Here is a 72089-nt window from a genome sequence, read left to right as displayed (position 1 = left end):
TCAAAAAGTAAAATTAACTGCTAAAATGAATGTTCACACATTGAAGTAAGTGCATTTTAGGAAATGATTAACCATAGCGTTCCATCTATGAGCTTTATTGTTAATATATAAACAATACATGTAAAACGTGTTTCAGAGGTTGTAAAGTAATTTTCTACATGCAAATAAAATGTAGATCTGGAAATTCACAAACAGATTTTAATTTTGAAAAGCAGAATATAAATGGTAAAATTAAATTACAAACATAAAAATTAAATGCTTTTTTGAGAAATGTTTAACCATGGTTTCACATCTATGAAACAGCACATGTAAAAACTACTTTTCTACAAGAAAGCAAGACGTAGATCCGTAAATTCACTTCTACATTTTAATTTTAAAAAGAATAACAAAAATGTTAAAATGAAACTAAAAACATTAAAATACATGCTGTTTTGAGAAATGCTTAAACTTTGTTTCACATCTATTAATTTTCATGTTTAAATATTAACAGCCTTTGTAAAATTTTTAACAAAGTTTAAAAATGTAGTTTACAACCAGAAAAGAAAATGTAGAAAAATAAATACGCGTTTACATTTCAATTTGAAACAGTAAAAATAACTGCTAAAATGAATGTAAGTGCATTTTAGGAAATGATTAAACATAGGTTTCCATCTATGAGCTTCTTTGTTAATATATAATCAGTACATGTAAAACGTGTTTCAGAGGTTGTAAAGTACTTTTCTACATGCAAATAAAATGTAGATCTGTAAATTCACAAACAGATTTCAATTTTGAAGTGCGTAAAATGAAATTACAAACATAAAAATTAAATGCTTTTTTTATAAATGTTTAACCATGGTTTCACATCTAAGAAACTGCACATGTAAAAACTACTTTTTACAAGAAAGCAAGACGTAGATCCGTAAATTCACTTCTACATTTTAATTTTAAAAAGAATGACATAAATGTTAAAATTAAACTACAAACATTATAATACGACTTTTTTGAGAAACGTTTAAACTTTGCTTCTCATCTATGAATTTTGATGTTTAAAAATTAACAGCCTTTGTAAAATTTTTAACAAAGGTTAAAAATGTAGTTTACAACCAGAAAAGAAAATGTAGAAAATTAAATACGTGTTTAAATTTCAATTTGAAAAAGTAAAATTAACTGCTAAAATGAATGTTCACACATTGAAATAAGTGCATTTTAGGGAATGATTAACCATAGCGTTCCATCTATGAGCTTTATTGTTAATATATAAACAGTAGATGAAAAACGTGTTTCTGAGGTTGTAAAGTTCTTTTCTACATGCAAATAAAATGTAGATCTCGAAATTCACAAACAGATTTCAGTATGGAAAAGAATAATATAAATGGTAAAATGAAATTACAAACATAAAAAATAAATGATTTTTGAGAAATGTTTAAACATGGTTTCACATCTATGAAACAGTACATGGAAAAATTACTTTTCTACAAGAAAGCAAGACGTAGATCCGTAAATTCATTTCTACATTTCAATTTTAAGAAGAATGACATAAATGTTAAAATTAAACTACAAACATGAAAATACGACGTTTGTGAGAAACGTTTAAACTTTGCTTCTCATCTATGAATTTTGATGTTTAAAAATTAACAGCCTTTGTAAAATTTTTAACAAAGTTTAAAAATGTAGTTTACAACCAGAAAAGAAAATGTAGAAAATTAAATACGTGTTTAAATTTCAATTTCAAAAAGTAAAATTAACTGCTAAAATGAATGTTCACACATTGAAATAAGAGCATTTTAGGGAATGATTAACCATAGTTTTCCATCTATGAGCTTCATTGTTAATAAATAAACAGTACATGTAAAACGTGTTTCTGAGGTTGTAAAGTTCTTTTCTACATGCAAATAAAATGTAGATCTCGAAATTCACAAACAGATTTCAGTATTGAAAAGAATAATATAAATGGTAAAATGAAATTACAAACATAAAAAATAAATGATTTTTGAGAAATGTTTAAACATGGTTTCACATCTATGAAACAGTACATGTAAAAAGTACTTTTCTACATGAAAGCACGATATAGATCCGTAAATTCAGTTCTACATTTCAATTTTAAAATGAATAACATAAATGTTAAAATTAAACTACAAACATGAAAATACGACGTTTGTGAGAAACGTTTAAACTTTGCTTCTCATCTATGAATTTTGATGTTTAAAAATTAACAGCCTTTGTAAAATTTTTAACAAAGTTTAAAAATGTAGTTTACAACCAGAAAAGAAAATGTAGAAAATTAAATACGTGTTTAAATTTCAATTTCAAAAAGTAAAATTAACTGCTAAAATGAATGTTCACACATTGAAGTAAGTGCATTTTAGGAAATGATTAACCATAGCGTTCCATCTATGAGCTTTATTGTTAATATATAAACAATACATGTAAAACGTGTTTCAGAGGTTGTAAAGTAATTTTCTACATGCAAATAAAATGTAGATCTGGAAATTCACAAACAGATTTTAATTTTGAAAAGCAGAATATAAATGGTAAAATTAAATTACAAACATAAAAATTAAATGCTTTTTTGAGAAATGTTTAACCATGGTTTCACATCTATGAAACAGCACATGTAAAAACTACTTTTCTACAAGAAAGCAAGACGTAGATCCGTAAATTCACTTCTACATTTTAATTTTAAAAAGAATAACAAAAATGTTAAAATGAAACTAAAAACATTAAAATACATGCTGTTTTGAGAAATGCTTAAACTTTGTTTCACATCTATTAATTTTCATGTTTAAATATTAACAGCCTTTGTAAAATTTTTAACAAAGTTTAAAAATGTAGTTTACAACCAGAAAAGAAAATGTAGAAAAATAAATACGCGTTTACATTTCAATTTGAAACAGTAAAAATAACTGCTAAAATGAATGTAAGTGCATTTTAGGAAATGATTAAACATAGGTTTCCATCTATGAGCTTCTTTGTTAATATATAATCAGTACATGTAAAACGTGTTTCAGAGGTTGTAAAGTACTTTTCTACATGCAAATAAAATGTAGATCTGTAAATTCACAAACAGATTTCAATTTTGAAGTGCGTAAAATGAAATTACAAACATAAAAATTAAATGCTTTTTTTATAAATGTTTAACCATGGTTTCACATCTAAGAAACTGCACATGTAAAAACTACTTTTTACAAGAAAGCAAGACGTAGATCCGTAAATTCACTTCTACATTTTAATTTTAAAAAGAATGACATAAATGTTAAAATTAAACTACAAACATTATAATACGACTTTTTTGAGAAACGTTTAAACTTTGCTTCTCATCTATGAATTTTGATGTTTAAAAATTAACAGCCTTTGTAAAATTTTTAACAAAGGTTAAAAATGTAGTTTACAACCAGAAAAGAAAATGTAGAAAATTAAATACGTGTTTAAATTTCAATTTGAAAAAGTAAAATTAACTGCTAAAATGAATGTTCACACATTGAAATAAGTGCATTTTAGGGAATGATTAACCATAGCGTTCCATCTATGAGCTTTATTGTTAATATATAAACAGTAGATGAAAAACGTGTTTCTGAGGTTGTAAAGTTCTTTTCTACATGCAAATAAAATGTAGATCTCGAAATTCACAAACAGATTTCAGTATGGAAAAGAATAATATAAATGGTAAAATGAAATTACAAACATAAAAAATAAATGATTTTTGAGAAATGTTTAAACATGGTTTCACATCTATGAAACAGTACATGGAAAAATTACTTTTCTACAAGAAAGCAAGACGTAGATCCGTAAATTCATTTCTACATTTCAATTTTAAGAAGAATGACATAAATGTTAAAATTAAACTACAAACATGAAAATACGACGTTTGTGAGAAACGTTTAAACTTTGCTTCTCATCTATGAATTTTGATGTTTAAAAATTAACAGCCTTTGTAAAATTTTTAACAAAGTTTAAAAATGTAGTTTACAACCAGAAAAGAAAATGTAGAAAATTAAATACGTGTTTAAATTTCAATTTCAAAAAGTAAAATTAACTGCTAAAATGAATGTTCACACATTGAAGTAAGTGCATTTTAGGAAATGATTGACCATAGCGTTCTATCTATGAGCTTTATTGTTAATATATAAACAGTACATGTAAAACGTGTTTCAGAGGTTGTAAAGTAATTTTCTACATGCAAATAAAATGTAGATCTGGAAATTCACAAACAGATTTTAATTTTGAAAAGCATAATATAAATGGTAAAATGAAATTACAAACATAAAAATTAAATGCTTTTTTGAGAAATGATTAACCATGGTTTCACATCTATGAAACAGCACATGTAAAAACTACTTTTCTACAAGAATGCAAGACGTAGATCCATAAATTCACTTCTACATTTTAATTTTAAAAAGAATAACATAAATGTTAAAATGAAACTAAAAACATTAAAATACATGCTGTTTTGAGAAATGCTTAAACTTTGTTTCACATCTATAAATTTTCATGTTTAAATATTAACAGCCTTTGTAAAATTTTTAACAAAGTTTAAAAATGTAGTTTACAACCAGAAAAGAAAATGTAGAAGAATAAATACGCGTTTGAATTTCAATTTGAAAAAGTAAAATTAACTGCTAAAATGAAATAAGTGCATTTTAGGAAATGATTAACCATAGCGTTCCATCTATGAGCTTCACTGTTAATATATAAACAGTACATGTAAAAGGTGTTTCTGAGGTTGTAAAGTACATGCAAATAAAATGTAGATCTGGAAATTCACAAACAGATTTCAATTTTGAAAAGCATAATATAAATGGTAAAATAAAATTACAAACATCAAAATTAAATGCTTTTTTGAGAAATGTTTAACCATGGTTTCACATCTATGAAACAGCACATGTAAAAAGTACTTTTCTACAAGAAAGCAAGACGTAGATCCGTAAATTCAGTTCTGCATTTCAATTTTAAAAAGAATAACATAAAAGTTAAAATGAAACTACAAACATTAAAATACATGCTGTTTTGAGAAATGCTTAAACTTTGTTTCACATCTATGAATTTTCTTGTTTAAATATTAAAAGCCTTTGTAAAACTTTTAACAAAGTTTAAAAATGTAGTTTACAATCAGAAAAGATTATGTAGAAAAATAAACACGCGTTTACATTTCATTTTGAAAAAGTAAAATTAACTGCTAAAATGAATGTTAACACTTTGAAATAAGTGCATTTTAGGAAAAGATTAAACATAGTTTTCTATCTGTGAGCTTCATTGTTAATATATAAACAGTACATGTAAAACGTGTTTCAGAGGATGTAAAGTACTTTTCTACATGCAAATAAAATGTAGATCTGGAAATTCACAAACAGATTTCAATTTTGAAATGCGTAAAATGAAATTACAAACATAAACATTAAATGCTTTTTTGAGAAATGTCTAACCATGGTTTCACATCTATGAAACAGCACATAATTCACTTCTACATTTTAATTTTAAAAAGAATAACATAAGTGTTAAAATTAAACTACAAATATTAAAATACGACTTTTTTGAGAAAGGTTTAAACTTTGTTTCACATCTATTAATTTTCATGTTCAAATATTAACAGCCTTTGTGAAATTTTTAACAAAGTTTAAAAATGTAGTTTACAAGCAGAAAAGAAAAGGTAGAAAATTAAATACGTGTTTAAATATCAATTTGAAAAAGTAAAATTAACTGCTAATATGAATGTTCACACATTGATATAAGTGCATTTTAGGAAATGATAGCGTTCCATCTATGAGCTTCACTGTTAATATATAAACAGTACATGTAAAAGGTGTTTCTGAGGTTGTAAAGTACTTTTCTACATGCAAATGAAATGTAGATCTGGAAATTCACAAACAGATTTTGAAAAGCATAATATAAATGGTAAACTGAAATTACAAACATAAAAATTAAATGCTTTTTTGAGAAATGTTTAACCATGGTTTCACATCTATGAAACAGCACATGTAAAAACTACTTTTCTACAAGAAAGCAAGACGTAGATCCATAAATTCACTTCTACATTTTAATTTTAAAATGAATAACATAAAAGTTATTTAAACATGAAAATTCATAGATGTGAAACAAAGTTTAAGCATTTCTCAAAACAGCATGTATTTTAATGTTTGTAGTTTCATTTTAACAGCCTTTGTAAAAATTTTAACAAAGTATAAAAATGTAGTTTACAACCAGAAAAGAAAATGTAGAAGAATAAATACGCGTTTGAAATTCAATTTGAAAAAGTAAAATTAACTGCTAAAATGAATGTTCACACATTGAAATAAGTGCATTTTAGGAAATGATTAACCATAGCGTTCCATCTATGAGCTTCACTGTTAATATATAAACAGTACATGTAAAAGGTGTTTCTGAGGTTGTAAAGTACTTTTCTACATGCAAATGAAATGTAGATCTGGAAATTCACAAACAGATTTCAATTTTGAAAAGCATAATATAAATGGTAAAATGAAATTACAAACATCAAAATTAAATGCTTTTTTGAGAAATGTCTAACCATGGTTTCACATCTATGAAACAGCACATAATTCACTTCTACATTTTAATTTTAAAAAGAATAACATAAGTGTTAAAATTAAACTACAAACATTAAAATACGACTTTTTTTACGAAACGTGTAAACTTTGCTTCTCATCTATGAATTTTGATGTTTAAAAATTAACAGCCTTTGTAAAATATTTAACAAAGTTTAAAAATGTAGTTTAAAACCAGAAAAGAAAATGTAGAAGAATCAATACGCGTTTAAATTTCAATTTGAAAAAAGTAAAATTAACTGCTAAAATGAATGTTCACACATTGAAATAAGAGCATTTTAGGGAATGATTAACCATAGTTTTCCATCTATGAGCTTCATTGTTAATAAATAAACAGTACATGTAAAACGTGTTTCTGAGGTTGTAAAGTTCTTTTCTACATGCAAATAAAATGTAGATCTCGAAATTCACAAACAGATTTCAGTATTGAAAAGAATAATATAAATGGTAAAATGAAATTACAAACATAAAAAATAAATGATTTTTGAGAAATGTTTAAACATGGTTTCACATCTATGAAACAGTACATGTAAAAAGTACTTTTCTACATGAAAGCACGATATAGATCCGTAAATTCAGTTCTACATTTCAATTTTAAAATGAATGACATAAATGTTAAAATTAAACTACAAACATTAAAATACGACTTTTTTGAGAAACGTTTAAACTTTGCTTCTCATCTATGAATTTTGATGTTTAAAAATTAACAGTCTTTGTAAAATTTTTAACAAAGTTTAAAAATGTAGTTTACAATCAGAAAAGAAAATGTAGAAAATTAAATAGGTGTTTAAATTTCAATTTCAAAAAGTAAAAATAACTGCAAAAATGAATGTTCACACATTGAGGTAAGTGCATTTTAGGAAATGATTAAACATAGGTTTCCATCTATGAGCTTCTTTGTTAATATATAAACAGTTCATGTAATACGTGTTTCAGAGGTTGTAAAGTACTTTTCTACATGCAAATAAAATGTAGATCTGGAAATTCACAAACAGATTTCAATTTTGAAAAGCATAATATAAATGGTAAAATGAAATTACAAACATAAAAATTAAATGCTTTTTTGAGAAATGTTTAACCATGGTTTCACATCTATGAAACAGCACATGTAAGAACTACTTTTCTACAAGAAAGCAAGACGTAGATCTGTAAATTCACTTCTACATTTTAATTTTAAAAAGAATGACATAAATGTTAAAATTAAACTACAAACATTAAAATACGACTTTTTTGAGAAACGTTTAAACTTTGCTTCTCATCTATGAATTGTGATGTTTAAAAATTAACAGCCGTTGTAAAATTTTTAACAAAGTTTAAAAATGTAGTTTACAAACAGAAAAGAAAATGTAGAAGAATCAATACGCGTTTAAATTTCAATTTGAAAAAAAAACTAACTGCTAAGATCAATCTTAACACATTGAAATAAGTGCATTTTAGGAAAAGATTAAACATAGTTTTCCATCTATGAGCTTCATTGTTAATATATAAACAGTACATGTAAAACGTGTTTCTGAGGTTGTAAAGTACTTTTCTACATGCAAATAAAATGTAGATCTGTAAATTCACAAACAGATTTCAATTTTGAAATGGGTAAAATGAAATTACAAACATAAAAAATAAATGATTTTTGAGAAATGTTTAAACATGGTTTCACATCTATGAAACAGCACATGGAAAAAGTACTTTTCTACAAGAAAGCAAGACGTAGATCCGTAAATTCAGTTCTACATTTCAATTTTAAAAAGAATAACATAAATGTTAAAATTAAACTACAAACATTAAAATACGACTTTTTTGAGAAACGTTTAAACTTTGCTTCTCATCTATGAATTTTGATGTTTAAAAATTAACAGCCTTTGTAAAATTTTTAACAAAGATTAAAAATGTAGTTTACAACCAGAAAAGAAAATGTAGAAAATTAAATGAGTGTTTAAATTTCAATTTGAAAAAGTAAAATTAACTGCTAAAATGAATGTTCGCACATTGAAGTAAGTGCATTTTAGGAAAAGATTAAACATAGTTTTCCATCTATGAGCTTCATTGTTAATATATAAACAGTACATGTAAAACGTGTTTCAGAGGTTGTAAAGTACTTTTCTACATGCAAATAAAATGTAGATCTGTAAATTCACAAACAGATTTCAATTTTGAAATGCGTAAAATGAAATTACAAACATAAAAATTAAATGCTTTTTTGGGAAAATGTTTAACCATGGTTTCACATCTATGAAACAGCACATGTAAAAACTACTTTTCTACAAGAAAGCAAGACGTAGATCTGTAAATTCACTTCTACATTTTTATTTTAAGAAGAATGACATAAATGTTAAAATTAAACTACAAACATTAAAATACGACTTTTTTGAGAAACGTTTAAACTTTGCTTCTCATCTATGAATTTTGATGTTTAAAAATTAACAGCCTTTGTAAAATATTTAACAAAGTTTAAAAATGTAGTTTAAAACCAGAAAAGAAAATGTAGAAGAATCAATACGCGTTTAAATTTCAATTTGAAAAAGTAAAATTAACTGCTAAAATGAATGTTCACACATTGAAATAAGTGCATTTTAGGAAATGATTAACCATAGTGTTCCATCTATGAGCTTTATTGTAAATATATAAACAGTAGATGAAAAACGTGTTTCTGAGGTTGTAAAGTTCTTTTATACATGCAAATAAAATGTAGATCTCGAAATTCACAAACAGATTTCAGTATTGAAAAGAATAATATAAATGGTAAAATGAAATTACAAACATAAAAAATAAATGATTTTTGAGAAATGTTTAAACATGGTTTCACATCTATGAAACAGTACATGTAAAAAGTACTTTTCTACATGAAAGCACGACATAGATCCGTAAATTCAGTTCTACATTTCAATTTTAAAATGAATAACATAAATGTTAAAATTAAACTACAAACATGAAAATACGACGTTTGTGAGAAACGTTTAAACTTTGCTTCTCATCTATGAATTTTGATGTTTAAAAATTAACAGCCTTTGTAAAATTTTTAACAAAGTTTAAAAATGTAGTTTACAACCAGAAAAGAAAATATAGAAAATTAAATACGTGTTTAAATTTCAATTTCAAAAAGTAAAATTAACTGCTAAAATGAATGTTCACACATTGAAGTAAGTGCATTTTAGGAAATGATTAACCATAGCGTTCCATCTATGAGCTTTATTGTTAATATATAAACAGTACATGTAAAACGTGTTTCAGAGGTTGTAAAGTAATTTTCTACATGCAAATAAAATGTAGATCTGGAAATTCACAAACAGATTTTAATTTTGAAAAGCAGAATATAAATGGTAAAATTAAATTACAAACATAAAAATTAAATGCTTTTTTGAGAAATGTTTAACCATGGTTTCACATCTATGAAACAGCACATGTAAGAACTACTTTTCTACAAGAAAGCAAGACGTAGATCCGTAAATTCACTTCTACATTTTAATTTTAAAAGGAATAACATAAATGTTAAAATGAAACTAAAAACATTAAAATACATGCTGTTTTGAGAAATGCTTAAACTTTGTTTCACATCTATTAATTTTCATGTTTAAATATTAACAGCCTTTGTAAAATTTTTAACAAAGTTTAAAAATGTAGTTTACAACCAGAAAAGAAAATGTAGAAAAATAAATACGCGTTTACATTTCAATTTGAAACAGTAAAAATAACTGCTAAAATGAATGTAAGTGCATTTTAGGAAATGATTAAACATAGGTTTCCATCTATGAGCTTCTTTGTTAATATATAATCAGTACATGTAAAACGTGTTTCAGAGGTTGTAAAGTACTTTTCTACATGCAAATAAAATGTAGATCTGTAAATTCACAAACAGATTTCAATTTTGAAGTGCGTAAAATGAAATTACAAACATAAAAATTAAATGCTTTTTTAATAAATGTTTAACCATGGTTTCACATCTAAGAAACTGCACATGTAAAAACAACTTTTCTACAAGAAAGCAAGACGTAGATCCGTAAATTCACTTCTACATTTTAATTTTAAAAAGAATGACATAAATGTTAAAATCAAACTACAAACATTAAAATACGACTTTTTTGAGAAACGTTTAAACTTTGCTTCTCATCTATGAATTTTGATGTTTAAAAATTAACAGCCTTTGTAAAATATTTAACAAAGTTTAAAAATGTCGTTTAAAACCAGAAAAGAAAATGTAGAAGAATCAATACACGTTTAAATTTCAATTTGAAAAAGTAAAATTAACTGCTAAAATGAATGTTCACACATTGAAATAAGAGCATTTTAGGAAATGATTAACCATAGTTTTCCATCTATGAGCTTCATTGTTAATATATAAACAGTACATGTAAAACGTGTTTCTGAGGTTGTAAAGTTCTTTTCTACATGCAAATAAAATGTAGATCTCGAAATTCACAAACAGATTTCAGTATTGAAAAGAATAATATAAATGGTAAAATGAAATTACAAACATAAAAAATAAATGATTTTTGAGAAATGTTTAAACATGGTTTCACATCTATGAAACAGCACATGTAAAAAGTACTTTTCTACATGAAAGCACGATATAGATCCGTAAATTCAGTTCTACATTTCAATTTTAAAATGAATAACATAAATGTTAAAATTAAACTACAAACATTAAAATACGACGTTTTTGAGAAACGTTTAAACTTTGCTTCTCATCTATGAATTTTGATGTTTAAAAATTAACAGCCTTTGTAAAATTTTTAACAAAGTTTAAAAATGTAGTTTACAACCAGAAAAGAAAATGTAGAAAATTAAATACGTGTTTAAATTTCAATTTCAAAAAGTAAAATTAACTGCTAAAATGAATGTTCACACATTGAAGTAAGTGCATTTTAGGAAATGATTAACCATAGCGTTCCATCTATGAGCTTTATTGTTAATATATAAACAGTACATGTAAAACGTGTTAAAGAGGTTGTAAAGTAATTTTCTACATGCAAATAAAATGTAGATCTGGAAATTCACAAACAGATTTTAATTTTGAAAAGCATAATATAAATGGTAAAATGAAATTACAAACATAAAAATTAAATGCTTTTTTGAGAAATGTTTAACCATGGTTTCACATCTATGAAACAGCACATGTAAAAACTACTTTTCTACAAGAAAGCAAGACGTAGATCCGTAAATTCACTTCTACATTTTAATTTTAAAAAGAATAACATAAATGTTAAAATGAAACTAAAAACATTAAAATACATGCTGTTTTGAGAAATGCTTAAACTTTGTTTCACATCTATTAATTTTCATGTTTAAATATTAACAGCCTTTGTAAAATTTTTAACAAAGTTTAAAAATGTAGTTTACAACCAGAAAAGAAAATGTAGAAAAATAAATACGCGTTTACATTTCAATTTGAAACAGTAAAAATAACTGCTAAAATGAATGTAAGTGCATTTTAGGAAATGATTAAACATAGGTTTCCATCTATGAGCTTCTTTGTTAATATATAATCAGTACATGTAAAACGTGCTTCAGAGGTTGTAAAGTTCTTTTATACATGCAAATAAAATGTAGATCTCGAAATTCACAAACAGATTTCAGTATGGAAAAGAATAATATAAATGGTAAAATGAAATTACAAACATAAAAAATAAATGATTTTTGAGAAATGTTTAAACATGGTTTCACATCTATGAAACAGTACATGGAAAAATTACTTTTCTACAAGAAAGCAAGACGTAGATCCGTAAATTCAGTTCTACATTTCAATTTTAAAAAGAATAACATAAATGTTAAAATTAAACTACAAACATTAAAATACGACTTTTTTTAAGAAACGTGTAAACTTTGCTTCTCATCTATGAATTTTGATGTTTAAAAATTAACAGCCTTTGTAAAATATTTAACAAAGTTTAAAAATGTAGTTTAAAACCAGAAAAGAAAATGTAGAAGAATCAATACGCGTTTAAATTTCAATTTGAAAAAAGTAAAATTAACTGCTAAAATGAATGTTCACACATTGAAATAAGAGCATTTTAGGGAATGATTAACCATAGTTTTCCATCTATGAGCTTCATTGTTAATAAATAAACAGTACATGTAAAACGTGTTTCTGAGGTTGTAAAGTTCTTTTCTACATGCAAATAAAATGTAGATCTCGAAATTCACAAACAGATTTCAGTATTGAAAAGAATAATATAAATGGTAAAATGAAATTACAAACATAAAAAATAAATGATTTTTGAGAAATGTTTAAACATGGTTTCACATCTATGAAACAGTACATGTAAAAAGTACTTTTCTACATGAAAGCACGATATAGATCCGTAAATTCAGTTCTACATTTCAATTTTAAAATGAATAACATAAATGTTAAAATTAAACTACAAACATGAAAATACGACGTTTGTGAGAAACGTTTAAACTTTGCTTCTCATCTATGAATTTTGATGTTTAAAAATTAACAGCCTTTGTAAAATTTTTAACAAAGTTTAAAAATGTAGTTTACAACCAGAAAAGAAAATGTAGAAAATTAAATACGTGTTTAAATTTCAATTTCAAAAAGTAAAATTAACTGCTAAAATGAATGTTCACACATTGAAGTAAGTGCATTTTAGGAAATGATTAACCATAGCGTTCCATCTATGAGCTTTATTGTTAATATATAAACAATACATGTAAAACGTGTTTCAGAGGTTGTAAAGTAATTTTCTATATGCAAATAAAATGTAGATCTGGAAATTCACAAACAGATTTTAATTTTGAAAAGCAGAATATAAATGGTAAAATTAAATTACAAACATAAAAATTAAATGCTTTTTTGAGAAATGTTTAACCATGGTTTCACATCTATGAAACAGCACATGTAAAAACTACTTTTCTACAAGAAAGCAAGACGTAGATCCGTAAATTCACTTCTACATTTTAATTTTAAAAAGAATAACAAAAATGTTAAAATGAAACTAAAAACATTAAAATACATGCTGTTTTGAGAAATGCTTAAACTTTGTTTCACATCTATTAATTTTCATGTTTAAATATTAACAGCCTTTGTAAAATTTTTAACAAAGTTTAAAAATGTAGTTTACAACCAGAAAAGAAAATGTAGAAAAATAAATACGCGTTTACATTTCAATTTGAAACAGTAAAAATAACTGCTAAAATGAATGTAAGTGCATTTTAGGAAATGATTAAACATAGGTTTCCATCTATGAGCTTCTTTGTTAATATATAATCAGTACATGTAAAACGTGTTTCAGAGGTTGTAAAGTACTTTTCTACATGCAAATAAAATGTAGATCTGTAAATTCACAAACAGATTTCAATTTTGAAGTGCGTAAAATGAAATTACAAACATAAAAATTAAATGCTTTTTTTATAAATGTTTAACCATGGTTTCACATCTAAGAAACTGCACATGTAAAAACTACTTTTTACAAGAAAGCAAGACGTAGATCCGTAAATTCACTTCTACATTTTAATTTTAAAAAGAATGACATAAATGTTAAAATTAAACTACAAACATTATAATACGACTTTTTTGAGAAACGTTTAAACTTTGCTTCTCATCTATGAATTTTGATGTTTAAAAATTAACAGCCTTTGTAAAATTTTTAACAAAGGTTAAAAATGTAGTTTACAACCAGAAAAGAAAATGTAGAAAATTAAATACGTGTTTAAATTTCAATTTGAAAAAGTAAAATTAACTGCTAAAATGAATGTTCACACATTGAAATAAGTGCATTTTAGGGAATGATTAACCATAGCGTTCCATCTATGAGCTTTATTGTTAATATATAAACAGTAGATGAAAAACGTGTTTCTGAGGTTGTAAAGTTCTTTTCTACATGCAAATAAAATGTAGATCTCGAAATTCACAAACAGATTTCAGTATGGAAAAGAATAATATAAATGGTAAAATGAAATTACAAACATAAAAAATAAATGATTTTTGAGAAATGTTTAAACATGGTTTCACATCTATGAAACAGTACATGGAAAAATTACTTTTCTACAAGAAAGCAAGACGTAGATCCGTAAATTCATTTCTACATTTCAATTTTAAGAAGAATGACATAAATGTTAAAATTAAACTACAAACATGAAAATACGACGTTTGTGAGAAACGTTTAAACTTTGCTTCTCATCTATGAATTTTGATGTTTAAAAATTAACAGCCTTTGTAAAATTTTTAACAAAGTTTAAAAATGTAGTTTACAACCAGAAAAGAAAATGTAGAAAATTAAATACGTGTTTAAATTTCAATTTCAAAAAGTAAAATTAACTGCTAAAATGAATGTTCACACATTGAAGTAAGTGCATTTTAGGAAATGATTGACCATAGCGTTCTATCTATGAGCTTTATTGTTAATATATAAACAGTACATGTAAAACGTGTTTCAGAGGTTGTAAAGTAATTTTCTACATGCAAATAAAATGTAGATCTGGAAATTCACAAACAGATTTTAATTTTGAAAAGCATAATATAAATGGTAAAATGAAATTACAAACATAAAAATTAAATGCTTTTTTGAGAAATGATTAACCATGGTTTCACATCTATGAAACAGCACATGTAAAAACTACTTTTCTACAAGAATGCAAGACGTAGATCCGTAAATTCACTTCTACATTTTAATTTTAAAAAGAATAACATAAATGTTAAAATGAAACTAAAAACATTAAAATACATGCTGTTTTGAGAAATGCTTAAACTTTGTTTCACATCTATAAATTTTCATGTTTAAATATTAACAGCCTTTGTAAAATTTTTAACAAAGTTTAAAAATGTAGTTTACAACCAGAAAAGAAAATGTAGAAGAATAAATACGCGTTTGAATTTCAATTTGAAAAAGTAAAATTAACTGCTAAAATGAAATAAGTGCATTTTAGGAAATGATTAACCATAGCGTTCCATCTATGAGCTTCACTGTTAATATATAAACAGTACATGTAAAAGGTGTTTCTGAGGTTGTAAAGTACATGCAAATAAAATGTAGATCTGGAAATTCACAAACAGATTTCAATTTTGAAAAGCATAATATAAATGGTAAAATGAAATTACAAACATCAAAATTAAATGCTTTTTTGAGAAATGTTTAACCATGGTTTCACATCTATGAAACAGCACATGTAAAAAGTACTTTTCTACAAGAAAGCAAGACGTAGATCCGTAAATTCAGTTCTACATTTCAATTTTAAAAAGAATAACATAAAAGTTAAAATGAAACTACAAACATTAAAATACATGCTGTTTTGAGAAATGCTTAAACTTTGTTTCACATCTATGAATTTTCTTGTTTAAATATTAAAAGCCTTTGTAAAACTTTTAACAAAGTTTAAAAATGTAGTTTACAATCAGAAAAGATTATGTAGAAAAATAAACACGCGTTTACATTTCATTTTGAAAAAGTAAAATTAACTGCTAAAATGAATGTTAACACTTTGAAATAAGTGCATTTTAGGAAAAGATTAAACATAGTTTTCTATCTGTGAGCTTCATTGTTAATATATAAACAGTACATGTAAAACGTGTTTCAGAGGATGTAAAGTACTTTTCTACATGCAAATAAAATGTAGATCTGGAAATTCACAAACAGATTTCAATTTTGAAATGCGTAAAATGAAATTACAAACATAAACATTAAATGCTTTTTTGAGAAATGTCTAACCATGGTTTCACATCTATGAAACAGCACATAATTCACTTCTACATTTTAATTTTAAAAAGAATAACATAAGTGTTAAAATTAAACTACAAATATTAAAATACAACTTTTTTGAGAAAGGTTTAAACTTTGTTTCACATCTATTAATTTTCATGTTCAAATATTAACAGCCTTTGTGAAATTTTTAACAAAGTTTAAAAATGTAGTTTACAAGCAGAAAAGAAAAGGTAGAAAATTAAATACGTGTTTAAATATCAATTTGAAAAAGTAAAATTAACTGCTAATATGAATGTTCACACATTGATATAAGTGCATTTTAGGAAATGATAGCGTTCCATCTATGAGCTTCACTGTTAATATATAAACAGTACATGTAAAAGGTGTTTCTGAGGTTGTAAAGTACTTTTCTACATGCAAATGAAATGTAGATCTGGAAATTCACAAACAGATTTTGAAAAGCATAATATAAATGGTAAACTGAAATTACAAACATAAAAATTAAATGCTTTTTTGAGAAATGTTTAACCATGGTTTCACATCTATGAAACAGCACATGTAAAAACTACTTTTCTACAAGAAAGCAACACGTAGATCCATAAATTCACTTCTACATTTTAATTTTAAAATGAATAACATAAAAGTTATTTAAACATGAAAATTCATAGATGTGAAACAAAGTTTAAGCATTTCTCAAAACAGCATGTATTTTAATGTTTGTAGTTTCATTTTAACAGCCTTTGTAAAAATTTTAACAAAGTATAAAAATGTAGTTTACAACCAGAAAAGAAAATGTGGAAGAATAAATACGCGTTTGAATTTCAATTTGAAAAAGTAAAATTAACTGCTAAAATGAATGTTCACACATTGAAATAAGTGCATTTTAGGATATGATTAACCATAGCGTTCCATCTATGAGCTTCACTGTTAATATATAAACAGTACATGTAAAAGGTGTTTCTGAGGTTGTAAAGTACTTTTCTACATGCAAATGAAATGTAGATCTGGAAATTCACAAACAGATTTCAATTTTGAAAAGCATAATATAAATGGTAAAATGAAATTACAAACATCAAAATTAAATGCTTTTTTGAGAAATGTCTAACCATGGTTTCACATCTATGAAACAGCACATAATTCACTTCTACATTTTAATTTTAAAAAGAATAACATAAGTGTTAAAATTAAACTACAAATATTAAAATACGACTTTTTTGAGAAAGGTTTAAACTTTGTTTCACATCTATTAATTTTCATGTTCAAATATTAACAGCCTTTGTGAAATTTTTAACAAAGTTTAAAAATGTAGTTTACAAGCAGAAAAGAAAAGGTAGAAAATTAAATACGTGTTTAAATATCAATTTGAAAAAGTAAAATTAACTGCTAATATGAATGTTCACACATTGATATAAGTGCATTTTAGGAAATGATTTTCCATCTATGAGCTTCATGGTTAATATATAAACAGTACATGTTAAACGTGTTTCAGAGGTTGTAAAGTACTTTTCTACATGCAAATAAAATGTAGATCTGGAAATTCACAAACAGATTTCAATTTTGAAAAGCATAATATAAATGGTAAACTGAAATTACAAACATAAAAATTAAATGCTTTTTTGAGAAATGTTTAACCATGGTTTCACATCTATGAAACAGCACATGTAAAAACTACTTTTCTACAAGAAAGCAAGACGTAGATCCGTAAATTCACTTCTACATTTTAATTTTAAAATGAATAACATAAAAGTTAAAGTGAAACTACAAACATTAAAATACATGCTGTTTTGAGAAATGCTTAAACTTTGTTTCACATCTATGAATTTTCATGTTTAAATATTAACAGCCTTTGTAAAAATTTTAACAAAGTTTAAAAATGTAGTTTACAACCAGAAAAGAAAATGTAGAAGAATAAATACGCGTTTGAATTTCAATTTGAAAAAGTAAAATTAACTGCTAAAATGAATGTTCACACATTGAAATAAGTGCATTTTAGGAAATGATTAACCATAGCGTTCCATCTATGAGCTTCACTGTTAATATATAAACAGTACATGTAAAAGGTGTTTCTGAGGTTGTAAAGTACTTTTCTACATGCAAATGAAATGTAGATCTGGAAATTCACAAACAGATTTCAATTTTGAAAAGCATAATATAAATGGTAAAATGAAATTACAAACATCAAAATTAAATGCTTTTTTGAGAAATGTTTAACCATGGTTTCACATCTATGAAACAGCACATGTAAAAAGTACTTTTCTACAAGAAAGCAAGACGTAGATCCGTAAATTCAGTTCTACATTTCAATTTTAAAAAGAATAACATAAAAGTTAAAATGAAACTACAAACATTAAAATACATGCTGTTTTGAGAAATGCTTAAACTTTGTTTCACATCTATGAATTTTCATGTTTAAATATTAACAGCCTTTGTAAAAATTTTAACAAAGTTTAAAAATGTAGTTTACAACCAGAAAAGAAAATGTAGAAGAATAAATACGCGTTTGAATTTCAATTTGAAAAAGTAAAATTAACTGCTAAAATGAAATAAGTGCATTTTAGGAAATGATTAACCATAGCGTTCCATCTATGAGCTTCACTGTTAATATATAAACAGTACATGTAAAAGGTGTTTCTGAGGTTGTAAAGTACATGCAAATAAAATGTAGATCTGGAAATTCACAAACAGATTTCAATTTTGAAAAGCATAATATAAATGGTAAAATAAAATTACAAACATAAAAATTAAATGCTTTTTTGAGAAATGTTTAACCATGGTTTCACATCTATGCAACAGCACATGTAAAAAGTATGTCAGAGGTTTTAAAAGTATTTTTATACAAGAAAGCAAAATGTAGATGGGTAAATTCACCTACATTTCAATTGTAGAAAGAATAACATAAATGTTAAAATGAAACTACAAACATAAAAATAAATGCTTTTTTGAGAAATGTTTAAACATGGTTTCACATCTATACAACAGCACATGTAAAAAGTTTGTCAGAGGTTTTAAAAGTACTTTTCTACAAGAAAGCATAATGTAGATGCGTAACGTCACTTCTACATTTCAATTTTAGAAATAATAACATAAATGTTAAAATGAAACTACAAACATTAAAATACATGCTTTTTTGTGAAATGTTTAACCTTTGTTCACATCTATGATTTTTCACGTTTAAGTATTAATAGCCTTTGTAAAACTTTTAACAACATTCAAAAATATAGTTTACAACCAGAAAAGAACATGTAGACAAAGAAATACGAGTTTATATGACAATTTCAAAAAGTATCAATAAATGCTAAAAGCAATGTCCACACATTTAAATAAATGCATTTTTGGAAATGATTAAACATACTTTTCTCATCTATGAACTTCCTTGTTAATATATAAACAGTACATGTAAAACGTTTTTCAGACGTTGTAATGTACTTTTCTACAATCAAAAAAAATGTAGATCTGGAATTTCACATCCAGATTTCAACTTTGAAAAGAATAGTATAAATGGTGACATGAAATTACAAACATAAAAATAAATGCTTTTTTGAGAAATGTTTAAACATTGTTTAACATCTATGAATTTTCACGTTTAAGCATTGATAGCCTTTGTAAAACTTTTAACAACATTCAAAAATATAGTTTACAACCAGAAAAGAACATGTAGACAAAGAAATACGTGTTTATATTACAATTTCAAAAAGTATCAATAAATGTAAAACATTTTTCAGAGGTTGTAATATACCTTTCTACAATGAAATAAAATGTAGATCTGGAAATACACATCCAGATTTCAATTTTGAAAAGAATAGTATAAATTGTCACATGAAATTACAAACATGAAAATAAATGCTTTTTTGAGAAATGTTCAAACATGGTTTCACATCTATGCAACAGCACATGTAAAAAGTATGTCAGAGGTTTTAAAAGTATTTTTATACAAGAAAGCAAAATGTAGATGGGTAAATTCACCTACATTTCAATTGTAGAAAGAATAACATAAATGTTAAAATGAAACTACAAACATTAAAATACATGCTTTTTTGAGATGTGTTTAACCTTTGTTTCACATCTATGAATTTTCACGTTTAAGCATTAATAGCCTTTGTAAAACTTTTAACAACTTTCAAAAATATAGTTTACAACCAGAAAAGAACATGAAGAAAAAGAAATGCGTGTTGATATTACAATTTCAAAACGTATCAATAAATGCTAAAATCAATGTCCACACATTGAAATAAATGCATTTTTGGAAAAGATTAAACATAGATTTCTCATCAATGTACTTCCTTGTTAAAACAGTACATGTAAAACATTTTTCAGAGGTTGTAATGTAGTTTTCTACAATCAAATAAAATGTAGATCTGGAAATTCACATCCAGATTTCAATTTTGAAAAGAATAGTATAAATGGTCACATGATATTACAAACATGAAAATAAATGCTTTTTTGAGTAAAGTTTAAACATGGTTTCACATCTATGCAACAGCACATGTAAAAAGTTTGTCAGAGGTTTTAAAAGTACTTTTCTACAAGAAAGCAAAATGTAGATGCGTAAATTCACTTCTACATTTCAATTTTAAAAAGAATAACATAAATGTTAAAATGAAACTACAAACATTAAAATACATGCTTTTTTCAGAAATGTTTAAACATGGTTTCACATCTATGCAACAGCACATGTAAAAAGTTTGTCAGAGGTTTTAAAAGTACTTTTATACAAGAAAGCAAAATGTAGATGGGTAAATTCACTTCTACATTTCAATTATAGAAAGAATAACATAAATGTTAAAATGAAACTACAAACATTAAAATACATGCTTTTTTGAGAAATGTTTAACCTTTGTTTCACATCTATGAATTTTCACGTTTAAGCATTAATAGCCTTTGTAAAACTTTTAACAACATTCAAAAATATAGTTTACAACCAGAAAAGAACATGTAGACAAAGAAATACGTGTTTATATTACAATTTCAAAAAGTATCAATAAATGCTAAAATGAATGTCCACACATTGAAATAAATGCATTTTTGGAAAAGATTAAACATAGATTTCTCATCAATGAACTTCCTTGTTAAAACAGTACATGTAAAACATTTTTCAGAGGTTGTATTGTAATTTTCTACAATCAAATAAAATGTAGATCTGGAAATTCACATCCAGATTTCAATTTTGAAAAGAATAGTATAAATGGTGACATGAAATTACAAACATAAAAATAAATGCTTTTTTGAGAAATGTTTAAACATGTTTTCACATCTGTGCAACAGCACATGTAAAAAGTTTGTCAGAGGTTTTAAAAGTACTTTTCTACAAGAAAGCAAAATGTAGGTGGATAAATTCACTTCTACATTTCAATTGTAGAAAGAATAACATAAATGTTAAAATGAAACTACAAACATAAAAATAAATGCTTTTTTGAGAAATGTTTAAACATGGTTTCACATCTATGCAACAGCACATGTAAAAAGTTTGTCAGAGGTTTTAAAAGTACTTTTATACAAGAAAGCAAAATGTAGATGGGTAAATTCACTTCTACATTTCAATTGTAGAAAGAATAACATAAATGTTAAAATGAAACTACAAACATTAAAATACATGCTTTTTTGTGAAATGTTTAACCTTTGTTTAACATCTATGAATTTTCACGTTAAAGTATTAATAGCCTTTGTAAAACTTTTAACAACATTCAAAAATATAGTTTACAACCAGAAAAGAACATGTAGACAAAGAAATACGAGTTTATATTACAATTTCAAAAAGTATCAATAAATGCTAAAGGCAATGTCCACACATTTAAATAAATGCATTTTTGGAAAAGCTTAAACATTGATTTCTCATCAATGAACTTCCTTGTTAATATATAAACAGTACATGTAAAACGTTTTTCAGAGGTTGTAATGTACTTTTCTACAATCAAATAAAATGTAGATCTGGAAATTCACATCCAGATTTCAATTTTGAAAAGAATAGTATAAATGGTCACATGAAATTACAAACATAAAAATTAAATGCTTTTTTGAGAAATGTCTAACCATGGTTTCACATCTATGAAACAGCACATGTAAAAAGTACTTTTCTACAAGAAAGCAAGACGTAGATCCGTAAATTCAGTTCTACATTTCAATTTTAAAAAGAATAACATAAAAGTTAAAATGAAACTACAAACATTAAAATACATGCTGTTTTGAGAAATGCTTAAACTTTGTTTCACATCTATGAATTTTCTTGTTTAAATATTAACAGCCTTTGTAAAACTTTTAACAAAGTTTAAAAATGTAGTTTACAATCAGAAAAGATTATGTAGAAAAATAAACACGCGTTTACATTTCATTTTGAAAAAGTAAAATTAACTGCTAAAATGAATGTTAACACTTTGAAATAAGTGCATTTTAGGAAAAGATTAAACATAGTTTTCCATCTGTGAGCTTCATTGTTAATATATAAACAGTACATGTAAAACGTGTTTCAGAGGATGTAAAGTACTTTTCTACATGCAAATAAAATGTAGATCTGGAAATTCACAAACAGATTTCAATTTTGAAATGCGTAAAATGAAATTACAAACATAAACATTAAATGCTTTTTTGAGAAATGTCTAACCATGGTTTCACATCTATGAAACAGCACATGTAAAAACTACTTTACTAAAAGAAAACAAGACGTAGATCCGTAAATTCACTTCTACATTTTAATTTTAAAAAGAATAACATAAGTGTTAAAATTAAACTACAAATATTAAAATATGACTTTTTTGAGAAAGGTTTAAACTTTGTTTCACATCTATTAATTTTCATGTTCAAATATTAACAGCCTTTGTGAAATTTTTAACAAAGTTTAAAAATGTAGTTTACAAGCAGAAAAGAAAAGGTAGAAAATTAAATACGTGTTTAAATATCAATTTGGAAAAGTAAAATTAACTGCTAATATGAATGTTCACACATTGAAATAAGTGCATTTTAGGAAATGATTAACCATAGCGTTCCATCTATGAGCTTCACTGTTAATATATAAACAGTACATGTAAAAGGTGTTTCTGAGGTTGTAAAGTACATGCAAATAAAATGTAGATCTGGAAATTCACAAACAGATTTCAATTTTGAAAAGCATAATATAAATGGTAAACTGAAATTACAAACATAAAAATTAAATGCTTTTTTGAGAAATGTTTAACCATGGTTTCACATCTATGAAACAGCACATGTAAAAACTACTTTTCTACAAGAAAGCAAGACGTAGATCCATAAATTCACTTCTACATTTTAATTTTAAAATGAATAACATAAAAGTTAAAGTGAAACTACAAACATTAAAATACATGCTGTTTTGAGAAATGCTTAAACTTTGTTTCACATCTATGAATTTTCATGTTTAAATATTAACAGCCTTTGTAAAACTTTTAACAAAGTTTAAAAATGTAGTTTACAATCAGAAAAGAATATGTAGAAGAATAAATACGCGTTTGAATTTCAATTTGAAAAAGTAAAATTAACTGCTAAAATGAAATAAGTGCATTTTAGGAAATGATTAACCATAGCGTTCCATCTATGAGCTTCACTGTTAATATATAAACAGTACATGTAAAAGGTGTTTCTGAGGTTGTAAAGTACATGCAAATAAAATGTAGATCTGGAAATTCACAAACAGATTTCAATTTTGAAAAGCATAATATAAATGGTAAAATAAAATTACAAACATAAAAATTAAATGCTTTTTTGAGAAATGTTTAACCATGGTTTCACATCTATGAAACAGCACATGTAAAAAGTACTTTTCTACAAGAAAGCAAGACGTAGATCCGTAAATTCAGTTCTACATTTCAATTTTAAAAAGAATAACATAAAAGTTAAAATGAAACTACAAACATTAAAATACATGCTGTTTTGAGAAATGCTTAAACTTTGTTTCACATCTATGAATTTTCTTGTTTAAATATTAACAGCCTTTGTAAAACTTTTAACAAAGTTTAAAAATGTAGTTTACAACCAGAAAAGAAAATGTAGAAGAATAAATACGCGTTTGAATTTCAATTTGAAAAAGTAAAATTAACTGCTAAAATGAATGTTCACACATTGAAATAAGTGCACTTTAGGAAATGATTAACCATAGCGTTCCATCTATGAGCTTCACTGTTAATATATAAACAGTACATGTAAAAGGTGTTTCTGAGGTTGTAAAGTACTTTTCTACATGCAAATGAAATGTAGATCTGGAAATTCACAAACAGATTTCAATTTTGAAAAGCATAATATAAATGGTAAAATGAAATTACAAACATCAAAATTAAATGCTTTTTTGAGAAATGTTTAACCATGGTTTCACATCTATGAAACAGCACATGTAAAAACTACTTTTCTACAAGAAAGCAAGACGTAGATCCATAAATTCACTTCTACATTTTAATTTTAAAATGAATAACATAAAAGTTAAAGTGAAACTACAAACATTAAAATACATGCTGTTTTGAGAAATGCTTAAACTTTGTTTCACATCTATGAATTTTCTTGTTTAAATATTAACAGCCTTTGTAAAACTTTTAACAAAGTTTAAAAATGTAGTTTACAACCAGAAAAGAAAATGTAGAAGAATAAATACGCGTTTGAATTTCAATTTGAAAAAGTAAAATTAACTGCTAAAATGAAATAAGTGCATTTTAGGAAATGATTAACCATAGCGTTCCATCTATGAGCTTCACTGTTAATATATAAACAGTACATGTAAAAGGTGTTTCTGAGGTTGTAAAGTACATGCAAATAAAATGTAGATCTGGAAATTCACAAACAGATTTCAATTTTGAAAAGCATAATATAAATGGTAAAATAAAATTACAAACATAAAAATTAAATGCTTTTTTGAGAAATGTTTAACCATGGTTTCACATCTATGAAACAGCACATGTAAAAAGTACTTTTCTACAAGAAAGCAAGACGTAGATCCGTAAATTCAGTTCCACATTTCAATTTTAAAAAGAATAACATAAAAGTTAAAATGAAACTACAAACATTAAAATATATGCTGTTTTGAGAAATGCTTAAACTTTGTTTCACATCTATAAATTTTCATGTTTAAATATTAACAGCCTTTGTAAAACTTTTAACAAAGTTTAAAAATGTAGTTTACAATCAGAAAAGAATATGTAGAAAAATAAACACGCGTTTACATTTCATTTTGAAAAAGTAAAATTAACTGCTAAAATGAATGTTAACACTTTGAAATAAGTGCATTTTAGGAAAAGATTAAACATAGTTTTCCATCTGTGAGCTTCATTGTTAATATATAAACAGTACATGTAAAACGTGTTTCAGAGGTTGTAAAGTACTTTTCTACATGCAAATAAAATGTAGATCTGGAAATTCACAAACAGATTTCAATTTTGAAATGCGTAAAATGAAATTACAAACATAAACATTAAATGCTTTTTTGAGAAATGTCTAACCATGGTTTCACATCTATGAAACAGCACATGTAAAAACTACTTTACTAAAAGAAAGCAAGACATAGATCCGTAAATTCAGTTCTACATTTCAATTTTAAAAAGAATAACATAAATGTTAAAATTAAACTACAAACATTAAAATACGACTTTTTTCAGAAATGTTTAAACTTTGCTTCACATCTATGAATTTTCATGTTTAAAAATTAACAGCCTTTGTAAAATTTTTAACAAAGTTTAAAAATGTAGTTTACAACCAGAAAAGAAAATGTAGAAGAATAAATACGCGTTTGAATTTCAATTTGAAAAAGTAAAATTAACTGCTAAAATGAATGTTCACACATTGAAATAAGTGCATTTTAGGAAATGATTAACCATAGCGTTCCATCTATGAGCTTCACTGTTAATATATAAACAGTACATGTAAAAGGTGTTTCTGAGGTTGTAAAGTACTTTTCTACATGCAAATGAAATGTAGATCTGGAAATTCACAAACAGATTTCAATTTTGAAAAGCATAATATAAATGGTAAAATGAAATTACAAACATCAAAATTAAATGCTTTTTTGAGAAATGTTTAACCATGGTTTCACATCTATGAAACAGCACATGTAAAAAGTACTTTTCTACAAGAAAGCAAGACGTAGATCCGTAAATTCAGTTCTACATTTCAATTTTAAAAAGAATAACATAAAAGTTAAAATGAAACTACAAACATTAAAATACATGCTGTTTTGAGAAATGCTTAAACTTTGTTTCACATCTATGAATTTTCTTGTTTAAATATTAACAGCCTTTGTAAAACTTTTAACAAAGTTTAAAAATGTAGTTTACAACCAGAAAAGAAAATGTAGAAGAATAAATACGCGTTTGAATTTCAATTTGAAAAAGTAAAATTAACTGCTAAAATGAAATAAGTGCATTTTAGGAAATGATTAACCATAGTGTTCCATCTATGAGCTTCACTGTTAATATATAAACAGTACATGTAAAAGGTGTTTCTGAGGTTGTAAAGTACATGCAAATAAAATGTAGATCTGGAAATTCACAAACAGATTTCAATTTTGAAAAGCATAATATAAATGGTAAAATAAAATTACAAACATAAAAATTAAATGCTTTTTTGAGAAATGTTTAACCATGGTTTCACATCTATGAAACAGCACATGTAAAAAGTACTTTTCTACAAGAAAGCAAGACGTAGATCCGTAAATTCAGTTCCACATTTCAATTTTAAAAAGAATAACATAAAAGTTAAAATGAAACTACAAACATTAAAATATATGCTGTTTTGAGAAATGCTTAAACTTTGTTTCACATCTATAAATTTTCATGTTTAAATATTAACAGCCTTTGTAAAACTTTTAACAAAGTTTAAAAATGTAGTTTACAATCAGAAAAGAATATGTAGAAAAATAAACACGCGTTTACATTTCATTTTGAAAAAGTAAAATTAACTGCTAAAATGAATGTTAACACTTTGAAATAAGTGCATTTTAGGAAAAGATTAAACATAGTTTTCCATCTGTGAGCTTCATTGTTAATATATAAACAGTACATGTAAAACGTGTTTCAGAGGTTGTAAAGTACTTTTCTACATGCAAATAAAATGTAGATCTGGAAATTCACAAACAGATTTCAATTTTGAAATGCGTAAAATGAAATTACAAACATAAACATTAAATGCTTTTTTGAGAAATGTCTAACCATGGTTTCACATCTATGAAACAGCACATGTAAAAACTACTTTACTAAAAGAAAGCAAGACATAGATCCGTAAATTCAGTTCTACATTTCAATTTTAAAAAGAATAACATAAATGTTAAAATTAAACTACAAACATTAAAATACGACTTTTTTCAGAAATGTTTAAACTTTGCTTCACATCTATGAATTTTCATGTTTAAAAATTAACAGCCTTTGTAAAATTTTTAACAAAGTTTAAAAATGTAGTTTACAACCAGAAAAGAAAATGTAGAAGAATAAATACGCGTTTGAATTTCAATTTGAAAAAGTAAAATTAACTGCTAAAATGAATGTTCACACATTGAAATAAGTGCATTTTAGGAAATGATTAACCATAGCGTTCCATCTATGAGCTTCACTGTTAATATATAAACAGTACATGTAAAAGGTGTTTCTGAGGTTGTAAAGTACTTTTCTACATGCAAATGAAATGTAGATCTGGAAATTCACAAACAGATTTCAATTTTGAAAAGCATAATATAAATGGTAAAATGAAATTACAAACATCAAAATTAAATGCTTTTTTGAGAAATGTTTAACCATGGTTTCACATCTATGAAACAGCACATGTAAAAAGTACTTTTCTACAAGAAAGCAAGACGTAGATCCGTAAATTCAGTTCTACATTTCAATTTTAAAAAGAATAACATAAAAGTTAAAATGAAACTACAAACATTAAAATACATGCTGTTTTGAGAAATGCTTAAACTTTGTTTCACATCTATGAATTTTCTTGTTTAAATATTAACAGCCTTTGTAAAACTTTTAACAAAGTTTAAAAATGTAGTTTACAATCAGAAAAGATTATGTAGAAAAATAAACACGCGTTTACATTTCATTTTGAAAAAGTAAAATTAACTGCTAAAATGAATGTTAACACTTTGAAATAAGTGCATTTTAGGAAAAGATTAAACATAGTTTTCCATCTGTGAGCTTCATTGTTAATATATAAACAGTACATGTAAAACGTGTTTCAGAGGATGTAAAGTACTTTTCTACATGCAAATAAAATGTAGATCTGGAAATTCACAAACAGATTTCAATTTTGAAATGCGTAAAATGAAATTACAAACATAAACATTAAATGCTTTTTTGAGAAATGTCTAACCATGGTTTCACATCTATGAAACAGCACATGTAAAAACTACTTTACTAAAAGAAAACAAGACGTAGATCCGTAAATTCACTTCTACATTTCAATTTTAAAAAGAATAACATAAGTGTTAAAATTAAACTACAAATATTAAAATACGACTTTTTTGAGAAAGGTTTAAACTTTGTTTCACATCTATTAATTTTCATGTTCAAATATTAACAGCCTTTGTGAAATTTTTAACAAAGTTTAAAAATGTAGTTTACAAGCAGAAAAGAAAAGGTAGAAAATTAAATACGTGTTTAAATATCAATTTGAAAAAGTAAAATTAACTGCTAATATGAATGTTCACACATTGAAATAAGTGCATTTTAGGAAATGATTAACCATAGCGTTCCATCTATGAGCTTCACTGTTAATATATAAACAGTACATGTAAAAGGTGTTTCTGAGGTTGTAAAGTACTTTTCTACATGCAAATGAAATGTAGATCTGGAAATTCACAAACAGATTTCAATTTTGAAAAGCATAATATAAATGGTAAACTGAAATTACAAACATAAAATTTAAATGCTTTTTTGAGAAATGTTTAACCATGGTTTCACATCTATGAAACAGCACATGTAAAAACTACTTTTCTACAAGAAAGCAAGACGTAGATCCATAAATTCACTTCTACATTTTAATTTTAAAATGAATAACATAAAAGTTAAAATGAAACTACAAACATTAAAATACATGCTGTTTTGAGAAATGCTTAAACTTTGTTTCACATCTATGAATTTTCATGTTTAAATATTAACAGCCTTTGTAAAAATTTTAACAAAGTTTAAAAATGTAGTTTACAACCAGAAAAGAAAATGTAGAAGAATAAATACGCGTTTGAATTTCAATTTGAAAAAGTAAAATTAACTGCTAAAATGAATGTTCACACATTGAAATAAGTGCATTTTAGGAAATGATTAACCATAGCGTTCCATCTATGAGCTTCACTGTTAATATATAAACAGTACATGTAAAAGGTGTTTCTGAGGTTGTAAAGTACTTTTCTACATGCAAATGAAATGTAGATCTGGAAATTCACAAACAGATTTCAATTTTGAAAAGCATAATATAAATGGTAAAATGAAATTACAAACATCAAAATTAAATGCTTTTTTGAGAAATGTTTAACCATGGTTTCACATCTATGAAACAGCACATGTAAAAAGTACTTTTCTACAAGAAAGCAAGACGTAGATCCGTAAATTCAGTTCTACATTTCAATTTTAAAAAGAATAACATAAAAGTTAAAATGAAACTACAAACATTAAAATACATGCTGTTTTGAGAAATAGTTAAACTTTGTTTCACATCTATGAATTTTCATGTTTAAATATTAACAGCCTTTGTAAAACTTTTAACAAAGTTTAAAAATGTAGTTTACAATCAGAAAAGATTATGTAGAAAATTAAACACGCGTTTACATTTCATTTTGAAAAAGTAAAATTAACTGCTAAAATGAATGTTAACACTTTGAAATAAGTGCATTTTAGGAAAAGATTAAACATAGTTTTCCATCTGTGAGCTTCATTGTTAATATATAAACAGTACATGTAAAACGTGTTTCAGAGGATGTAAAGTACTTTTCTACATGCAAATAAAATGTAGATCTGGAAATTCACAAACAGATTTCAATTTTGAAATGCGTAAAATGAAATTACAAACATAAACATTAAATGCTTTTTTGAGAAATGTCTAACCATGGTTTCACATCTATGAAACAGCACATAATTCACTTCTACATTTTAATTTTAAAAAGAATAACATAAGTGTTAAAATTAAACTACAAATATTAAAATACGACTTTTTTGAGAAAGGTTTAAACTTTGTTTCACATCTATTAATTTTCATGTTTAAATATTAACAGCCTTTGTAAAAATTTTAACAAAGTTTAAAAATGTAGTTTACAACCAGAAAAGAAAATGTAGAAGAATAAATACGCGTTTGAATTTCAATTTGAAAAAGTAAAATTAACTGCTAAAATGAAATAAGTGCATTTTAGGAAATGATTAACCATAGCGTTCCATCTATGAGCTTCACTGTTAATATATAAACAGTACATGTAAAAGGTGTTTCTGAGGTTGTAAAGTACATGCAAATAAAATGTAGATCTGGAAATTCACAAACAGATTTCAATTTTGAAAAGCATAATATAAATGGTAAACTGAAATTACAAACATAAAAATTAAATTCTTTTTTGAGAAATGTTTAACCATGGTTTCACATCTATGAAACAGCACATGTAAAAACTACTTTTCTACAAGAAAGCAAGACGTAGATCCATAAATTCACTTCTACATTTTAATTTTAAAATGAATAACATAAAAGTTAAAGTGAAACTACAAACATTAAAATACATGCTGTTTTGAGAAATGCTTAAACTTTGTTTCACATCTATGAATTTTCATGTTTAAATATTAACAGCCTTTGTAAAACTTTTAACAAAGTTTAAAAATGTAGTTTACAACCAGAAAAGAAAATGTAGAAGAATAAATACGCGTTTGAATTTCAATTTGAAAAAGTAAAATTAACTCCTAAATGAAATAAGTGCATTTTAGGAAATGATTAACCATAGCGTTCCATCTATGAGCTTCACTGTTAATATATAAACAGTACATGTAAAAGGTGTTTCTGAGGTTGTAAAGTACATGCAAATAAAATGTAGATCTGGAAATTCACAAACAGATTTCAATTTTGAAAAGCATAATATAAATGGTAAAATAAAATTACAAACATAAAAATTAAATGCTTTTTTGAGAAATGTTTAACCATGGTTTCACATCTATGAAACAGCACATGTAAAAAGTACTTTTCTACAAGAAAGCAAGACGTAGATCCGTAAATTCAGTTCCACATTTCAATTTTAAAAAGAATAACATAAAAGTTAAAATGAAACTACAAACATTAAAATATATGCTGTTTTGAGAAATGCTTAAACTTTGTTTCACATCTATAAATTTTCATGTTTAAATATTAACAGCCTTTGTAAAACTTTTAACAAAGTTTAAAAATGTAGTTTACAATCAGAAAAGAATATGTAGAAAAATAAACACGCGTTTACATTTCATTTTGAAAAAGTAAAATTAACTGCTAAAATGAATGTTAACACTTTGAAATAAGTGCATTTTAGGAAAAGATTAAACATAGTTTTCCATCTGTGAGCTTCATTGTTAATATATAAACAGTACATGTAAAACGTGTTTCAGAGGTTGTAAAGTACTTTTCTACATGCAAATAAAATGTAGATCTGGAAATTCACAAACAGATTTCAATTTTGAAATGCGTAAAATGAAATTACAAACATAAACATTAAATGCTTTTTTGAGAAATGTCTAACCATGGTTTCACATCTATGAAACAGCACATGTAAAAACTACTTTACTAAAAGAAAGCAAGACATAGATCCGTAAATTCAGTTCTACATTTCAATTTTAAAAAGAATAACATAAATGTTAAAATTAAACTACAAACATTAAAATACGACTTTTTTCAGAAATGTTTAAACTTTGCTTCACATCTATGAATTTTCATGTTTAAAAATTAACAGCCTTTGTAAAATTTTTAACAAAGTTTAAAAATGTAGTTTACAACCAGAAAAGAAAATGTAGAAGAATAAATACGCGTTTGAATTTCAATTTGAAAAAGTAAAATTAACTGCTAAAATGAATGTTCACACATTGAAATAAGTGCATTTTAGGAAATGATTAACCATAGCGTTCCATCTATGAGCTTCACTGTTAATATATAAACAGTACATGTAAAAGGTGTTTCTGAGGTTGTAAAGTACTTTTCTACATGCAAATGAAATGTAGATCTGGAAATTCACAAACAGATTTCAATTTTGAAAAGCATAATATAAATGGTAAAATGAAATTACAAACATCAAAATTAAATGCTTTTTTGAGAAATGTTTAACCATGGTTTCACATCTATGAAACAGCACATGTAAAAAGTACTTTTCTACAAGAAAGCAAGACGTAGATCCGTAAATTCAGTTCTACATTTCAATTTTAAAAAGAATAACATAAAAGTTAAAATGAAACTACAAACATTAAAATACATGCTGTTTTGAGAAATGCTTAAACTTTGTTTCACATCTATGAATTTTCTTGTTTAAATATTAACAGCCTTTGTAAAACTTTTAACAAAGTTTAAAAATGTAGTTTACAACCAGAAAAGAAAATGTAGAAGAATAAATACGCGTTTGAATTTCAATATGAAAAAGTAAAATTAACTGCTAAAATGAATGTTCACACATTGAAATAAGTGCATTTTAGGAAATGATTAACCATAGCGTTCCATCTATGAGCTTCACTGTTAATATATAAACAGTACATGTAAAAGGTGTTTCTGAGGTTGTAAAGTACTTTTCTACATGCAAATGAAATGTAGATCTGGAAATTCACAAACAGATTTCAATTTTGAAAAGCATAATATAAATGGTAAAATGAAATTACAAACATCAAAATTAAATGCTTTTTTGAGAAATGTTTAACCATGGTTTCACATCTATGAAACAGCACATGTAAAAACTACTTTTCTACAAGAAAGCAAGACGTAGATCCATAAATTCACTTCTACATTTTAATTTTAAAATGAATAACATAAAAGTTAAAGTGAAACTACAAACATTAAAATACATGCTGTTTTGAGAAATGCTTAAACTTTGTTTCACATCTATGAATTTTCTTGTTTAAATATTAACAGCCTTAGTAAAACTTTTAACAAAGTTTAAAAATGTAGTTTACAACCAGAAAAGAAAATGTAGAAGAATAAATACGCGTTTGAATTTCAATTTGAAAAAGTAAAATTAACTGCTAAAATGAAATAAGTGCATTTTAGGAAATGATTAACCATAGCGTTCCATCTATGAGCTTCACTGTTAATATATAAACAGTACATGTAAAAGGTGTTTCTGAGGTTGTAAAGTACATGCAAATAAAATGTAGATCTGGAAATTCACAAACAGATTTCAATTTTGAAAAGCATAATATAAATGGTAAAATAAAATTACAAACATAAAAATTAAATGCTTTTTTGAGAAATGTTTAACCATGGTTTCACATCTATGAAACAGCACATGTAAAAAGTACTTTTCTACAAGAAAGCAAGACGTAGATCCGTAAATTCAGTTCCACATTTCAATTTTAAAAAGAATAACATAAAAGTTAAAATGAAACTACAAACATTAAAATATATGCTGTTTTGAGAAATGCTTAAACTTTGTTTCACATCTATAAATTTTCATGTTTAAATATTAACAGCCTTTGTAAAACTTTTAACAAAGTTTAAAAATGTAGTTTACAATCAGAAAAGAATATGTAGAAAAATAAACACGCGTTTACATTTCATTTTGAAAAAGTAAAATTAACTGCTAAAATGAATGTTAACACTTTGAAATAAGTGCATTTTAGGAAAAGATTAAACATAGTTTTCCATCTGTGAGCTTCATTGTTAATATATAAACAGTACATGTAAAACGTGTTTCAGAGGTTGTAAAGTACTTTTCTACATGCAAATAAAATGTAGATCTGGAAATTCACAAACAGATTTCAATTTTGAAATGCGTAAAATGAAATTACAAACATAAACATTAAATGCTTTTTTGAGAAATGTCTAACCATGGTTTCACATCTATGAAACAGCACATGTAAAAACTACTTTACTAAAAGAAAGCAAGACATAGATCCGTAAATTCAGTTCTACATTTCAATTTTAAAAAGAATAACATAAATGTTAAAATTAAACTACAAACATTAAAATACGACTTTTTTCAGAAATGTTTAAACTTTGCTTCACATCTATGAATTTTCATGTTTAAAAATTAACAGCCTTTGTAAAATTTTTAACAAAGTTTAAAAATGTAGTTTACAACCAGAAAAGAAAATGTAGAAGAATAAATACGCGTTTGAATTTCAATTTGAAAAAGTAAAATTAACTGCTAAAATGAATGTTCACACATTGAAATAAGTGCATTTTAGGAAATGATTAACCATAGCGTTCCATCTATGAGCTTCACTGTTAATATATAAACAGTACATGTAAAAGGTGTTTCTGAGGTTGTAAAGTACTTTTCTACATGCAAATGAAATGTAGATCTGGAAATTCACAAACAGATTTCAATTTTGAAAAGCATAATATAAATGGTAAAATGAAATTACAAACATCAAAATTAAATGCTTTTTTGAGAAATGTTTAACCATGGTTTCACATCTATGAAACAGCACATGTAAAAAGTACTTTTCTACAAGAAAGCAAGACGTAGATCCGTAAATTCAGTTCTACATTTCAATTTTAAAAAGAATAACATAAAAGTTAAAATGAAACTACAAACATTAAAATACATGCTGTTTTGAGAAATGCTTAAACTTTGTTTCACATCTATGAATTTTCTTGTTTAAATATTAACAGCCTTTGTAAAACTTTTAACAAAGTTTAAAAATGTAGTTTACAATCAGAAAAGATTATGTAGAAAAATAAACACGCGTTTACATTTCATTTTGAAAAAGTAAAATTAACTGCTAAAATGAATGTTAACACTTTGAAATAAGTGCATTTTAGGAAAAGATTAAACATAGTTTTCCATCTGTGAGCTTCATTGTTAATATATAAACAGTACATGTAAAACGTGTTTCAGAGGATGTAAAGTACTTTTCTACATGCAAATAAAATGTAGATCTGGAAATTCACAAACAGATTTCAATTTTGAAATGCGTAAAATGAAATTACAAACATAAACATTAAATGCTTTTTTGAGAAATGTCTAACCATGGTTTCACATCTATGAAACAGCACATGTAAAAACTACTTTACTAAAAGAAAACAAGACGTAGATCCGTAAATTCACTTCTACATTTCAATTTTAAAAAGAATAACATAAGTGTTAAAATTAAACTACAAATATTAAAATACGACTTTTTTGAGAAAGGTTTAAACTTTGTTTCACATCTATTAATTTTCATGTTCAAATATTAACAGCCTTTGTGAAATTTTTAACAAAGTTTAAAAATGTAGTTTACAAGCAGAAAAGAAAAGGTAGAAAATTAAATACGTGTTTAAATATCAATTTGAAAAAGTAAAATTAACTGCTAATATGAATGTTCACACATTGAAATAAGTGCATTTTAGGAAATGATTAACCATAGCGTTCCATCTATGAGCTTCACTGTTAATATATAAACAGTACATGTAAAAGGTGTTTCTGAGGTTGTAAAGTACTTTTCTACATGCAAATGAAATGTAGATCTGGAAATTCACAAACAGATTTCAATTTTGAAAAGCATAATATAAATGGTAAACTGAAATTACAAACATAAAATTTAAATGCTTTTTTGAGAAATGTTTAACCATGGTTTCACATCTATGAAACAGCACATGTAAAAACTACTTTTCTACAAGAAAGCAAGACGTAGATCCATAAATTCACTTCTACATTTTAATTTTAAAATGAATAACATAAAAGTTAAAATGAAACTACAAACATTAAAATACATGCTGTTTTGAGAAATGCTTAAACTTTGTTTCACATCTATGAATTTTCATGTTTAAATATTAACAGCCTTTGTAAAAATTTTAACAAAGTTTAAAAATGTAGTTTACAACCAGAAAAGAAAATGTAGAAGAATAAATACGCGTTTGAATTTCAATTTGAAAAAGTAAAATTAACTGCTAAAATGAATGTTCACACATTGAAATAAGTGCATTTTAGGAAATGATTAACCATAGCGTTCCATCTATGAGCTTCACTGTTAATATATAAACAGTACATGTAAAAGGTGTTTCTGAGGTTGTAAAGTACTTTTCTACATGCAAATGAAATGTAGATCTGGAAATTCACAAACAGATTTCAATTTTGAAAAGCATAATATAAATGGTAAAATGAAATTACAAACATCAAAATTAAATGCTTTTTTGAGAAATGTTTAACCATGGTTTCACATCTATGAAACAGCACATGTAAAAAGTACTTTTCTACAAGAAAGCAAGACGTAGATCCGTAAATTCAGTTCTACATTTCAATTTTAAAAAGAATAACATAAAAGTTAAAATGAAACTACAAACATTAAAATACATGCTGTTTTGAGAAATAGTTAAACTTTGTTTCACATCTATGAATTTTCTTGTTTAAATATTAACAGCCTTTGTAAAACTTTTAACAAAGTTTAAAAATGTAGTTTACAATCAGAAAAGATTATGTAGAAAATTAAACACGCGTTTACATTTCATTTTGAAAAAGTAAAATTAACTGCTAAAATGAATGTTAACACTTTGAAATAAGTGCATTTTAGGAAAAGATTAAACATAGTTTTCCATCTGTGAGCTTCATTGTTAATATATAAACAGTACATGTAAAACGTGTTTCAGAGGATGTAAAGTACTTTTCTACATGCAAATAAAATGTAGATCTGGAAATTCACAAACAGATTTCAATTTTGAAATGCGTAAAATGAAATTACAAACATAAACATTAAATGCTTTTTTGAGAAATGTCTAACCATGGTTTCACATCTATGAAACAGCACATAATTCACTTCTACATTTTAATTTTAAAAAGAATAACATAAGTGTTAAAATTAAACTACAAATATTAAAATACGACTTTTTTGAGAAAGGTTTAAACTTTGTTTCACATCTATTAATTTTCATGTTTAAATATTAACAGCCTTTGTAAAAATTTTAACAAAGTTTAAAAATGTAGTTTACAACCAGAAAAGAAAATGTAGAAGAATAAATACGCGTTTGAATTTCAATTTGAAAAAGTAAAATTAACTGCTAAAATGAAATAAGTGCATTTTAGGAAATGATTAACCATAGCGTTCCATCTATGAGCTTCACTGTTAATATATAAACAGTACATGTAAAAGGTGTTTCTGAGGTTGTAAAGTACATGCAAATAAAATGTAGATCTGGAAATTCACAAACAGATTTCAATTTTGAAAAGCATAATATAAATGGTAAACTGAAATTACAAACATAAAAATTAAATTCTTTTTTGAGAAATGTTTAACCATGGTTTCACATCTATGAAACAGCACATGTAAAAACTACTTTTCTACAAGAAAGCAAGACGTAGATCCATAAATTCACTTCTACATTTTAATTTTAAAATGAATAACATAAAAGTTAAAGTGAAACTACAAACATTAAAATACATGCTGTTTTGAGAAATGCTTAAACTTTGTTTCACATCTATGAATTTTCATGTTTAAATATTAACAGCCTTTGTAAAAATTTTAACAAAGTTTAAAAATGTAGTTTACAACCAGAAAAGAAAATGTAGAAGAATAAATACGCGTTTGAATTTCAATTTGAAAAAGTAAAATTAACTGCTAAAATGAAATAAGTGCATTTTAGGAAATGATTAACCATAGCGTTCCATCTATGAGCTTCACTGTTAATATATAAACAGTACATGTAAAAGGTGTTTCTGAGGTTGTAAAGTACATGCAAATAAAATGTAGATCTGGAAATTCACAAACAGATTTCAATTTTGAAATGCGTAAAATGAAATTACAAACATAAACATTAAATGCTTTTTTGAGAAATGTCTAACCATGGTTTCACATCTATGAAACAGCACATGTAAAAACTACTTTACTAAAAGAAAACAAGACGTAGATCCGTAAATTCACTTCTACATTTCAATTTTAAAAAGAATAACATAAGTGTTAAAATTAAACTACAAATATTAAAATACGACTTTTTTGAGAAAGGTTTAAACTTTGTTTCACATCTATTAATTTTCATGTTCAAATATTAACAGCCTTTGTGAAATTTTTAACAAAGTTTAAAAATGTAGTTTACAAGCAGAAAAGAAAAGGTAGAAAATTAAATACGTGTTTAAATATCAATTTGAAAAAGTAAAATTAACTGCTAATATGAATGTTCACACATTGAAATAAGTGCATTTTAGGAAATGATTAACCATAGCGTTCCATCTATGAGCTTCACTGTTAATATATAAACAGTACATGTAAAAGGTGTTTCTGAGGTTGTAAAGTACTTTTCTACATGCAAATGAAATGTAGATCTGGAAATTCACAAACAGATTTCAATTTTGAAAAGCATAATATAAATGGTAAACTGAAATTACAAACATAAAATTTAAATGCTTTTTTGAGAAATGTTTAACCATGGTTTCACATCTATGAAACAGCACATGTAAAAACTACTTTTCTACAAGAAAGCAAGACGTAGATCCATAAATTTACTTCTACATTTTAATTTTAAAATGAATAACATAAAAGTTAAAATGAAACTACAAACATTAAAATACATGCTGTTTTGAGAAATGCTTAAACTTTGTTTCACATCTATGAATTTTCATGTTTAAATATTAACAGCCTTTGTAAAAATTTTAACAAAGTTTAAAAATGTAGTTTACAACCAGAAAAGAAAATGTAGAAGAATAAATACGCGTTTGAATTTCAATTTGAAAAAGTAAAATTAACTGCTAAAATGAATGTTCACACATTGAAATAAGTGCATTTTAGGAAATGATTAACCATAGCGTTCCATCTATGAGCTTCACTGTTAATATATAAACAGTACATGTAAAAGGTGTTTCTGAGGTTGTAAAGTACTTTTCTACATGCAAATGAAATGTAGATCTGGAAATTCACAAACAGATTTCAATTTTGAAAAGCATAATATAAATGGTAAAATGAAATTACAAACATCAAAATTAAATGCTTTTTTGAGAAATGTTTAACCATGGTTTCACATCTATGAAACAGCACATGTAAAAAGTACTTTTCTACAAGAAAGCAAGACGTAGATCCGTAAATTCAGTTCTACATTTCAATTTTAAAAAGAATAACATAAAAGTTAAAATGAAACTACAAACATTAAAATACATGCTGTTTTGAGAAATAGTTAAACTTTGTTTCACATCTATGAATTTTCTTGTTTAAATATTAACAGCCTTTGTAAAACTTTTAACAAAGTTTAAAAATGTAGTTTACAATCAGAAAAGATTATGTAGAAAATTAAACACGCGTTTACATTTCATTTTGAAAAAGTAAAATTAACTGCTAAAATGAATGTTAACACTGAAATAAGTGCATTTTAGGAAAAGATTAAACATAGTTTTCCATCTGTGAGCTTCATTGTTAATATATAAACAGTACATGTAAAACGTGTTTCAGAGGGTGTAAAGTACTTTTCTACATGCAAATAAAATGTAGATCTGGAAATTCACAAACAGATTTCAATTTTGAAATGCGTAAAATGAAATTACAAACATAAACATTAAATGCTTTTTTGAGAAATGTCTAACCATGGTTTCACATCTATGAAACAGCACATAATTCACTTCTACATTTTAATTTTAAAAAGAATAACATAAGTGTTAAAATTAAACTACAAATATTAAAATACGACTTTTTTGAGAAAGGTTTAAACTTTGTTTCACATCTATTAATTTTCATGTTTAAATATTAACAGCCTTTGTAAAAATTTTAACAAAGTTTAAAAATGTAGTTTACAACCAGAAAAGAAAATGTAGAAGAATAAATACGCGTTTGAATTTCAATTTGAAAAAGTAAAATTAACTGCTAAAATGAAATAAGTGCATTTTAGGAAATGATTAACCATAGCGTTCCATCTATGAGCTTCACTGTTAATATATAAACAGTACATGTAAAAGGTGTTTCTGAGGTTGTAAAGTACATGCAAATAAAATGTAGATCTGGAAATTCACAAACAGATTTCAATTTTGAAAAGCATAATATAAATGGTAAACTGAAATTACAAACATAAAAATTAAATTCTTTTTTGAGAAATGTTTAACCATGGTTTCACATCTATGAAACAGCACATGTAAAAACTACTTTTCTACAAGAAAGCAAGACGTAGATCCATAAATTCACTTCTACATTTTAATTTTAAAATGAATAACATAAAAGTTAAAGTGAAACTACAAACATTAAAATACATGCTGTTTTGAGAAATGCTTAAACTTTGTTTCACATCTATGAATTTTCATGTTTAAATATTAACAGCCTTTGTAAAAATTTTAACAAAGTTTAAAAATGTAGTTTACAACCAGAAAAGAAAATGTAGAAGAATAAATACGCGTTTGAATTTCAATTTGAAAAAGTAAAATTAACTGCTAAAATGAAATAAGTGCATTTTAGGAAATGATTAACCATAGCGTTCCATCTATGAGCTTCACTGTTAATATATAAACAGTACATGTAAAAGGTGTTTCTGAGGTTGTAAAGTACATGCAAATAAAATGTAGATCTGGAAATTCACAAACAGATTTCAATTTTGAAAAGCATAATATAAATGGTAAAATAAAATTACAAACATAAAAATTAAATGCTTTTTTGAGAAATGTTTAACCATGGTTTCACATCTATGAAACAGCACATGTAAAAAGTACTTTTCTACAAGAAAGCAAGACGTAGATCCGTAAATTCAGTTCCACATTTCAATTTTAAAAAGAATAACATAAAAGTTAAAATGAAACTACAAACATTAAAATATATGCTGTTTTGAGAAATGCTTAAACTTTGTTTCACATCTATAAATTTTCATGTTTAAATATTAACAGCCTTTGTAAAACTTTTAACAAAGTTTAAAAATGTAGTTTACAATCAGAAAAGAATATGTAGAAAAATAAACACGCGTTTACATTTCATTTTGAAAAAGTAAAATTAACTGCTAAAATGAATGTTAACACTTTGAAATAAGTGCATTTTAGGAAAAGATTAAACATAGTTTTCCATCTGTGAGCTTCATTGTTAATATATAAACAGTACATGTAAAACGTGTTTCAGAGGTTGTAAAGTACTTTTCTACATGCAAATAAAATGTAGATCTGGAAATTCACAAACAGATTTCAATTTTGAAATGCGTAAAATGAAATTACAAACATAAACATTAAACTTTTTTGAGAAATGTCTAACCATGGTTTCACATCTATGAAACAGCACATGTAAAAACTACTTTACTAAAAGAAAGCAAGACATAGATCCGTAAATTCAGTTCTACATTTCAATTTTAAAAAGAATAACATAAATGTTAAAATTAAACTACAAACATTAAAATACGACTTTTTTCAGAAATGTTTAAACTTTGCTTCACATCTATGAATTTTCATGTTTAAAAATTAACAGCCTTTGTAAAATTTTTAACAAAGTTTAAAAATGTAGTTTACAACCAGAAAAGAAAATGTAGAAGAATAAATACGCGTTTGAATTTCAATTTGAAAAAGTAAAATTAACTGCTAAAATGAATGTTCACACATTGAAATAAGTGCATTTTAGGAAATGATTAACCATAGCGTTCCATCTATGAGCTTCACTGTTAATATATAAACAGTACATGTAAAAGGTGTTTCTGAGGTTGTAAAGTACTTTTCTACATGCAAATGAAATGTAGATCTGGAAATTCACAAACAGATTTCAATTTTGAAAAGCATAATATAAATGGTAAAATGAAATTACAAACATCAAAATTAAATGCTTTTTTGAGAAATGTTTAACCATGGTTTCACATCTATGAAACAGCACATGTAAAAAGTACTTTTCTACAAGAAAGCAAGACGTAGATCCGTAAATTCAGTTCTACATTTCAATTTTAAAAAGAATAACATAAAAGTTAAAATGAAACTACAAACATTAAAATACATGCTGTTTTGAGAAATGCTTAAACTTTGTTTCACATCTATGAATTTTCTTGTTTAAATATTAACAGCCTTTGTAAAACTTTTAACAAAGTTTAAAAATGTAGTTTACAACCAGAAAAGAAAATGTAGAAGAATAAATACGCGTTTGAATTTCAATTTGAAAAAGTAAAATTAACTGCTAAAATGAATGTTCACACATTGAAATAAGTGCATTTTAGGAAATGATTAACCATAGCGTTCCATCTATGAGCTTCACTGTTAATATATAAACAGTACATGTAAAAGGTGTTTCTGAGGTTGTAAAGTACTTTTCTACATGCAAATGAAATGTAGATCTGGAAATTCACAAACAGATTTCAATTTTGAAAAGCATAATATAAATGGTAAAATGAAATTACAAACATCAAAATTAAATGCTTTTTTGAGAAATGTTTAACCATGGTTTCACATCTATGAAACAGCACATGTAAAAACTACTTTTCTACAAGAAAGCAAGACGTAGATCCATAAATTCACTTCTACATTTTAATTTTAAAATGAATAACATAAAAGTTAGTGAAACTACAAACATTAAAATACATGCTGTTTTGAGAAATGCTTAAACTTTGTTTCACATCTATGAATTTTCTTGTTTAAATATTAACAGCCTTTGTAAAACTTTTAACAAAGTTTAAAAATGTAGTTTACAACCAGAAAAGAAAATGTAGAAGAATAAATACGCGTTTGAATTTCAATTTGAAAAAGTAAAATTAACTGCTAAAATGAATGTTCACACATTGAAATAAGTGCATTTTAGGAAATGATTAACCATAGCGTTCCATCTATGAGCTTCACTGTTAATATATAAACAGTACATGTAAAAGGTGTTTCTGAGGTTGTAAAGTACTTTTCTACATGCAAATGAAATGTAGATCTGGAAATTCACAAACAGATTTCAATTTTGAAAAGCATAATATAAATGGTAAACTGAAATTACAAACATAAAAATTAAATGCTTTTTTGAGAAATGTTTAACCATGGTTTCACATCTATGAAACAGCACATGTAAAAACTACTTTTCTACAAGAAAGCAAGACGTAGATCCATAAATTCACTTCTACATTTTAATTTTAAAATGAATAACATAAAAGTTAAAGTGAAACTACAATCATTAAAATACATGCTGTTTTGAGAAATGCTTAAACTTTGTTTCACATCTATGAATTTTCATGTTTAAATATTAACAGCCTTTGTAAAAATTTTAACAAAGTTTAAAAATGTAGTTTACAACCAGAAAAGAAAATGTAGAAGAATAAATACGCGTTTGAATTTCAATTTGAAAAAGTAAAATTAACTGCTAAAATGAAATAAGTGCATTTTAGGAAATGATTAACCATAGCGTTCCATCTATGAGCTTCACTGTTAATATATAAACAGTACATGTAAAAGGTGTTTCTGAGGTTGTAAAGTACATGCAAATAAAATGTAGATCTGGAAATTCACAAACAGATTTCAATTTTGAAAAGCATAATATAAATGGTAAAATAAAATTACAAACATAAAAATTAAATGCTTTTTTGAGAAATGTTTAACCATGGTTTCACATCTATGAAACAGCACATGTAAAAAGTACTTTTCTACAAGAAAGCAAGACGTAGATCCGTAAATTCAGTTCCACATTTCAATTTTAAAAAGAATAACATAAAAGTTAAAATGAAACTACAAACATTAAAATATATGCTGTTTTGAGAAATGCTTAAACTTTGTTTCACATCTATAAATTTTCATGTTTAAATATTAACAGCCTTTGTAAAACTTTTAACAAAGTTTAAAAATGTAGTTTACAATCAGAAAAGAATATGTAGAAAAATAAACACGCGTTTACATTTCATTTTGAAAAAGTAAAATTAACTGCTAAAATGAATGTTAACACTTTGAAATAAGTGCATTTTAGGAAAAGATTAAACATAGTTTTCCATCTGTGAGCTTCATTGTTAATATATAAACAGTACATGTAAAACGTGTTTCAGAGGTTGTAAAGTACTTTTCTACATGCAAATAAAATGTAGATCTGGAAATTCACAAACAGATTTCAATTTTGAAATGCGTAAAATGAAATTACAAACATAAACATTAAATGCTTTTTTGAGAAATGTCTAACCATGGTTTCACATCTATGAAACAGCACATGTAAAAACTACTTTACTAAAAGAAAGCAAGACATAGATCCGTAAATTCAGTTCTACATTTCAATTTTAAAAAGAATAACATAAATGTTAAAATTAAACTACAAACATTAAAATACGACTTTTTTCAGAAATGTTTAAACTTTGCTTCACATCTATGAATTTTCATGTTTAAAAATTAACAGCCTTTGTAAAATTTTTAACAAAGTTTAAAAATGTAGTTTACAACCAGAAAAGAAAATGTAGAAGAATAAATACGCGTTTGAATTTCAATTTGAAAAAGTAAAATTAACTGCTAAAATGAATGTTCACACATTGAAATAAGTGCATTTTAGGAAATGATTAACCATAGCGTTCCATCTATGAGCTTCACTGTTAATATATAAACAGTACATGTAAAAGGTGTTTCTGAGGTTGTAAAGTACTTTTCTACATGCAAATGAAATGTAGATCTGGAAATTCACAAACAGATTTCAATTTTGAAAAGCATAATATAAATGGTAAAATGAAATTACAAACATCAAAATTAAATGCTTTTTTGAGAAATGTTTAACCATGGTTTCACATCTATGAAACAGCACATGTAAAAAGTACTTTTCTACAAGAAAGCAAGACGTAGATCCGTAAATTCAGTTCTACATTTCAATTTTAAAAAGAATAACATAAAAGTTAAAATGAAACTACAAACATTAAAATACATGCTGTTTTGAGAAATGCTTAAACTTTGTTTCACATCTATGAATTTTCTTGTTTAAATATTAACAGCCTTTGTAAAACTTTTAACAAAGTTTAAAAATGTAGTTTACAATCAGAAAAGATTATGTAGAAAAATAAACACGCGTTTACATTTCATTTTGAAAGAGTAAAATTAACTGCTAAAATGAATGTTAACACTTTGAAATAAGTGCATTTTAGGAAAAGATTAAACATAGTTTTCCATCTGTGAGCTTCATTGTTAATATATAAACAGTACATGTAAAACGTGTTTCAGAGGATGTAAAGTACTTTTCTACATGCAAATAAAATGTAGATCTGGAAATTCACAAACAGATTTCAATTTTGAAATGCGTAAAATGAAATTACAAACATAAACATTAAATGCTTTTTTGAGAAATGTCTAACCATGGTTTCACATCTATGAAACAGCACATGTAAAAACTACTTTACTAAAAGAAAACAAGACGTAGATCCGTAAATTCACTTCTACATTTCAATTTTAAAAAGAATAACATAAGTGTTAAAATTAAACTACAAATATTAAAATACGACTTTTTTGAGAAAGGTTTAAACTTTGTTTCACATCTATTAATTTTCATGTTCAAATATTAACAGCCTTTGTGAAATTTTTAACAAAGTTTAAAAATGTAGTTTACAAGCAGAAAAGAAAAGGTAGAAAATTAAATACGTGTTTAAATATCAATTTGAAAAAGTAAAATTAACTGCTAATATGAATGTTCACACATTGAAATAAGTGCATTTTAGGAAATGATTAACCATAGCGTTCCATCTATGAGCTTCACTGTTAATATATAAACAGTACATGTAAAAGGTGTTTCTGAGGTTGTAAAGTACTTTTCTACATGCAAATGAAATGTAGATCTGGAAATTCACAAACAGATTTCAATTTTGAAAAGCATAATATAAATGGTAAACTGAAATTACAAACATAAAATTTAAATGCTTTTTTGAGAAATGTTTAACCATGGTTTCACATCTATGAAACAGCACATGTAAAAACTACTTTTCTACAAGAAAGCAAGACGTAGATCCATAAATTTACTTCTACATTTTAATTTTAAAATGAATAACATAAAAGTTAAAATGAAACTACAAACATTAAAATACATGCTGTTTTGAGAAATGCTTAAACTTTGTTTCACATCTATGAATTTTCATGTTTAAATATTAACAGCCTTTGTAAAAATTTTAACAAAGTTTAAAAATGTAGTTTACAACCAGAAAAGAAAATGTAGAAGAATAAATACGCGTTTGAATTTCAATTTGAAAAAGTAAAATTAAGTGCTAAAATGAATGTTCACACATTGAAATAAGTGCATTTTAGGAAATGATTAACCATAGCGTTCCATCTATGAGCTTCACTGTTAATATATAAACAGTACATGTAAAAGGTGTTTCTGAGGTTGTAAAGTACTTTTCTACATGCAAATGAAATGTAGATCTGGAAATTCACAAACAGATTTCAATTTTGAAAAGCATAATATAAATGGTAAAATGAAATTACAAACATCAAAATTAAATGCTTTTTTGAGAAATGTTTAACCATGGTTTCACATCTATGAAACAGCACATGTAAAAAGTACTTTTCTACAAGAAAGCAAGACGTAGATCCGTAAATTCAGTTCTACATTTCAATTTTAAAAAGAATAACATAAAAGTTAAAATGAAACTACAAACATTAAAATACATGCTGTTTTGAGAAATAGTTAAACTTTGTTTCACATCTATGAATTTTCTTGTTTAAATATTAACAGCCTTTGTAAAACTTTTAACAAAGTTTAAAAATGTAGTTTACAATCAGAAAAGATTATGTAGAAAATTAAACACGCGTTTACATTTCATTTTGAAAAAGTAAAATTAACTGCTAAAATGAATGTTAACACTGAAATAAGTGCATTTTAGGAAAAGATTAAACATAGTTTTCCATCTGTGAGCTTCATTGTTAATATATAAACAGTACATGTAAAACGTGTTTCAGAGGGTGTAAAGTACTTTTCTACATGCAAATAAAATGTAGATCTGGAAATTCACAAACAGATTTCAATTTTGAAATGCGTAAAATGAAATTACAAACATAAACATTAAATGCTTTTTTGAGAAATGTCTAACCATGGTTTCACATCTATGAAACAGCACATAATTCACTTCTACATTTTAATTTTAAAAAGAATAACATAAGTGTTAAAATTAAACTACAAATATTAAAATACGACTTTTTTGAGAAAGGTTTAAACTTTGTTTCACATCTATTAATTTTCATGTTTAAATATTAACAGCCTTTGTAAAAATTTTAACAAAGTTTAAAAATGTAGTTTACAACCAGAAAAGAAAATGTAGAAGAATAAATACGCGTTTGAATTTCAATTTGAAAAAGTAAAATTAACTGCTAAAATGAAATAAGTGCATTTTAGGAAATGATTAACCATAGCGTTCCATCTATGAGCTTCACTGTTAATATATAAACAGTACATGTAAAAGGTGTTTCTGAGGTTGTAAAGTACATGCAAATAAAATGTAGATCTGGAAATTCACAAACAGATTTCAATTTTGAAAAGCATAATATAAATGGTAAACTGAAATTACAAACATAAAAATTAAATTCTTTTTTGAGAAATGTTTAACCATGGTTTCACATCTATGAAACAGCACATGTAAAAACTACTTTTCTACAAGAAAGCAAGACGTAGATCCATAAATTCACTTCTACATTTTAATTTTAAAATGAATAACATAAAAGTTAAAGTGAAACTACAAACATTAAAATACATGCTGTTTTGAGAAATGCTTAAACTTTGTTTCACATCTATGAATTTTCATGTTTAAATATTAACAGCCTTTGTAAAAATTTTAACAAAGTTTAAAAATGTAGTTTACAACCAGAAAAGAAAATGTAGAAGAATAAATACGCGTTTGAATTTCAATTTGAAAAAGTAAAATTAACTGCTAAAATGAAATAAGTGCATTTTAGGAAATGATTAACCATAGCGTTCCATCTATGAGCTTCACTGTTAATATATAAACAGTACATGTAAAAGGTGTTTCTGAGGTTGTAAAGTACATGCAAATAAAATGTAGATCTGGAAATTCACAAACAGATTTCAATTTTGAAAAGCATAATATAAATGGTAAAATAAAATTACAAACATAAAAATTAAATGCTTTTTTGAGAAATGTTTAACCATGGTTTCACATCTATGAAACAGCACATGTAAAAAGTACTTTTCTACAAGAAAGCAAGACGTAGATCCGTAAATTCAGTTCCACATTTCAATTTTAAAAAGAATAACATAAAAGTTAAAATGAAACTACAAACATTAAAATATATGCTGTTTTGAGAAATGCTTAAACTTTGTTTCACATCTATAAATTTTCATGTTTAAATATTAACAGCCTTTGTAAAACTTTTAACAAAGTTTAAAAATGTAGTTTACAATCAGAAAAGAATATGTAGAAAAATAAACACGCGTTTACATTTCATTTTGAAAAAGTAAAATTAACTGCTAAAATGAATGTTAACACTTTGAAATAAGTGCATTTTAGGAAAAGATTAAACATAGTTTTCCATCTGTGAGCTTCATTGTTAATATATAAACAGTACATGTAAAACGTGTTTCAGAGGTTGTAAAGTACTTTTCTACATGCAAATAAAATGTAGATCTGGAAATTCACAAACAGATTTCAATTTTGAAATGCGTAAAATGAAATTACAAACATAAACATTAAACTTTTTTGAGAAATGTCTAACCATGGTTTCACATCTATGAAACAGCACATGTAAAAACTACTTTACTAAAAGAAAGCAAGACATAGATCCGTAAATTCAGTTCTACATTTCAATTTTAAAAAGAATAACATAAATGTTAAAATTAAACTACAAACATTAAAATACGACTTTTTTCAGAAATGTTTAAACTTTGCTTCACATCTATGAATTTTCATGTTTAAAAATTAACAGCCTTTGTAAAATTTTTAACAAAGTTTAAAAATGTAGTTTACAACCAGAAAAGAAAATGTAGAAGAATAAATACGCGTTTGAATTTCAATTTGAAAAAGTAAAATTAACTGCTAAAATGAATGTTCACACATTGAAATAAGTGCATTTTAGGAAATGATTAACCATAGCGTTCCATCTATGAGCTTCACTGTTAATATATAAACAGTACATGTAAAAGGTGTTTCTGAGGTTGTAAAGTACTTTTCTACATGCAAATGAAATGTAGATCTGGAAATTCACAAACAGATTTCAATTTTGAAAAGCATAATATAAATGGTAAAATGAAATTACAAACATCAAAATTAAATGCTTTTTTGAGAAATGTTTAACCATGGTTTCACATCTATGAAACAGCACATGTAAAAAGTACTTTTCTACAAGAAAGCAAGACGTAGATCCGTAAATTCAGTTCTACATTTCAATTTTAAAAAGAATAACATAAAAGTTAAAATGAAACTACAAACATTAAAATACATGCTGTTTTGAGAAATGCTTAAACTTTGTTTCACATCTATGAATTTTCTTGTTTAAATATTAACAGCCTTTGTAAAACTTTTAACAAAGTTTAAAAATGTAGTTTACAACCAGAAAAGAAAATGTAGAAGAATAAATACGCGTTTGAATTTCAATTTGAAAAAGTAAAATTAACTGCTAAAATGAATGTTCACACATTGAAATAAGTGCATTTTAGGAAATGATTAACCATAGCGTTCCATCTATGAGCTTCACTGTTAATATATAAACAGTACATGTAAAAGGTGTTTCTGAGGTTGTAAAGTACTTTTCTACATGCAAATGAAATGTAGATCTGGAAATTCACAAACAGATTTCAATTTTGAAAAGCATAATATAAATGGTAAAATGAAATTACAAACATCAAAATTAAATGCTTTTTTGAGAAATGTTTAACCATGGTTTCACATCTATGAAACAGCACATGTAAAAACTACTTTTCTACAAGAAAGCAAGACGTAGATCCATAAATTCACTTCTACATTTTAATTTTAAAATGAATAACATAAAAGTTAGTGAAACTACAAACATTAAAATACATGCTGTTTTGAGAAATGCTTAAACTTTGTTTCACATCTATGAATTTTCTTGTTTAAATATTAACAGCCTTTGTAAAACTTTTAACAAAGTTTAAAAATGTAGTTTACAACCAGAAAAGAAAATGTAGAAGAATAAATACGCGTTTGAATTTCAATTTGAAAAAGTAAAATTAACTGCTAAAATGAATGTTCACACATTGAAATAAGTGCATTTTAGGAAATGATTAACCATAGCGTTCCATCTATGAGCTTCACTGTTAATATATAAACAGTACATGTAAAAGGTGTTTCTGAGGTTGTAAAGTACTTTTCTACATGCAAATGAAATGTAGATCTGGAAATTCACAAACAGATTTCAATTTTGAAAAGCATAATATAAATGGTAAACTGAAATTACAAACATAAAAATTAAATGCTTTTTTGAGAAATGTTTAACCATGGTTTCACATCTATGAAACAGCACATGTAAAAACTACTTTTCTACAAGAAAGCAAGACGTAGATCCATAAATTCACTTCTACATTTTAATTTTAAAATGAATAACATAAAAGTTAAAGTGAAACTACAATCATTAAAATACATGCTGTTTTGAGAAATGCTTAAACTTTGTTTCACATCTATGAATTTTCATGTTTAAATATTAACAGCCTTTGTAAAAATTTTAACAAAGTTTAAAAATGTAGTTTACAACCAGAAAAGAAAATGTAGAAGAATAAATACGCGTTTGAATTTCAATTTGAAAAAGTAAAATTAACTGCTAAAATGAAATAAGTGCATTTTAGGAAATGATTAACCATAGCGTTCCATCTATGAGCTTCACTGTTAATATATAAACAGTACATGTAAAAGGTGTTTCTGAGGTTGTAAAGTACATGCAAATAAAATGTAGATCTGGAAATTCACAAACAGATTTCAATTTTGAAAAGCATAATATAAATGGTAAAATAAAATTACAAACATAAAAATTAAATGCTTTTTTGAGAAATGTTTAACCATGGTTTCACATCTATGAAACAGCACATGTAAAAAGTACTTTTCTACAAGAAAGCAAGACGTAGATCCGTAAATTCAGTTCTACATTTCAATTTTAAAAAGAATAACATAAATGTTAAAATTAAACTACAAACATTAAAATACGACTTTTTTCAGAAATGTTTAAACTTTGCTTCACATCTATGAATTTTCATGTTTAAAAATTAACAGCCTTTGTAAAATTTTTAACAAAGTTTAAAAATGTAGTTTACAACCAGAAAAGAAAATGTAGAAGAATAAATACGCGTTTGAATTTCAATTTGAAAAAGTAAAATTAACTGCTAAAATGAATGTTCACACATTGAAATAAGTGCATTTTAGGAAATGATTAACCATAGCGTTCCATCTATGAGCTTCACTGTTAATATATAAACAGTACATGTAAAAGGTGTTTCTGAGGTTGTAAAGTACTTTTCTACATGCAAATGAAATGTAGATCTGGAAATTCACAAACAGATTTCAATTTTGAAAAGCATAATATAAATGGTAAAATGAAATTACAAACATCAAAATTAAATGCTTTTTTGAGAAATGTTTAACCATGGTTTCACATCTATGAAACAGCACATGTAAAAAGTACTTTTCTACAAGAAAGCAAGACGTAGATCCGTAAATTCAGTTCTACATTTCAATTTTAAAAAGAATAACATAAAAGTTAAAATGAAACTACAAACATTAAAATACATGCTGTTTTGAGAAATGCTTAAACTTTGTTTCACATCTATGAATTTTCTTGTTTAAATATTAACAGCCTTTGTAAAACTTTTAACAAAGTTTAAAAATGTAGTTTACAACCAGAAAAGAAAATGTAGAAGAATAAATACGCGTTTGAATTTCAATTTGAAAAAGTAAAATTAACTGCTAAAATGAATGTTCACACATTGAAATAAGTGCATTTTAGGAAATGATTAACCATAGCGTTCCATCTATGAGCTTCACTGTTAATATATAAACAGTACATGTAAAAGGTGTTTCTGAGGTTGTAAAGTACTTTTCTACATGCAAATGAAATGTAGATCTGGAAATTCACAAACAGATTTCAATTTTGAAAAGCATAATATAAATGGTAAAATGAAATTACAAACATCAAAATTAAATGCTTTTTTGAGAAATGTTTAACCATGGTTTCACATCTATGAAACAGCACATGTAAAAGGTACTTTTCTACAAGAAAGCAAGACGTAGATCCGTAAATTCAGTTCTACATTTCAATTTTAAAAAGAATAACATAAAAGTTAAAATGAAACTACAAACATTAAAATACATGCTGTTTTGAGAAATGCTTAAACTTTGTTTCACATCTATGAATTTTCATGTTTAAATATTAACAGCCTTTGTAAAAATTTTAACAAAGTTTAAAAATGTAGTTTACAACCAGAAAAGAAAATGTAGAAGAATAAATACGCGTTTGAATTTCAATTTGAAAAAGTAAAATTAACTGCTAAAATGAATGTTCACACATTGAAATAAGTGCATTTTAGGAAATGATTAACCATAGCGTTCCATCTATGAGCTTCACTGTTAATATATAAACAGTACATGTAAAAGGTGTTTCTGAGGTTGTAAAGTACATGCAAATAAAATGTAGATCTGGAAATTCACAAACAGATTTCAATTTTGAAAAGCATAATATAAATGGTAAAGTGAAATTACAAACATAAAAATTAAATGCTTTTTTGAGAAATGTTTAACCATGGTTTCACATCTATGAAACAGCACATGTAAAAACTACTTTTCTACAAGAAAGGAAGACGTAGATCCATAAATTCACTTCTACATTTTAATTTTAAAATGAATAACATAAAAGTTAAAATGAAACTACAAACATTAAAATACATGCTGTTTTGAGAAATGCTTAAACTTTGTTTCACATCTATGAATTTTCATGTTTAAATATTAACAGCCTTTGTAAAAATTTTAACAAAGTTTAAAAATGTAGTTTACAACCAGAAAAGAAAATGTAGAAGAATAAATACGCGTTTGAATTTCAATTTGAAAAAGTAAAATTAACTGCTAAAATGAATGTTCACACATTGAAATAAGTGCATTTTATGAAATGATTAACCATAGCGTTCCATCTATGAGCTTCACTGTTAATATATAAACAGTACATGTAAAAGGTGTTTCTGAGGTTGTAAAGTACTTTTCTACATGCAAATGAAATGTAGATCTGGAAATTCACAAACAGATTTCAATTTTGAAAAGCATAATATAAATGGTAAAATGAAATTACAAACATCAAAATTAAATGCTTTTTTGAGAAATGTTTAACCATGGTTTCACATCTATGAAACAGCACATGTAAAAAGTACTTTTCTACAAGAAAGCAAGACGTAGATCCGTAAATTCAGTTCTACATTTCAATTTTAAAAAGAATAACATAAAAGTTAAAATGAAACTACAAACATTAAAATACATGCTGTTTTGAGAAATGCTTAAACTTTGTTTCACATCTATGAATTTTCATGTTTAAATATTAACAGCCTTTGTAAAAATTTTAACAAAGTTTAAAAATGTAGTTTACAACCAGAAAAGAAAATGTAGAAGAATAAATACGCGTTTGAATTTCAATTTGAAAAAGTAAAATTAACTGCTAAAATGAAATAAGTGCATTTTAGGAAATGATTAACCATAGCGTTCCATCTATGAGCTTCACTGTTAATATATAAACAGTACATGTAAAAGGTGTTTCTGAGGTTGTAAAGTACATGCAAATAAAATGTAGATCTGGAAATTCACAAACAGATTTCAATTTTGAAAAGCATAATATAAATGGTAAAATAAAATTACAAACATAAAAATTAAATGCTTTTTTGAGAAATGTTTAACCATGGTTTCACATCTATGAAACAGCACATGTAAAAAGTACTTTTCTACAGGAAAGCAAGACGTAGATCCGTAAATTCAGTTCTACATTTCAATTTTAAAAAGAATAACATAAATGTTAAAATTAAACTACAAACATTAAAATACGACTTTTTTCAGAAATGTTTAAACTGTTTCATATCTATGAATTTTCATGTTTAAATATTAACAGCCTTTGTAAAATTTTTAACAAAGTTTAAAAATGTAGTTTACAACCAGAAAAGAAAATGTAGAAAAATAAATACGTGTTTAAATTTCAATTTGAAAAAGTAAAATTAACTGCTAAAATGAATGTTCACACATTGAAATAAGTGCATTTTAGGAAATGATTAACCATAGATTTCCATCTATGAGCTTCATGGTTAGTATATAAACAGTACATATTAAACGTGTTTCAGAGGTTGTAAAGTACTTTTCTACATGCAAATAAAATGTAGATCTGGAAATTCACAAACAGATTTCAATTTTGAAATGCGTAAAATGAAATTACAAACATAAACATTAAATGCTTTTTTGAGAAATGTCTAACCATGGTTTCACATCTATGAAACAGCACATGTAAAAAGTACTTTTCTACAAGAAAGCAAGACGTAGATCCGTAAATTCAGTTCTACATTTCAATTTTAAAAAGAATAACATAAATGTTAAAATTAAACTACAAACATTAAAATACGACTTTTTTCAGAAATGTTTTAACTGTTTCATATCTATGAATTTTCATGTTTAAATATAAACAGCCTTTGTAAAATTTTTAACAAAGTTTAAAAATGTAGTTTACAAGAAGAGAAGAAAAGGTAGAAAATTAAATACGTGTTTAAATTTCAATTTGAAAAAGTAAAATTAACTGCTAATATGAATGTTCACACATTGAAATAAGTGCATTTTAGGAAATGATTAACCATAGCGTTCCATCTATGAGCTTTATTGTTAATATATAAACAGTACATGTAAAAGGTGTTTCTGAGGTTGTAAAGTACTTTTCTACATGCAAATAAAATGTAGATCTGGAAATTCACAAACAGATTTCATTTTTGAAAAGCATAATATAAATGGTAAACTGAAATTACAAACATAAAAATTAAATGCTTTTTTGAGAAATGTCTAACCATGGTTTCACATCTATGAAACAGCACATGTAAAAACTACTTTTCTACAAGAAAGGAAGACGTAGATCCATAAATTCACTTCTACATTTTAATTTTAAAATGAATAACATAAATGTTAAAATTAAACTACAAAGATTAAAATACATGAGAAATGGTTAAACTTTGTTTCACATCTATTAATTTTCAAGTTTAAATATTAACAGCCTTTGTGAAATTTTTAACAAAGTTTAAAAATGTAGTTTACAAGCAGAAACGAAAAGGTAGAAAATTAAATACGTGTTTAAATTTCAAATTGAAAAAGTAAAATTAACTGCTAATATGAATGTTCACACATTGAAATAAGTGCATTTTAGGAAATGATTAACCATAGCGTTCCATCTATGAGCTTTATTGTTAATATATAAACAGTACATGTAAAAGGTGTTTCTGAGGTTGTAAAGTACTTTTCTACATGCAAATAAAATGTACATCTGGAAATTCACAAACAGATTTCAATTTTGAAAAGCATAATATAAATGGTAAAATGAAATTACAAACATCAAAATTAAATGCTTTTTTGAGAAATGTTTAACCATGGTTTCACATCTATGAAACAGCACATGTAAAAAGTACTTTTCTACAAGAAAGCAAGACGTAGATCCGTAAATTCAGTTCTACATTTCAATTTTAAAAAGAATAACATAAAAGTTAAAATGAAACTACAAACATTAAAATACATGCTGTTTTGAGAAATGCTTAAACTTTGTTTCACATCTATGAATTTTCATGTTTAAATATTAACAGCCTTTGTAAAAATTTTAACAAAGTTTAAAAATGTAGTTTACAACCAGAAAAGAAAATGTAGAAGAATAAATACGCGTTTGAATTTCAATTTGAAAAAGTAAAATTAACTGCTAAAATGAAATAAGTGCATTTTAGGAAATGATTAACCATAGCGTTCCATCTATGAGCTTCACTGTTAATATATAAACAGTACATGTAAAAGGTGTTTCTGAGGTTGTAAAGTACATGCAAATAAAATGTAGATCTGGAAATTCACAAACAGATTTCAATTTTGAAAAGCATAATATAAATGGTAAAATAAAATTACAAACATCAAAATTAAATGCTTTTTTGAGAAATGTTTAACCATGGTTTCACATCTATGAAACAGCACATGTAAAAAGTACTTTTCTACAAGAAAGCAAGACGTAGATCCGTAAATTCAGTTCTACATTTCAATTTTAAAAAGAATAACATAAAAGTTAAAATGAAACTACAAACATTAAAATACATGCTGTTTTGAGAAATGCTTAAACTTTGTTTCACATCTATGAATTTTCTTGTTTAAATATTAACAGCCTTTGTAAAACTTTTAACAAAGTTTAAAAATGTAGTTTACAATCAGAAAAGATTATGTAGAAAAATAAACACGCGTTTACATTTCATTTTGAAAAAGTAAAATTAACTGCTAAAATGAATGTTAACACTTTGAAATAAGTGCATTTTAGGAAAAGATTAAACATAGCTTTCTATCTGTGAGCTTCATTGTTAATATATAAACAGTACATGTAAAACGTGTTTCAGAGGATGTAAAGTACTTTTCTACATGCAAATAAAATGTAGATCTGGAAATTCACAAACAGATTTCAATTTTGAAAAGCATAATATAAATGGTAAAATGAAATTACAAACATCAAAATTAAATGCTTTTTTGAGAAATGTTTAACCATGGTTTCACATCTATGAAACAGCACATGTAAAAAGTACTTTTCTACAAGAAAGCAAGACGTAGATCCGTAAATTCAGTTCTACATTTCAATTTTAAAAAGAATAACATAAAAGTTAAAATGAAACTACAAACATTAAAATACATGCTGTTTTGAGAAATGCTTAAACTTTGTTTCACATCTATGAATTTTCATGTTTAAATATTAACAGCCTTTGTAAAAATTTTAACAAAGTTTAAAAATGTAGTTTACAACCAGAAAAGAAAATGTAGAAGAATAAATACGCGTTTGAATTTCAATTTGAAAAAGTAAAATTAACTGCTAAAATGAAATAAGTGCATTTTAGGAAATGATTAACCATAGCGTTCCATCTATGAGCTTCACTGTTAATATATAAACAGTACATGTAAAAGGTGTTTCTGAGGTTGTAAAGTACATGCAAATAAAATGTAGATCTGGAAATTCACAAACAGATTTCAATTTTGAAAAGCATAATATAAATGGTAAAATAAAATTACAAACATCAAAATTAAATGCTTTTTTGAGAAATGTTTAACCATGGTTTCACATCTATGAAACAGCACATGTAAAAAGTACTTTTCTACAAGAAAGCAAGACGTAGATCCGTAAATTCAGTTCTACATTTCAATTTTAAAAAGAATAACATAAAAGTTAAAATGAAACTACAAACATTAAAATACATGCTGTTTTGAGAAATGCTTAAACTTTGTTTCACATCTATGAATTTTCTTGTTTAAATATTAACAGCCTTTGTAAAACTTTTAACAAAGTTTAAAAATGTAGTTTACAATCAGAAAAGATTATGTAGAAAAATAAACACGCGTTTACATTTCATTTTGAAAAAGTAAAATTAACTGCTAAAATGAATGTTAACACTTTGAAATAAGTGCATTTTAGGAAAAGATTAAACATAGCTTTCTATCTGTGAGCTTCATTGTTAATATATAAACAGTACATGTAAAACGTGTTTCAGAGGATGTAAAGTACTTTTCTACATGCAAATAAAATGTAGATCTGGAAATTCACAAACAGATTTCAATTTTGAAATGCGTAAAATGAAATTACAAACATAAACATTAAATGCTTTTTTGAGAAATGTCTAACCATGGTTTCACATCTATGAAACAGCACATAATTCACTTCTACATTTTAATTTTAAAAAGAATAACATAAGTGTTAAAATTAAACTACAAATATTAAAATACGACTTTTTTGAGAAAGGTTTAAACTTTGTTTCACATCTATTAATTTTCATGTTCAAATATTAACAGCCTTTGTGAAATTTTTAACAAAGTTTAAAAATGTAGTTTACAAGCAGAAAAGAAAAGGTAGAAAATTAAATACGTGTTTAAATATCAATTTGAAAAAGTAAAATTAACTGCTAATATGAATGTTCACACATTGATATAAGTGCATTTTAGGAAATGATAGTTTTCCACCTATGAGCTTCATGGTTAATATATAAAAAGTACATGTTAAACGTGTTTCAGAGGTTGTAAAGTACTTTTCTACATGCAAATAAAATGTAGATCTGGAAATTCACAAACAGATTTCAATTTTGAAAAGCATAATATAAATGGTAAACTGAAATTACAAACATAAAAATTAAATGCTTTTTTGAGAAATGTTTAACCATGGTTTCACATCTATGAAACAGCACATGTAAAAACTACTTTTCTACAAGAAAGGAAGACGTAGATCCATAAATTCACTTCTACATTTTAATTTTAAAATGAATAACATAAAAGTTAAAATGAAACTACAAACATTAAAATACATGCTGTTTTGAGAAATGCTTAAACTTTGTTTCACATCTATGAATTTTCATGTTTAAATATTAACAGCCTTTGTAAAAATTTTAACAAAGTATAAAAATGTAGTTTACAACCAGAAAAGAAAATGTAGAAGAATAAATACGCGTTTGAATTTCAATTTGAAAAAGTAAAATTAACTGCTAAAATGAATGTTCACACATTGAAATAAGTGCATTTTAGGAAATGATTAACCATAGCGTTCCATCTATGAGCTTCACTGTTAATATATAAACAGTACATGTAAAAGGTGTTTCTGAGGTTGTAAAGTACTTTTCTACATGCAAATGAAATGTAGATCTGGAAATTCACAAACAGATTTCAATTTTGAAAAGCATAATATAAATGGTAAAATGAAATTACAAACATCAAAATTAAATGCTTTTTTGAGAAATGTCTAACCATGGTTACACATCTATGAAACAGCACATAATTCACTTCTACATTTTAATTTTAAAAAGAATAACATAAGTGTTAAAATTAAACTACAAATATTAAAATACGACTTTTTTGAGAAAGGTTTAAACTTTGTTTCACATCTATTAATTTTCATGTTCAAATATTAACAGCCTTTGTGAAATTTTTAACAAAGTTTAAAAATGTAGTTTACAAGCAGAAAAGAAAAGGTAGAAAATTAAATACGTGTTTAAATATCAATTTGAAAAAGTAAAATTAACTGCTAATATGAATGTTCACACATTGATATAAGTGCATTTTAGGAAATGATTAACCATAGTTTTCCATCTATGAGCTTCATGGTTAATATATAAACAGTACATGTTAAACGTGTTTCAGAGGTTGTAAAGTACTTTTCTACATGCAAATAAAATGTAGATCTGGAAATTCACAAACAGATTTCAATTTTGAAAAGCATAATATAAATGGTAAAGTGAAATTACAAACATAAAAATTAAATGCTTTTTTGAGAAATGTTTAACCATGGTTTCACATCTATGAAACAGCACATGTAAAAACTACTTTTCTACAAGAAAGGAAGACGTAGATCCATAAATTCACTTCTACATTTTAATTTTAAAATGAATAACATAAAAGTTAAAATGAAACTACAAACATTAAAATACATGCTGTTTTGAGAAATGCTTAAACTTTGTTTCACATCTATGAATTTTCATGTTTAAATATTAACAGCCTTTGTAAAAATTTTAACAAAGTTTAAAAATGTAGTTTACAACCAGAAAAGAAAATGTAGAAGAATAAATACGCGTTTGAATTTCAATTTGAAAAAGTAAAATTAACTGCTAAAATGAATGTTCACACATTGAAATAAGTGCATTTTAGGAAATGATTAACCATAGCGTTCCATCTATGAGCTTCACTGTTAATATATAAACAGTACATGTAAAAGGTGTTTCTGAGGTTGTAAAGTACTTTTCTACATGCAAATGAAATGTAGATCTGGAAATTCACAAACAGATTTCAATTTTGAAAAGCATAATATAAATGGTAAAATGAAATTACAAACATCAAAATTAAATGCTTTTTTGAGAAATGTTTAACCATGGTTTCACATCTATGAAACAGCACATGTAAAAAGTACTTTTCTACAAGAAAGCAAGACGTAGATCCGTAAATTCAGTTCTACATTTCAATTTTAAAAAGAATAACATAAAAGTTAAAATGAAACTACAAACATTAAAATACATGCTGTTTTGAGAAATGCTTAAACTTTGTTTCACATCTATGAATTTTCATGTTTAAATATTAACAGCCTTTGTAAAAATTTTAACAAAGTTTAAAAATGTAGTTTACAACCAGAAAAGAAAATGTAGAAGAATAAATACGCGTTTGAATTTCAATTTGAAAAAGTAAAATTAACTGCTAAAATGAAATAAGTGCATTTTAGGAAATGATTAACCATAGCGTTCCATCTATGAGCTTCACTGTTAATATATAAACAGTACATGTAAAAGGTGTTTCTGAGGTTGTAAAGTACATGCAAATAAAATGTAGATCTGGAAATTCACAAACAGATTTCAATTTTGAAAAGCATAATATAAATGGTAAAATAAAATTACAAACATAAAAATTAAATGCTTTTTTGAGAAATGTTTAACCATGGTTTCACATCTATGAAACAGCACATGTAAAAAGTACTTTTCTACAGGAAAGCAAGACGTAGATCCGTAAATTCAGTTCTACATTTCAATTTTAAAAAGAATAACATAAATGTTAAAATTAAACTACAAACATTAAAATACGACTTTTTTCAGAAATGTTTAAACTGTTTCATATCTATGAATTTTCATGTTTAAATATTAACAGCCTTTGTAAAATTTTTAACAAAGTTTAAAAATGTAGTTTACAACCAGAAAAGAAAATGTAGAAAAATAAATACGTGTTTAAATTTCAATTTGAAAAAGTAAAATTAACTGCTAAAATGAATGTTCACACATTGAAATAAGTGCATTTTAGGAAATGATTAACCATAGATTTCCATCTATGAGCTTCATGGTTAGTATATAAACAGTACATATTAAACGTGTTTCAGAGGTTGTAAAGTACTTTTCTACATGCAAATAAAATGTAGATCTGGAAATTCACAAACAGATTTCAATTTTGAAATGCGTAAAATGAAATTACAAACATAAACATTAAATGCTTTTTTGAGAAATGTCTAACCATGGTTTCACATCTATGAAACAGCACATGTAAAAAGTACTTTTCTACAAGAAAGCAAGACGTAGATCCGTAAATTCAGTTCTACATTTCAATTTTAAAAAGAATAACATAAATGTTAAAATTAAACTACAAACATTAAAATACGACTTTTTTCAGAAATGTTTTAACTGTTTCATATCTATGAATTTTCATGTTTAAATATAAACAGCCTTTGTAAAATTTTTAACAAAGTTTAAAAATGTAGTTTACAACCAGAAAAGAAAATGTAGAAAAATAAATACGTGTTTAAATTTCAATTTGAAAAAGTAAAATTAACTGCTAAAATGAATGTTAACACTTTGAAATAAGTGCATTTTAGGAAAAGATTAAACATAGTTTTCCATCTATGAGCTTCATTGTTAATATATAAACAGTACATGTAAAACGTGTTTCAGAGGTTGTAAAGTACTTTTCTACATGCAAATAAAATGTAGATCTGGAAATTCACAAACAGATTTCAATTTTGAAATGCGTAAAATGAAATTACAAACATAAACATTAAATGCTTTTTTGAGAAATGTCTAACCATGGTTTCACATCTATGAAACAGCACATGTAAAAAGTACTTTTCTACAAGAAAGCAAGACGTAGATCCGTAAATTCAGTTCTACATTTCAATTTTAAAATGAATGACATAAATGTTAAAATTAAACTACAAAGATTAAAATACATGCTGTTTTGAGAAATGCTTAAACTTTGTTTCACATCTATTAATTTCCATGTTTAAATATTAACAGCCTTTGTGAAATTTTTAACAAAGTTTAAAAATGTAGTTTACAAGAAGAGAAGAAAAGGTAGAAAATTAAATACGTGTTTAAATTTCAATTTGAAAAAGTAAAATTAACTGCTAATATGAATGTTCACACATTGAAATAAGTGCATTTTAGGAAATGATTAACCATAGCGTTCCATCTATGAGCTTTATTGTTAATATATAAACAGTACATGTAAAAGGTGTTTCTGAGGTTGTAAAGTACTTTTCTACATGCAAATAAAATGTAGATCTGGAAATTCACAAACAGATTTCATTTTTGAAAAGCATAATATAAATGGTAAACTGAAATTACAAACATAAAAATTAAATGCTTTTTTGAGAAATGTCTAACCATGGTTTCACATCTATGAAACAGCACATGTAAAAACTACTTTTCTACAAGAAAGGAAGACGTAGATCCATAAATTCACTTCTACATTTTAATTTTAAAATGAATAACATAAATGTTAAAATTAAACTACAAAGATTAAAATACATGAGAAATGGTTAAACTTTGTTTCACATCTATTAATTTTCAAGTTTAAATATTAACAGCCTTTGTGAAATTTTTAACAAAGTTTAAAAATGTAGTTTACAAGCAGAAACGAAAAGGTAGAAAATTAAATACGTGTTTAAATTTCAAATTGAAAAAGTAAAATTAACTGCTAATATGAATGTTCACACATTGAAATAAGTGCATTTTAGGAAATGATTAACCATAGCGTTCCATCTATGAGCTTTATTGTTAATATATAAACAGTACATGTAAAAGGTGTTTCTGAGGTTGTAAAGTACTTTTCTACATGCAAATAAAATGTACATCTGGAAATTCACAAACAGATTTCAATTTTGAAAAGCATAATATAAATGGTAAAATCAAATTACAAACATAAAAATTAAATGCTTTTTTGTGAAATGTTTAACCATGGTTTCACATCTATGAAACAGCACATGTAAAAACTACTTTTCTACAAGAAAGCAAGACGTAGATCCGTAAATTCAGTTCCACATTTCAATTTTAAAAAGAATAACATAAAAGTTAAAATGAAACTACAAACATTAAAATACATGCTGTTTTGAGAAATGCTTAAACTTTGTTTCACATCTATAAATTTTCTTGTTTAAATATTAACAGCCTTTGTAAAACTTTTAACAAAGTTTAAAAATGTAGTTTACAATCAGAAAAGATTATGTAGAAAAATAAACACGCGTTTACATTTCATTTTGAAAAAGTAAAATTAACTGCTAAAATGAATGTTAACACTTTGAAATAAGTGCATTTTAGGAAAAGATTAAACATAGTTTTCCATCTGTGAGCTTCATTGTTAATATATAAACAGTACATGTAAAACGTGTTTCAGAGGATGTAAAGTACTTTTCTACATGCAAATAAAATGTAGATCTGGAAATTCACAAACAGATTTCAATTTTGAAATGCGTAAAATGAAATTACAAACATAAACATTAAATGCTTTTTTGAGAAATGTCTAACCATGGTTTCACATCTATGAAACAGCACATGTAAAAACTACTTTACTAAAAGAAAACAAGACGTAGATCCGTAAATTCACTTCTACATTTTAATTTTAAAAAGAATAAAATAAGTGTTAAAATTAAACTACAAATATTAAAATACGACTTTTTTGAGAAAGGTTTAAACTTTGTTTCACATCTATTAATTTTCATGTTCAAATATTAACAGCCTTTGTGAAATTTTTAACAAAGTTTAAAAATGTAGTTTACAAGCAGAAAAGAAAAGGTAGAAAATTAAATACGTGTTTAAATATCAATTTGAAAAAGTAAAATTAACTGCTAATATGAATGTTCACACATTGATATAAGTGCATTTTAGGAAATGATTAACCATAGTTTTCCATCTATGAGCTTCATGGTTAATATATAAACAGTACATGTTAAACGTGTTTCAGAGGTTGTAAAGTACTTTTCTACATGCAAATAAAATGTAGATCTGGAAATTCACAAACAGATTTCAATTTTGAAAAGCATAATATAAATGGTAAACTGAAATTACAAACATAAAAATTAAATGCTTTTTTGAGAAATGTTTAACCATGGTTTCACATCTATGAAACAGCACATGTAAAAACTACTTTTCTACAAGAAAGGAAGACGTAGATCCATAAATTCACTTCTACATTTTAATTTTAAAATGAATAACATAAAAGTTAAAATGAAACTACAAACATTAAAATACATGCTGTTTTGAGAAATGCTTAAACTTTGTTTCACATCTATGAATTTTCATGTTTAAATATTAACAGCCTTTGTAAAAATTTTAACAAGTTTAAAAATGTAGTTTACAACCAGAAAAGAAAATGTAGAAGAATAAATACGCGTTTGAATTTCAATTTGAAAAAGTAAAATTAACTGCTAAAATGAATGTTCACACATTGAAATAAGTGCATTTTAGGAAATGATTAACCATAGCGTTCCATCTATGAGCTTCACTGTTAATATATAAACAGTACATGTAAAAGGTGTTTCTGAGGTTGTAAAGTACTTTTCTACATGCAAATGAAATGTAGATCTGGAAATTCACAAACAGATTTCAATTTTGAAAAGCATAATATAAATGGTAAACTGAAATTACAAACATAAAAATTAAATGCTTTTTTGAGAAATGTCTAACCATGGTTTCACATCTATGAAACAGCACATGTAAAAACTACTTTTCTACAAGAAAGGAAGACGTAGATCCATAAATTCACTTCTACATTTTAATTTTAAAATGAATAACATAAATGTTAAAATTAAACTACAAAGATTAAAATACATGAGAAATGGTTAAACTTTGTTTCACATCTATAAATTTTCAAGTTTAAATATTAACAGCCTTTGTGAAATTTTTAACAAAGTTTAAAAATGTAGTTTACAATCAGAAAAGAATATGTAGAAAAATAAACACGCGTTTACATTTCATTTTGAAAAAGTAAAATTAACTGCTAAAATGAATGTTAACACTTTGAAATAAGTGCATTTTAGGAAAAGATTAAACATAGTTTTCCATCTGTGAGCTTCATTGTTAATATATAAACAGTACATGTAAAACGTGTTTCAGAGGTTGTAAAGTACTTTTCTACATGCAAATAAAATGTAGATCTGGAAATTCACAAACAGATTTCAATTTTGAAATGCGTAAAATGAAATTACAAACATAAACATTAAATGCTTTTTTGAGAAATGTCTAACCATGGTTTCACATCTATGAAACAGCACATGTAAAAACTACTTTACTAAAAGAAAGCAAGACATAGATCCGTAAATTCAGTTCTACATTTCAATTTTAAAAAGAATAACATAAATGTTAAAATTAAACTACAAACATTAAAATACGACTTTTTTCAGAAATGTTTAAACTTTGCTTCACATCTATGAATTTTCATGTTTAAAAATTAACAGCCTTTGTAAAATTTTTAACAAAGTTTAAAAATGTAGTTTACAACCAGAAAAGAAAATGTAGAAGAATAAATACGCGTTTGAATTTCAATTTGAAAAAGTAAAATTAACTGCTAAAATGAATGTTCACACATTGAAATAAGTGCATTTTAGGAAATGATTAACCATAGCGTTCCATCTATGAGCTTCACTGTTAATATATAAACAGTACATGTAAAAGGTGTTTCTGAGGTTGTAAAGTACTTTTCTACATGCAAATGAAATGTAGATCTGGAAATTCACAAACAGATTTCAATTTTGAAAAGCATAATATAAATGGTAAAATGAAATTACAAACATCAAAATTAAATGCTTTTTTGAGAAATGTTTAACCATGGTTTCACATCTATGAAACAGCACATGTAAAAAGTACTTTTCTACAAGAAAGCAAGACGTAGATCCGTAAATTCAGTTCTACATTTCAATTTTAAAAAGAATAACATAAAAGTTAAAATGAAACTACAAACATTAAAATACATGCTGTTTTGAGAAATGCTTAAACTTTGTTTCACATCTATGAATTTTCAAGTTTAAATATTAACAGCCTTTGTAAAACTTTTAACAAAGTTTAAAAATGTAGTTTACAATCAGAAAAGATTATGTAGAAAAATAAACACGCGTTTACATTTCATTTTGAAAAAGTAAAATTAACTGCTAAAATGAATGTTAACACTTTGAAATAAGTGCATTTTAGGAAAAGATTAAACATAGTTTTCCATCTGTGAGCTTCATTGTTAATATATAAACAGTACATGTAAAACGTGTTTCAGAGGATGTAAAGTACTTTTCTACATGCAAATAAAATGTAGATCTGGAAATTCACAAACAGATTTCAATTTTGAAATGCGTAAAATGAAATTACAAACATAAACATTAAATGCTTTTTTGAGAAATGTCTAACCATGGTTTCACATCTATGAAACAGCACATGTAAAAACTACTTTACTAAAAGAAAACAAGACGTAGATCCGTAAATTCACTTCTACATTTTAATTTTAAAAAGAATAAAATAAGTGTTAAAATTAAACTACAAATATTAAAATACGACTTTTTTGAGAAAGGTTTAAACTTTGTTTCACATCTATTAATTTTCATGTTCAAATATTAACAGCCTTTGTGAAATTTTTAACAAAGTTTAAAAATGTAGTTTACAAGCAGAAAAGAAAAGGTAGAAAATTAAATACGTGTTTAAATATCAATTTGAAAAAGTAAAATTAACTGCTAATATGAATGTTCACACATTGATATAAGTGCATTTTAGGAAATGATTAACCATAGTTTTCCATCTATGAGCTTCATGGTTAATATATAAACAGTACATGTTAAACGTGTTTCAGAGGTTGTAAAGTACTTTTCTACATGCAAATAAAATGTAGATCTGGAAATTCACAAACAGATTTCAATTTTGAAAAGCATAATATAAATGGTAAAGTGAAATTACAAACATAAAAATTAAATGCTTTTTTGAGAAATGTTTAACCATGGTTTCACATCTATGAAACAGCACATGTAAAAAGTACTTTTCTACAAGAAAGGAAGACGTAGATCCATAAATTCACTTCTACATTTTAATTTTAAAATGAATAACATAAAAGTTAAAATGAAACTACAAACATTAAAATACATGCTGTTTTGAGAAATGCTTAAACTTTGTTTCACATCTATGAATTTTCATGTTTAAATATTAACAGCCTTTGTAAAAATTTTAACAAAGTTTAAAAATGTAGTTTACAACCAGAAAAGAAAATGTAGAAGAATAAATACGCGTTTACATTTCATTTTGAAAAAGTAAAATTAACTGCTAAAATGAATGTTAACACTTTGAAATAAGTGCATTTTAGGAAAAGATTAAACATAGTTTTCCATCTGTGAGCTTCATTGTTAATATATAAACAGTACATGTAAAACGTGTTTCAGAGGATGTAAAGTACTTTTCTACATGCAAATAAAATGTAGATCTGGAAATTCACAAACAGATTTCAATTTTGAAATGCGTAAAATGAAATTACAAACATAAACATTAAATGCTTTTTTGAGAAATGTCTAACCATGGTTTCACATCTATGAAACAGCACATGTAAAAACTACTTTACTAAAAGAAAACAAGACGTAGATCCGTAAATTCACTTCTACATTTTAATTTTAAAAAGAATAAAATAAGTGTTAAAATTAAACTACAAATATTAAAATACGACTTTTTTGAGAAAGGTTTAAACTTTGTTTCACATCTATTAATTTTCATGTTCAAATATTAACAGCCTTTGTGAAATTTTTAACAAAGTTTAAAAATGTAGTTTACAAGCAGAAAAGAAAAGGTAGAAAATTAAATACGTGTTTAAATATCAATTTGAAAAAGTAAAATTAACTGCTAATATGAATGTTCACACATTGATATAAGTGCATTTTAGGAAATGATTAACCATAGTTTTCCATCTATGAGCTTCATGGTTAATATATAAACAGTACATGTTAAACGTGTTTCAGAGGTTGTAAAGTACTTTTCTACATGCAAATAAAATGTAGATCTGGAAATTCACAAACAGATTTCAATTTTGAAAAGCATAATATAAATGGTAAACTGAAATTACAAACATAAAAATTAAATGCTTTTTTGAGAAATGTTTAACCATGGTTTCACATCTATGAAACAGCACATGTAAAAACTACATTTCTACAAGAAAGGAAGACGTAGATCCATAAATTCACTTCTACATTTTAATTTTAAAATGAATAACATAAAAGTTAAAATGAAACTACAAACATTAAAATACATGCTGTTTTGAGAAATGCTTAAACTTTGTTTCACATCTATGAATTTTCATGTTTAAATATTAACAGCCTTTGTAAAAATTTTAACAAAGTTTAAAAATGTAGTTTACAACCAGAAAAGAAAATGTAGAAGAATAAATACGCGTTTGAATTTCAATTTGAAAAAGTAAAATTAACTGCTAAAATGAATGTTCACACATTGAAATAAGTGCATTTTAGGAAATGATTAACCATAGCGTTCCATCTATGAGCTTCACTGTTAATATATAAACAGTACATGTAAAAGGTGTTTCTGAGGTTGTAAAGTACTTTTCTACATGCAAATGAAATGTAGATCTGGAAATTCACAAACAGATTTCAATTTTGAAAAGCATAATATAAATGGTAAAATGAAATTACAAACATCAAAATTAAATGCTTTTTTGAGAAATGTTTAACCATGGTTTCACATCTATGAAACAGCACATGTAAAAAGTACTTTTCTACAAGAAAGCAAGACGTAGATCCGTAAATTCAGTTCTACATTTCAATTTTAAAAAGAATAACATAAAAGTTAAAATGAAACTACAAACATTAAAATACATGCTGTTTTGAGAAATGCTTAAACTTTGTTTCACATCTATGAATTTTCATGTTTAAATATTAACAGCCTTTGTAAAAATTTTAACAAAGTTTAAAAATGTAGTTTACAACCAGAAAAGAAAATGTAGAAGAATAAATACGCGTTTGAATTTCAATTTGAAAAAGTAAAATTAACTGCTAAAATGAAATAAGTGCATTTTAGGAAATGATTAACCATAGCGTTCCATCTATGAGCTTCACTGTTAATATATAAACAGTACATGTAAAAGGTGTTTCTGAGGTTGTAAAGTACATGCAAATAAAATGTAGATCTGGAAATTCACAAACAGATTTCAATTTTGAAAAGCATAATATAAATGGTAAAATAAAATTACAAACATCAAAATTAAATGCTTTTTTGAGAAATGTTTAACCATGGTTTCACATCTATGAAACAGCACATGTAAAAAGTACTTTTCTACAAGAAAGCAAGACGTAGATCCGTAAATTCAGTTCTACATTTCAATTTTAAAAAGAATAACATAAAAGTTAAAATGAAACTACAAACATTAAAATACATGCTGTTTTGAGAAATGCTTAAACTTTGTTTCACATCTATGAATTTTCTTGTTTAAATATTAACAGCCTTTGTAAAACTTTTAACAAAGTTTAAAAATGTAGTTTACAATCAGAAAAGATTATGTAGAAAAATAAACACGCGTTTACATTTCATTTTGAAAAAGTAAAATTAACTGCTAAAATGAATGTTAACACTTTGAAATAAGTGCATTTTAGGAAAAGATTAAACATAGCTTTCTATCTGTGAGCTTCATTGTTAATATATAAACAGTACATGTAAAACGTGTTTCAGAGGATGTAAAGTACTTTTCTACATGCAAATAAAATGTAGATCTGGAAATTCACAAACAGATTTCAATTTTGAAAAGCATAATATAAATGGTAAAATGAAATTACAAACATCAAAATTAAATGCTTTTTTGAGAAATGTTTAACCATGGTTTCACATCTATGAAACAGCACATGTAAAAAGTACTTTTCTACAAGAAAGCAAGACGTAGATCCGTAAATTCAGTTCTACATTTCAATTTTAAAAAGAATAACATAAAAGTTAAAATGAAACTACAAACATTAAAATACATGCTGTTTTGAGAAATGCTTAAACTTTGTTTCACATCTATGAATTTTCATGTTTAAATATTAACAGCCTTTGTAAAAATTTTAACAAAGTTTAAAAATGTAGTTTACAACCAGAAAAGAAAATGTAGAAGAATAAATACGCGTTTGAATTTCAATTTGAAAAAGTAAAATTAACTGCTAAAATGAAATAAGTGCATTTTAGGAAATGATTAACCATAGCGTTCCATCTATGAGCTTCACTGTTAATATATAAACAGTACATGTAAAAGGTGTTTCTGAGGTTGTAAAGTACATGCAAATAAAATGTAGATCTGGAAATTCACAAACAGATTTCAATTTTGAAAAGCATAATATAAATGGTAAAATAAAATTACAAACATCAAAATTAAATGCTTTTTTGAGAAATGTTTAACCATGGTTTCACATCTATGAAACAGCACATGTAAAAAGTACTTTTCTACAAGAAAGCAAGACGTAGATCCGTAAATTCAGTTCTACATTTCAATTTTAAAAAGAATAACATAAAAGTTAAAATGAAACTACAAACATTAAAATACATGCTGTTTTGAGAAATGCTTAAACTTTGTTTCACATCTATGAATTTTCTTGTTTAAATATTAACAGCCTTTGTAAAACTTTTAACAAAGTTTAAAAATGTAGTTTACAATCAGAAAAGATTATGTAGAAAAATAAACACGCGTTTACATTTCATTTTGAAAAAGTAAAATTAACTGCTAAAATGAATGTTAACACTTTGAAATAAGTGCATTTTAGGAAAAGATTAAACATAGCTTTCTATCTGTGAGCTTCATTGTTAATATATAAACAGTACATGTAAAACGTGTTTCAGAGGATGTAAAGTACTTTTCTACATGCAAATAAAATGTAGATCTGGAAATTCACAAACAGATTTCAATTTTGAAATGCGTAAAATGAAATTACAAACATAAACATTAAATGCTTTTTTGAGAAATGTCTAACCATGGTTTCACATCTATGAAACAGCACATAATTCACTTCTACATTTTAATTTTAAAAAGAATAACATAAGTGTTAAAATTAAACTACAAATATTAAAATACGACTTTTTTGAGAAAGGTTTAAACTTTGTTTCACATCTATTAATTTTCATGTTCAAATATTAACAGCCTTTGTGAAATTTTTAACAAAGTTTAAAAATGTAGTTTACAAGCAGAAAAGAAAAGGTAGAAAATTAAATACGTGTTTAAATATCAATTTGAAAAAGTAAAATTAACTGCTAATATGAATGTTCACACATTGATATAAGTGCATTTTAGGAAATGATAGTTTTCCACCTATGAGCTTCATGGTTAATATATAAAAAGTACATGTTAAACGTGTTTCAGAGGTTGTAAAGTACTTTTCTACATGCAAATAAAATGTAGATCTGGAAATTCACAAACAGATTTCAATTTTGAAAAGCATAATATAAATGGTAAACTGAAATTACAAACATAAAAATTAAATGCTTTTTTGAGAAATGTTTAACCATGGTTTCACATCTATGAAACAGCACATGTAAAAACTACTTTTCTACAAGAAAGGAAGACGTAGATCCATAAATTCACTTCTACATTTTAATTTTAAAATGAATAACATAAAAGTTAAAATGAAACTACAAACATTAAAATACATGCTGTTTTGAGAAATGCTTAAACTTTGTTTCACATCTATGAATTTTCATGTTTAAATATTAACAGCCTTTGTAAAAATTTTAACAAAGTATAAAAATGTAGTTTACAACCAGAAAAGAAAATGTAGAAGAATAAATACGCGTTTGAATTTCAATTTGAAAAAGTAAAATTAACTGCTAAAATGAATGTTCACACATTGAAATAAGTGCATTTTAGGAAATGATTAACCATAGCGTTCCATCTATGAGCTTCACTGTTAATATATAAACAGTACATGTAAAAGGTGTTTCTGAGGTTGTAAAGTACTTTTCTACATGCAAATGAAATGTAGATCTGGAAATTCACAAACAGATTTCAATTTTGAAAAGCATAATATAAATGGTAAAATGAAATTACAAACATCAAAATTAAATGCTTTTTTGAGAAATGTCTAACCATGGTTACACATCTA

The sequence above is a fragment of the Narcine bancroftii genome, chromosome 10, assembly GCF_036971445.1.
Source record: "Narcine bancroftii isolate sNarBan1 chromosome 10, sNarBan1.hap1, whole genome shotgun sequence".
Taxonomy (NCBI): Eukaryota; Metazoa; Chordata; class Chondrichthyes; order Torpediniformes; family Narcinidae; genus Narcine; species Narcine bancroftii.
Note: the sequence above shows the minus strand (reverse complement) of the source record.